At 40.6% G+C, this 56,591-nt stretch overlaps 1 protein-coding gene across 1 annotated transcript; it reads left to right on the top strand.

Moving 5' to 3' along the window:
• The first annotated feature begins 8,180 nt into the window (after positions 1-8,180).
• Positions 8,181-54,508, top strand: LOC117478297 (complement C3-like). The gene is made up of 42 exons (XM_034125289.1): positions 8,181-8,297; positions 9,183-9,378; positions 9,505-9,667; positions 19,023-19,117; positions 19,365-19,453; positions 25,824-25,906; positions 30,304-30,391; positions 30,583-30,685; positions 31,030-31,150; positions 31,402-31,517; positions 31,936-32,076; positions 32,368-32,467; positions 32,936-33,030; positions 33,159-33,350; positions 33,486-33,641; positions 34,313-34,439; positions 35,260-35,328; positions 36,902-37,019; positions 37,123-37,211; positions 37,940-38,079; positions 38,812-39,024; positions 39,455-39,518; positions 39,634-39,723; positions 39,932-40,138; positions 40,447-40,522; positions 40,610-40,769; positions 41,002-41,097; positions 41,675-41,825; positions 42,228-42,313; positions 44,466-44,543; positions 44,652-44,807; positions 45,221-45,283; positions 45,435-45,516; positions 45,611-45,659; positions 45,834-45,924; positions 46,037-46,126; positions 46,213-46,315; positions 46,473-46,562; positions 48,327-48,419; positions 48,571-48,654; positions 53,856-54,000; positions 54,227-54,508. Exons 1-42 carry the CDS (start codon positions 8,221-8,223, stop codon positions 54,369-54,371), a joined length of 4,770 nt encoding a protein of 1,589 aa, XP_033981180.1. The 5' UTR covers positions 8,181-8,220; the 3' UTR covers positions 54,372-54,508.
• The last annotated feature ends 2,083 nt before the right edge of the window (positions 54,509-56,591 follow it).

Genomic DNA, 56,591 nt, shown 5'->3' with positions numbered 1-56,591 from the left:
TGCAGCACCTCTTTTCACCCTCTGTCTGAAACCAGAGCCCAGTCTGCTCTGGTTAGCTGACCGGCTCTGTTGTGGTCAACTGCTCATAGATGTCCCATACACGTACAATATGTTGGAGCTCTAGTAAACTTTGTTCCAGAAGTAAACAAAGAAGTCCAATAGTAGTGTTCCAGGCAGGGGGGGGAGTGTGTGGGAGAGAAACTCCCTATAGGGAACACAGGGATTTTAGCCTTTGCAGACCATTTTCATGCACAAAACCTATTACACACTACAGGAAAGGGAAAACCCTAAATAGTATGATAGGGCACCTTTATTTGTTCTGCAAGAGCAAGTTGGCGTCATGTTTTGAACACCTTACCTCAGAGCTACCTCTCAGACTGCAGCATCACATCAGTGCAGATGCTTTTAAAGATGATACAAACATCCACACATCAGAGATAAGTTCACAAAGTTTGTTTTAACATGCACCGGATCAAATTCAGCATCAATTTGTTTTGCCGTCAGTGCCTCCCTGCGTAGGACGACGACTGCGAGAGCTTCCTGTCAGTCTGTCTCCATCGCTGCAGAGCACCCACACAGTGAGAGCGCTCTATTACATTCAATTCTCCATACTCATCTTAAATTCAATACATGTGTTCTCCTCTGGCTTTACCTTTGAGTGCTTTGCAAACTTCCTCATTCACCAACAATTGTGCAGGATCTGAGGTGATGGCAAGAAGGAAAGCAGTCTTAGCTGAGAGCCACTTCAGTTCTGCCTGTAACAAAGGTTCAACAGGAGGCGAGCATAGGGCATCCAGCACCAAGGGCAGGTCCCATGTAGGGGCCCTTGCGATATTCGGGGGGCGAAGCCTCAGAGCTCCCCCTTAAAAAGAGGGATACCAGCCTATGGCTCCCACTGTGCTGTTGTCAGCCCTTGCGTGTTGAGCTGATATAGCAGCCACATACACCCTGACAGTAGCGGGACACCGGCCGTCGTCCAGGAGGGACTGCAGGAACTCAAGGGTCGTCGGCACCGAGCAATATACTGGGTCCTCATTTCGCCCTTGGCACCAGTCAAAAAAACAGTTTCCACCTGTTTTCGTACTGCCTACGAGTAGATGGCGCCCTAGCATTTGAGAATAGTCTTCCTGACAGACTCTATGCAGTCGCTCAGCAGTGGGTCGGGCCCTCCAGTGGCCAGACCCACAGCTGGAGGCGGCAGGGGTCGGGGTGCCACATCCGACCCTCCAACTGAGACAAGAGGTCCTTCCTGTTGGGGAGACGCCAAGGCGTCCCACAGCAGAGTCTGTGCAGCAGATGGACAGGCCCGCACCTAGCTGGGTTAAACAAGGAAGTTTAACAGGACAGCCTAGCCAGGCGGCTCCTGCTAGAATCAAGCAACACGCCTACCAGGAGCGGGGGCGAGAACACTGCCTTCACTGGTTGAGTTGATAACGAATTCCAGATGCAGCGTAACCGGGAGCGGGTGCAAGAACACAGCCTCCACTAGCTACCTGCTGAACGTAAAGAGTAGAGCAATGCTCCTACTCGCCGAACACAAAAGGGATGTAACTACACCCATGTTACCAGCAGAGGGAGCGGGAGCGAGAGCACTGCCTTCACCTAGCTGGAAAAAAAAAAAAAAAGTTTTAGCAGGACAGCCTATCCAGTCGGCTGCTGCTAGAATAAAGCATCACGTCTACCAGGAGTGGGGGCGAGAACACTGCTTTCGCTGGTTGAGTGACTGTGTCCAGAGCCACCCCAATGAAGGTTAGGCTCTGAGAGGGGTTCAGACAACTCTTCTCCATGTTCACCTTCAAGTCGACGGACGTGAACCATTCCCCCCTGGCCACGGTACGAAGAACGTCCGCTGTGCTCAGCACATGGAAAGGTAAAATCTTTAGGAACTTGTTGAGTCCCCTCAGATCGAGGATTGGGCGAAGTCCACCGCCTTTCTTCCTTACCAGGAAGTAGGTCGAGTAGAAGACCCCGGGCTGTGAGATGGGGTCCACAGGCTCGATTGCACCCTTGGCAAGGAGGACTGACAGCTCCTGGTTTAGGGCGATTTATTTTGCCGGGTCGCTTATGGTGGTCATCTTGACCCGGCTGAAGACTGGGGGCCAGCGTCGGAACTGAAGCTTGTACCCTTGGGTTAAGGTGGAAACCACCCAGGGGTCTGAAGCTTGAGCTACCCAGTAGTTGAGCTGTTGCTGGGAGAAATAACCAACAGCCGGCCCCAGACCCTCAGTACCTTGCCCCCCGGCCTCTGGCTCTGGGGGGGCGACGGTTAGGCACCGGATACCGAGGCTGCCTTGGGGGCGAGTTAACAGGACCGTAGCGGGCCGGCCCCCTCGTGGGGCGCTAAGGCCCATGGCGGGCACCGGGGTGAGCAGGTGGATGGGAGCGGCCTCGGGAGGCAGACGCGGAACCTCTAGGCCTACCGGGGGGAGGGCATGTCTCTGCGAAGAGCTGAGAACTGTTGCCTGGTCTGACTAGCTTGGACAGTCCGTTCGAGCACCTGTACGGCAGCTGAACCGAACAGCTCCCCCGGCTCCACTGGGACAGCACGGAGAGTCCTCCTACATGTCTCTGACAAGGGTGACTGTGCCAGCCAAACCTGGCGACGAGTCTGGACGAGAGTGGACATCAGGCGCCCAAGCTCTCTAGACATTAGAGCGAACGCCTGTAATGAGGCGTCACTGAGGCTGGTAGAGGAAGCGCTAAGAGCATCCTGCTACAGGGAAGCTGAGAGGGCGAGCATGAGGTGAGAGAGGGAATTGCTTATACGGCCCACGTGCGCTGCTGCATCGTAAGCCTTAGTGAGCAGGTCATCAGTGACCCGACATTGGAGTCGAGGGCACCTGGCCTCCGACCTCAGAGCTTCGTCAGGGGAAACTATGAGGGAAGCAATGGTAGGCTCAACAGCCGGCGTGTGGTCAAGGCCAACTCTTGCTTGTCCCTCCAGCATGCATGTAACTCCCTCAGATACTCACAAGAGGGAGGAACAGTAAAGGTGGCGGGTGGCGGGTGCCGGAGTGCGCCTAAAGAACACACTGGCAGGCGCTGTTTCGGGCTGCTGTGCATCCAGCTGCTGGTGAGCCAGTGCCATGCGAATGACGGTACCCATGGAGCCGTCATCTGCCTCCTCCGAGGGACCATGAGCTGAGGTACAGGAGCCAGGCCCAGAAGCATGGGATGGGCTCTCCCCGTCATACTCATTAAATTGAGTGGCTGAAGCTGCCATCGAGAACACATCGTCATCTAGAACCAGCTCAGCCACGGGTGGATCGGGTGCAGCGGCGTGCTCTGTACGGGCACCAGAATGGAGAGCCAAGAGGAGTGACTTTATCTGGGCTAGCTCAGTAGTGAGTAGGTCCACCCTGGAGGACAGCCTATCAGGCTTAGTCCTTTTCTTGGGCGGTGCACCCGCAGCCTCTGCGGCCCAACGCCTAGGATGGGTAGGTTGGCCTGGAGGTGACTGTGCAGGGGGAAGGCCACCCTCAGTCAGTAGTTCAACCTCGGCTAGTCTAGCAGCTCTTACCGCACGAGGCATGATGGTGCAATTCATGCACAGGCCCTCCGAAAGGCCCTCCCTCAGATGCTCGAGGCCAAGACAAGAGGGGCAAAGGTCATTGCCATCCTCTGGTTAAAGAGGAGCCATACAGGTGTTAGAGCCGTTAGACCTAGCGATAGCTAGAACACTCAGCTGACTGTAAATAACTGGGCCAGGAAACAAATATGTAGTGGAGGGGAGTGAGCACAATAGTAGTTAGCTTGAGCGTGAGCACTCTGCTAACTGGGGTGAGAAAAATGAAGTCAGTTCATGGTTTTATGCCATGAGAGGAGAGCTGGAATACTCTCTCCACTAGCGCCGTAGCGAGTTAGCCTAAGCGAGAGCACTCTGCTAACTGAAGGATGGAACGGGCATTAAACCAACTGTGTGCAGTGAGAGAGGAGCGGAAACACTCTCTTCACTAGCGCTGTAGCAAGTTAACTTTGAGCGAGAGCACTCAGTTAACTGGAGGATAGAACAGGAACTAATTGTGAGCTGTGAGAGGGGAGCGAAGACACTCTCTTCACTAGCGCCGTAACAGTTAGCTTGAGCGAGAACACTCAGCTAACTGGACGATAGAACAGGCAAGGAACCAAATGTATGTAGTGAGAGGGGGGCGGAGCGTTTTTCTAGCCCGCAGCTCCGATCGAGACGATCACAAGGCTACAGGTAGCGATGAGCTAGAATCTTAATTTTCAATAAGCTAGCTTGGCTTCTACTCAAAAAGTAGTAACCTGCGCAGCGAGAAGATGAAAAAGACCTGAACTCGTTGACAACACCGGAACTTATGCCTTCCAGGGTCATACGAGGTCACACGTGACTTTGTTGATATAAATATTCGACCTACGCATGCGCGAGACAGAAGATATCCAGTGCTAAAGCACTGCCTCTGGCGGTCAGTAAGGATGAAATAGAATCCTTACACCATGCTCAAGTACAAAGCTAGCATGTAAGTTGCCAAATTAACAGCACTGTTACACACACACACACACACACACTTTGGATAAGTATGTTATCCACATTGTAAATTGTTGCCTTCTTTAAAGTTATTAGTAATTTAAGATTAATTATTAAATTAAATGTGGTACATAAGATAAAAGAAATAAAATAACTTTGACTTGATAATTTTGTTCACAACATTAGACCCGTCCTCTAATCTCTACTAGAATAAGATAAGTGTGCATGTTTGGATGTTTTATCACTCCTGTAATGTACCTAATCTTGTTATCCTTTTCATTACAGAGCTGGGAAAATTGTGTATTGATTAGATTCTGATCCGTGCACGTCCAATTTTGGCTGACTTGAGTTATAATGTTAATTCAAATTTGACTTCAACCTAAAGTAATTCTTTAAATTAACTCTAAATGTCACATGATGATGGATTAGTGTTCCACATTTTTTCCACTAATTTGTTTTACAATTAGGCTAAAGGTAAAGAGAGACATTGATGACCTTGTGTCCCTTTTGTTAGTACGTGGTTCCATTTTGTCTATGGCCTTGGACGGCTTCACTAAAAGTCACCCAGTTCCGCCCTGCTGCAGTCCGGCTGAGTGCAGTCACAGAGATGTTACTCTACATGCAATGACATTAATGATCTGGTCCGAGAATGGACACCATTTCCTGCTCCCAGAGAGAATGACACTCCTCAACCTGCCGCTCCTCCTCCAAAGACTCAGGAGGCACACAAACATTACAGCCGCTGATACTGTCTCACATGGGTCTGCTCCCCCCCACTGAGCCATGAACTGAAAGCATGACATCTGCTTTAAACACTTTGAAGCCTCCCTGTCACACCAGCACCAACCTTGGGTCAGTCAGATGAGGCTTCACTGAGGGCCTTTGGTTCAGATACATGACTCTCGTTAACGCAGAGTGGGTTTGTTTTTTAAGGCTATTCATACCACTATTTTTAAAAATAGACCTTATGTCAGGGGCCTCTTAATGTCTAGTTCTACATGTATTCACATTATATAGACAATGTTTCCACCTGGTAAAATTAAAGGCTGCACGAAACTCAGGCTACAATACAACCATTCTGTTCTGCTCTAACGTTTCAATTTATAGATTCTCATTCTACATAATTTTTTTTAGCTTTTATTGTTTCCAATGATAACGTCACCTTAAGTGGAGTAATGCAAACATGTTTTCACATTTAGGGTTTTGATTTTGTTTGACATTTCTCAACAATGACACCCTCAGTTACCCAATATCATTCATGCTATGCCTTCAGTAATAACTCAGATGTTAAGGGGGTGAAGCTTTTCCTCCCAAATCAGATATGCTTTGTTCTTCAACAAATGTATCAATTTCCTGCATAATATATGTTTCACACAATTGGTTTGTGTAAGCTGCACACAGGTGATACTGAGTCTTCTCGATTAATACATTATAAACTATACCATGCTTAAATCGACTCCTAAGTTATTATGTGTAACATATGTAAGAAAAGGGAGGGAAGAGTCAATTATATTGGGTAATCTATTTGTTTAAACCTATGTTTTATGGACAAGAAAAACAAATTGTTTGGTAAACTCATATTTTATCAAACGGCAAATCATTGAGAAGGGGGCATATCCACAGGGACTAGCTCACCTTTAATTTACAATAAAATGTCTCTGCTATGGACTGATGAGTATATGATTCTTGCATGTTAAATGACTAACACAAACCTTCAAAATGATAATGTGTTAATCTATTACTTTGAGTTGTCATCTCTCAGAAAACATCCCTATAAGGTGTTGTGCCAATAACCAGGACAGCTATGAAGGCCAAGGGTCAGAGAGAGAGGGTCCACACGTCAAGTCCATGACTCCAATCCTTAGAGCAACCTAGTCTAACCTAGTGATATTTTGTCTGTTATTGAAGTTTTTCCTATTTAGTGATTTTGTTTGTCGTCTTAAGTTTGTTGTTTTAGTCTTTTAAAATAAAAGACCATTTTTGATTTGAAACTGAATCGTGCGTCTGAGTTCCTGTGAGCCCATCATCATGTCAGATAGTTTTTTAATGTTACGTTTATAGACTGAATATTTAAAAAATATTTAGCCTTTTAAATCAAAATGTTGGATTATTTATAGTGCCGGGTAATTGATCAAATAAAAGTTGTTTAGCTTCAGAATCAGAATACCTTTATTTCGTACATAGTCTTTTAAATGTAATAGGGTAATGAGTAAGATTTGAATCTACTACATAATACACATTTATAATATTGCTAATTGATAAATACATGAGAAAGTTTGCTTGGATTAAATGATTTGTGTTATTATATTCCTGTCTTATTTCATGTATGTTAATTGTTATACCTTTGGAAAAAGATGCTCCAAACACTATGGAAGATATGTTTTTAGGATTGTGATTGACTGTTTCAATCTGAAATGTGTTATTAATATGTTTGTTTTCAAATGAGTAGAATGCCAACACCCTTTCTGAAGAATCTAATTTATTAGTGATTTGAAAAATGTAATTATTGGGGTAGGTTTTGTTTATCAAAATTGATAAAAAGGGAGGAACTGTTGGGGAAATATTTTCCTAGGCCCATAACGTTGACCCAGTTTATCAGTTTGTACAATGAGCAACCTTGTGCTGCTGTGCTCTCAGTGTTTTGTCTCCCCGTTCTGCCTGTTGGCGTCACCTGATAGAGGTGTAGTGCTTTATCTTGTTATGCACAATGTTGTTGATTATTCTCTCAGAACCAGCTAAATACATGGGTCTGGGGTAGAGATCTTCAGAATTGGTTTGGCAACCGCTGTGTCAACTCGTGGCACAGCACATGTCTTGTGAATTCTCCGGCCGAAGCTCCAAATAAACCATCAGTGTTTGCCATCAAAGTTCCTGCTCTCCTCGTGTCTCTCTGAGTCCTGTCTCCATTGCTTCAGAAGTTTTGATCACAGTATGGGGCTTATCAAGAATGAATGGAAGCATGAAGACTTAATGTCAAATTGTAGAGAGATAAGCTTACTCTACTATAGCAGTTGTAGACAGAATAATTTACTTTTCTTATTTTCCTGTTAGGTGTAAACTCATAAGAGATGTGAGACCAAACAATGCTGTCTAACTTTTAAAGGTGCAAAAACAACAATTGAAACCAACTTTGAACTTTTGATAGGCTGTAAATCTGGCCAACTGATAAATGTCAAATGAAAAATGTGCCCTTTTAATGAATGTGATTTAAAATGTGTATAAGTCTTTTTGGATTGAATCCAATAAGCTAACATCAACATGTGCACAAACCCTGTCCCTCCAACATGATGGACAAACCCTCTGGCAGCTTTCTTTCTGTTTCCTCTAACATTGACTGTTGGCAGACTGAATGCTACAGTACTGTATACGAATTAAACATTAGTAACATTTCCCAAACAAGAAAAGAAGAACAAGTTGTCACATTTAAAAACAACATAAATGCAGAATAGTTATTTGGTAGTCATTTTGAACTGGTCATTCAACTTTATGCTCCAGTTAGTCAAACATGTTAACCCCTTATTGATTTTCTACTGTTTATCTTTTTCCTCAAAGTGGACCTCATGTTTATCAGTTTCTCAACTGCTTCTGGGAAATGGTGTGTATGTGGTTGTGTTCGTACATGTGTACAGAAAGACTACGTGAGGTGAGGTGGCGGTGGGGCAGTGAGAGGATAAAAGGAGGGTGCTGCACAGCGACACTTCACTGACAGAGGATCAGGATCAGGTAGGAGGATGAGGAAGACTCTGCTGTGGCTGCTGGCCTCTCTGGCCTTCGTCTCCCTGACTTCTCTTGCTGATGGAGCTCCATTGTAAGTAGACATGTCGTACCTTTACTAACTTCAGCTCTGCTGGGATAATTTCTCAGAAAACAACGATATATTTTTGTTTTGTTTTTGGTTATCTTCCTGGTATACACATTGTTATTGGTTAAACTGTAATGGGAGCAACAATTGTTGTTCGCTACATTCATATTATTCAAAAAGCTTTTGGATTTACCTTAACTTGTGTCTTTCATAATGAGGAGCTACAGTCCACTCTGTGTTACAAAATGCAAGGTCATGTGGTGTTTCAAATGATGCCAATAAGTTGGCCTCATTTTTTGTTTAGAGTTTGCAAAACGATGCAAAATGCCAGACAGAGCAAGGGTCTAGAGATATGATGAAATATTGTGTTGATCCAGTGCTGGATCTTTGTCAATGTAATCAATAGATTACTCATTGTGTGTGCATCCATGCTGGAGCTCATGATCCACATCTTTTAAAATAGATCTAGTTTTTTTCTTCGGTTTGGGGGAATTGAAACCTAAAGTTAAATGTTCTGCTCCCTCTTACTGTTCCTTTTAATTATCTTCTTACCAATTGGGTTTATTTATTTGACCACTTTAAGCACATACACAAAACTCTTGCAGTATCCCATATATTTATTTGTATGCTCACTATTTCCAAAACACATGAATATTCTTTTAAACTTTACTATTTGAAACACTTCAAACTCGTCCTGCGAATGGAAATAAACCATGGAGGCATCATTAATTCAAGGTGAGTAATTCATTAAAAAGGTTGTTTTGTGTGTGAACTGAAGTAATATTTTGAACTCTTTTTTTTCAGTACATCCAAAACAGCATGTGGTTCGTTCTGCTCGCTGACATCACATTCACATTAATATATATCTTCTTTTCCGCCCCCGCTTTGCAGGGAGGTGATGTCTGCCCCCAACTTGTTGAGGGTAGGAACAGCAGAAAACGTTTTTGTGGAGTGTCAAGACTGCACAGGTGCAGACAAAAGGGTGGAAATCTATGTGATGAACCATCCAACCAAAAACAAAATACTGGCAACTGCATCTGTGACGCTTACCAGTAGAGATAACTTCCAGGCGCTGGTAAAGATAATGGTAAATGATGCGCTATAACTCGGTTGCATTTTCTAAGATGATCTATGAATCTATGAATTAAAAAATGCACATCATGTACACACCCTGCTCCTAATGCACTGTTTGTATTTCTTCATAATGATTCAGATCCCTACTGGAGACTTCAGTAAGGATCCCAGCATTAAGCAGTATGTGTATCTGCAAGCTATGTTCCCTGAACGACTGCTTGAGAAGGTTGTCCTGGTCTCCTTTCAGTCTGGGTATATCTTCATCCAAACTGACAAGACCCTCTACACCCCCAACAGCAGAGGTGAGTTTATTCATTAATCAATAAATCCAACACACTCTCACTCCCTAAACGTCCAGGAGCGACGCTTGGTCAGGGTCCCCTTCGATTCGGAGAAACAAATATTTTTTCAGAGTTTAGGATGGCAGAAGACACTACACTACCCATAATCCTCAGCTATCGTTTGGGACTACACCATGTGCTTTGTTTGACAAACCCCGTGATTATTTCTCAAGCTCTGTGATTGGATGTTGGAGTGGCAGTGCGCGAAGTTTACACCGCGTCAAACAGCACTTTGAAATGGAATGAAACCCATCGAGGGCACACTATCCAAATCAAGACTCGAACGTGCCCTACCCCCCCTTAGGTCACAGGCTCCTCCAACAGTGCAACACAATAAAACAGATACACAGAAAACATAGTGCAAGTAAATAAAAAAATGTAAATAGTAAAATAGTAAAAAGTGAAATAGTGCAATAAGAGTCTATATACAAGTGATTGGAATATGATATATTAGACAAATAATTGAGTAGCAGCCAGATTAATGTTATGGATGTTGTTTCAAAGTTCAGGTGTGTAATAGTCTTCTGGCCTGTGGGATGAAGCTGTCCCTGAGTCTGGTGGTTTTAGTCCTGATGCTGCGGTACCGCCTGCCAGACGGCAGCAGACAGAACAGTTTGTGGCTGGGGTGATGGGGGTCTTTTATAATCCTGAGGGCTTTCTTTAAGGTTAACCTGGTATTTTTACTACATTTATTTTAGTTACTTTACAGATTTGGATTAATGATGTGAAATATAAACAACCCTTAAATCAGACTTTAGTTACACCTGAGTAAAATTCAGTGAAGGTGATTGTCAAGTGCCAACAATCAGGCGAGATATTTGGTAGTGGGTGCTTGAGAAGACAAAAAATGTATCTGCAGATCCCTATAAAGCATATTCATTACTCGTTATTCTCTAATTGTTCATCAAAAACTGTATATAATGGCTATTTTGCACATCCCTTTCAAGATTTCAAGATTTTCAAAGGTTTATTGAAATATCATTATGTTACGTCCAGATCTAGGGGAACCTAGGCGCAACACAAAGTTGCACTCTCCCCACTTTTCCCACTCCCAAGAACATGGACGCCAAGACAGAGAATGTCGTTTGGTAAATTTAATTACCAAATCAGAAGCCAAAAATACTTTCACAAAAACATGCTGAAAGTCTGATAACAAATATAACAAACAGGAGTAACAAAACCACAAAACGAACTAACCTTTAACACAAAAATCTTACCTAACAAATGAGAAAAATAAACGTACAGGCTTTATTCCTACTCTAATGTAAAACAGGAGAAAACGAATAATCCAAAAGAAAAAGGGTTTTGCACTCTTGTGTCTACAAAGACAGGTTTAGCAGCTTTTCTTCCTACAGTCTCACAGCAGAAGAGAGGGACCGGTATACGGTCAAATGTAAGTACACAGCACAACAGGACAGAGATCTCAACACACGCAGAGTTGTGAGTAGGAGAAGTTGGGTCAGAGAGACCGGCAGAGGAACTGCACGGCTGCAGCTAAATATGCTCCCATCTCCTCAGGTGGACCAATCAGCATGCAGAAGGTAGCTAATCAGCTAACGGGCACCACCTGCTTGCTCACTCACACACACACACTCACAGACACAGGAGGAGGGAAAAATATACACACAAATGACATCTTATAAGAGTATAATAAATATGTAGAATATCGGTTAAAATAAGTGCTTCAACATAGTTAACCTGTTAAGCCCGAGAGACCCCGGTACCGGGGCACTGCCGCAAAACTTGCAGGAAACAGTGTCTGAGGGCATGTTCATTTAATAAAACTATGAATGTTTTATATCCATGTAACGGGAAGAAACTCATCTAACTTTTTTTTTTTTTCAAAAGAAAACCCACAATGCTAACTCTGAGCCTCTGAATTAGCAACGAGCGAAAAATGCTAACACCTTACTGCACCGAAAATCACTCACAAAACCTTATTATTTATCTTTTCACCACATCCAACACATCGATTCACATCGTGAGGTGACACAGAATCGATTGACACCGACATTACCACTGAATTATACGTATTTGCGACGTTATAAGCAAAAACGGACATCAAAACAGGTGACACTAGGTAGCTAAAAATGCTAACATTTTTACCTTGGCTCCTTGTAGTCTCTCCAAAGTGGTCTTCAATGGCATTAAAACGATAAAAATGCTGCTGAAGTTAATCCATAGGTTAATCTAATGTGTCTGTGTCCCTTTGAAATGATTTCTGATAATCCATAAGCATTAAAACTGCTTTTCCGTTTCCAGATGTCAAAGCTAGAGATAGGTCCACTCTGATGCAAAATTACATGCGCGAAGCCCCCACCTTTTCTCTTCACAACGTGTGTGTGTGGGGGACTCCCCCTTCGATTCTATTGGCTCTAACGGTCAGAAAGAGGTGTCAACCATCAAAATCAAGCAAGGGGGGCCAGAGATATGGAAAATCCACCCAAATGACCCCAGAAGTGGTTTCTTTTTGCTAAATCTCTCTAAAAAGGTAAAATGTCACTTGTTTTGCATCAATCTTGATACAGGGTACTTATTATATGTTGTACTTTGGATTCCTAAAGCTTTTAGTCTACTAACCCATCATCTAAAGGTAGTTTTCACTATAAGTAAAAAATAATTTTTGGACGGACACTATAATTTACAGTTTTTTACTATGTAAAATCTGAATTTTCTTTAAAATACATCTATATTGATTCTGACTTTTCTACATCCAACTCACAGGTTTATCATTACTTTGAGAAAAAAGATTATTAATTTAACCCTTTTAGAAGGGAAGATATGGTCATTTGTTCTGGGAATGTCATTTTTGAGCCTGAGACCTGAAAAACAGGCTCAGGGCTTAACAGGTTAACATTGCAGGAAAGTTGATTGTCAAGTCCCAAAACAAACCATGCAATATATTAAACGTTAAGTACTTTGTCAGGCTTAATATAGATACCCCCACATTTTTTTGCTTACATGTATTTAAAAGAAGACCTTAACCTAAAGTATTATTTAATGCTTAAAGGGGACCTATCATGCAAAATGCACTTTTGTACGTCTTTTATACATGAATATGTGTCCCCGGTGTTCCAGGGAACTCACCAAGTCGCCGGTCAAGATGTCCATTAAAGTTTAAATCTTCCGGACAAAATTAGAAAAGTGCCGGTCAAAGGTCTTCTTTGTTATTTATTGAGCTTTAAAACAAATGAATAACGACTCTATAACTACTTGTACAACTTGTATTTGCCGTACTCGCTTTAACTGTTAGCTCAGGTTAATCTCGCCCTCCTCCGACGTAAGCGGTTCTTGCTTCTAGACGGACAACTTTTTGGTGCTCGAAACGAACCGGATTCCGGAGCTTATGGCGCGTTACCACTACAGCGCGGAGCACGGTTTAAGAGGGCTGTGACGTCAGCGGCCCGTCTTTGGTTGCGTTTCCACCATAGACTGTATATATAAATGGACGTAGGGTCCGTGACGTCACCCATAGGATTCTGCAGAGTTGCCGAGAAGCCCTTAGTAGGCGGAGTCGGCCGCTAACGGCTCGACAGTGTCGTCAGAGTTCCACTCCCGCCTGCTCCAAATAAGGGCAAAGAGGCGGAGCCGAGGCGGGACCTTCTGCCTCCGGGCTGGAAGTAACAGAGCTAGCTGAAGCTACCAAGCTAAGCTAACATGCTCACCATCTGCAGAGTTGCCGTCGCATTTTACGTTTCTAAGGTAAGCGGACATGAGACTATTCAGCAAAACTATAAATAATAATCTAAGTTGAGTTTTTAGCATAATACTTCAGAATCTTAAAATCCCTTAACGTTTGTATGCAATGTGCTAAATTAAACACTGGAATCAAGCAAAATATTAATATGTTTGCATGACATTAGTTATTTATATTTTGCCATCACTTAATTATACGTTTAATACATTTAAGTTAAGCTAAGGTACATGTGATGATAGCTAGTTAGTGCTCTTACCTGTGAGGCCTCCTCCAAACAGCATTATAACCAGACTGTATCATTAAAACTACAAGTACCAGTTCTAGATCCTTGACTTTAGACAAACAATTCAAAAGACAAAATGTATTTAAAGACCAATCTTTATTTGAAGGTGCCTCTTAACCTGAGATATTAGTTATACAGTAATAGTATTGACAATCTAAAAAAACTGAGCAACTCAACAGTCAACTTTATATTTCTTATTGTCTAAAGCATTTATTATTTTCATTTTTCCCCTCTCATATTCAGTGTGGATGGATTGAGACAGCGTGGTGTCCAGAGAGCTGCAGAGACTTCAGGGAGAAACCTCCGTGTGATGGACGTCCTGTCTGTTGGTTTGGAGAGGACTGAGGGTCTTTCCTCTGTGAGGAGGATCAGACCTGATGGAGGAGCCCATGCATAGCTGATACCACCTGATCAGGCCTAGTCTGTCACTTTATTTGACTAAATGTGTTTACTTATACATTTAATAGGTTTACACCTTCTGTCCATATGTGCTTTTTATTTAAAACATGTTTGATTAACTTTTGGTTCACATTTCAATAAATTGAATTTGTATTTGCACTCCTTTTGTCCATTATTCTTACTGAAAATGTTAGATTACACATTCACATCCGACTGAAGATTGGCCCCATTTATTTGCGTTGCAAACTCTGCAGTACAAGGTACAGGTTGTGAAGCTCATGAAGTGAGGCAAATAGAAATAATCAGCTGATGGAGTGTAGATGTGGAAATAGGTGCATTCGATCAGCTGACTGTGTTTTCACAATAAAAATGGTTTCTTAGTGAATGTCCTGTACTGGTCTTAACATCTCATAACATCAGCTTTTAATTTTCCTCTTGGATGTTCTTCTTGACCCTCAGAGAAAGAGGAGATGCTGAATCGTGTCTTTCAGGAATGTCCTTTCCTAACAAAAATGACAGGAAACATAAAGCATATTATTGCAGAACAAGTGTGTTATTTATGAAAGAGGTGTGTTTGTGTTTAGGGGCTGTAGATATAATTATTTTGTAATTGTAATGTTTTTTTTTATTTCAACAGTGAGCTACAAAGACAATTAGATTATGAATGAACAGTATGAAATTCATCAACATTGAAATGTATTTTATTATCAAAATAATATTTAACTGTTATCAAAACTTAGTGCAACTGTAGAAGCTTGCTCTGTTGTCTCACTGAAAGAATCACTTTTACCACGTTTTCACAGACAATATTGAGAGATAAATAGCAGTTGTCACTATGCGTTAAATATCTTTGCCTTCAATACATTAAATTAGAAAGCTGACAGTCATATTGCTTGTTAACATCTAAATGTAACCCTTTGCATGGAAAAAACCCTCAACTTCACTGATGTGTAGGTGATCTAGTATTTAGTATTGTTTAATGGAATGTATAGCAGTGTATTAAAGTCAATACTTCATTTATTTAAACCAATATCTTTCTTGATTCTTTGTACAGTATGAAAAAAGAGTATTTGTACCTGTGCTGAAGTTCACTGCTGTGAGGAGTCCAGTTCTGTCTCTCACTCTCTGGTCCAGCCTGTCGAATCACCTGGACACTTTAAACAAACAGATATATATGTAAAGAACCATGTGTACAAACAATATAACTTATTATCTTCTGTTGAACATGTTGGATTGTGTATTGTCCGAGTCAGGGTCCTTTTTATTTTACTGTAACTTTGGAAGTTGTGTTACCAATGCTTACTGTTTATTTGATACCAATTTGGTAATGCAATTAATAAAAACAACAAGGTTTGGGTTCGTTCTTCAGATGACTGTGACGTTAACGTGTAAGCTCAATAATGAACTCCAGCTCAACCAACCATATTGTAATATCTAAGTAATCATCTTGAAATATGACATTAATAATTGTAATATACACACATCTTATTGTGAGGTTGATTTCACATACACTACTTCAACGTTAGCTTGTCTACATACTTGAGCATAGCCAATTTAAATTAACCTAAGCGATGCATAAAGTTCCTACCTACATAATAAAATATCTCTCTAAGTTACAAGGATGACCTTATTTTATCAACCTCAAACAGAAGCCTTTTGTTCTACAGTATTATCCCACTTAACGCTTAACACTTGTCTATTTCGTTTTAACCTTTATATATACAGTCTATGGTTTTAAGTTAACTTGGAGGCTAAGATTAGCATCGTTAGCACCGATGTAGCTACCACTCGCTTACACGCTAACCCAAGCCTTAACATTCATTACGTAGCTGATTGAAATCATAAACACATAAATAAAGTACTCAAATTTCACTTACCGCAAAACGGCATTCATGCACTGTCTGTTTTAACCGCAGAGCGAGTCACAATAGTCCCATATATAAGCATGAAGAACAAACAAACACGGCCGGGGTCAAGTTGTGTTCCCTGGATGAACTGACCAGGCAGAGTCGCTGTAGCTTCACGGAGACGGAGCAGCTAGCAGAGAGACAAGAAGCTAACAGCAGCAGTCACTTGACAGAGCTGTCACTCAATGTGACCACGCCCTAATTTATGCAAGAACTTTAAGACCTAATATAAATAAAAGGGTCATGTTAGAAAACAATTCACTCACAGATTCATAATCATGAAGGTGGAATCTAACTATATACATAATAATATTTATTGGATCCAGGGCTAGAAATGTTTTTTTTCTGCTGTGAAATTGGGCATTTTAACATGGGGCTCTATGGAAATTGCTCCTTTCTGCAGTCATCGCCTATCGGCCAATATATGAACTGCAGTTTGTGGCACTTCCGTATTGCCGCTTGGTTTCCACTTGGCCTAGTACCGGCCGGCGGGTCCTAATTCACAGTTTTTCTGGCCTCATAAAATCGCGGGTCTAGGGCCAGAGACAACGAGGCTGAGTCGGGCTGAGTATGCTAAACTAGAGAGAGCATCGCTGGCAAGGGGGCTACAACTACAACAAGATGGACATATTTGACCGTTATTTAATTGTAATACACGTTTCAAAATGATGCCGAAGTAACAACATACTGATACCGGTTAGTAAAAACCATGAATTAATGCTTTGTCAAGTCTGCAGACAGACGGCAGGCGAAAAACCTTTTAAAATGCGTGTGTTCTAAATGGAGATTGGCTAAGCTAACGCAGTATATGCTCCGACCGTCCACACTCACAACAACGGCCTATACAGACATAAATAAAGCAGCGACTGTATTCACCATGACACAGGCAGTCTGTGGTTTGTACTTGTTTAACTTTTGTCTAGTTTCTGAACATATATGAGGAGCTGTGAGCTCTGAGTGCTAACAGCTAACGGCTGTGTTGTTTTTCTGGGGTACTCTGAAGATCACGTCACGGCTCCGCCTACACTGCGTTACTATAGATACTACCCCAGTTCCTAAACTGTAATGGAAATGCGCCATAAAGTGAGCCAGTCCTAACGAGGCCCAGCCATACCGAGCGGGGCCGAGCGAGGCCGTGTAGTGGAAACGCGCCATAATGGCGCGCTTCCACTACACGGCCTCACTCGGCCCCGCTAGAGGCTGCTCCGCTGTGGTGTGAACAGGAAAACCCGGTGCTTTTCAAGCTCCAGCTCCGAACCGGCCCTGAAACACCGTTGGTGTGAATGGGGTATTAAAGAGCAGACTCCCGTCGGGGAAAGCAGAATCTTCAGCCGCTGCAACTCTTGCTGAGAATCCATGCAGGCAGGGGCGGGACTTTATTTTGCTGAGCCACCATGCGGCCAATCATATGCGAGGACACACTAGGATCATACCATTATGTGAAAGAAGGGTGGGGGGCAGACGCTCCAAAGACAGCAAGTGTAGTGGTACAGGCCAGCTACACAGAGCGACGGGGAGACGGGGAGACGGATTTAAATGCAAGCGCGTCGGAAAAAGTCAAGAAATGAGCGAAAACCGAAAAAAGAAGCAGCATCTGGCTGCATTTCAATGATATTGGAGAAAGCAAAGCTGAGTGCAGGATTTGTCAAATGAAAATAGCCTTCAGAGCAGGGTTTTGTTTTGGTAACCACTCAGGATTTATTGTCAGAGGTGGGAGAAGTTCAGATCTTGTACTTGAGTAAAAGTACCAGAGTGTAGGAATACTCGGTTACAATAAAAAGTCCTGCATTCAAAATGTTACAAGTAAAAGTAGAAAAGTATTATCATCAAAATATAGTTAAAGTACCACCTGCAGAGGGATCTAGATTCAGGTGTTCTTTTCCCCATAGAGACCGGCTCGCTGCACATTATCCCTTGCATACAGATAGATTGTGGGTCCCTTATAACATGTACACAGTGGAAATAAACATTCTGGTTACCTCAACATCAGCGCTCTTATGCATTGAACTCCTTCTGAATCAAACCGTCACGGTAGCCTTACCTTACTGATCCCTCTTAAAATAGAAAAAAACACGTTACTTTACCAGCAGAGAGAAAATGGATTATTAAATTATTAATGTGACTAATAAAGAGCAGTTTGATTATTAAGTATTATTCTGTTGATCGATGTCATTACATTTGTTGAAAAGCACATAAGGACTTGTTTAAGACTCGTTTTGTCAAAGTTTAGGACTTGGACTTGACTTGAACTTTCCCATCCTGACTTGAGACTTGACTTGGACTTGAGCGCAAAGACTTGAGACTTGACTCGGACTTGAGCGCAAAGACTTGAGACTTGACTCGGACTTGAGCGCAAAGACTTGAGACTTGACTCGGACTTGAGCGCAAAGACTTGAGACTTGACTCGGACTTGCAAAACAATGACTTGGTCCCACCTCTGGTAACCATTAGCCAATCACCAACCAAGGTAACCCCCCCCCCCCCACCTTATCACCTGAATCTCCTCCTAGAGCACCATTGTGTTCTTTTTAACCAAATATCTCTCAGAGGGGCGTGGGGAGTGGCTCCTTTTTTTCATCTAAAGTAACAGACAGAGAATCAGCACTTTTGAAACAGGGCTGAAACAGAGGGGATTATGGGATGCTGCAATGATCTGTTTGGTGTTTGGAGCCAAACACTTCAGAGACATGTTCTGTATATATCTGAGACCTATAATATATTGTTGGAAAAGAGTATAATAGGGGACCTGTAAAACATAGTAGTAGCAGCGGACCTCAATCAGGACAACTGCAACAGGTTCAACCACAATGGTCTAGATGCAACGATTTAATGTGGCTTTTTGCAAGAGGAAAGAGCGCGGAAAATGTGGAGTTATTACCATGCATTTATTGGAGATTAGTGCATAAAGATAGAGAGGCAGCGGAAAAGAGAGGCAGTCTAAGCCTATAGCAGCATGACTAGGGGCTGGTCCAAAGTAAGTAACTATAAGCTTTATCAAAAAGTCTTAAGTCCACTCTTTTTCTATGTCAGTTCGTTTCAGGATGTTTGCTGTTACTCCCCGTATGGAGCCTGTGGACAGGGATGACGACAACCAAGAGAATGCTTCTATTGCCATTGAGATTGTGGTATTGTTTTCCGATTTTTGATAAGCACATATACCAAGCCTCTTTGCATTACAAATTCTTAACAGTAGATACTTTTCCCCGGAAATTACCAAAATAAAAATAAAAACACAACCAACCAAACACATTCTCCTAAATGTGCCGCTCTATTTAAGCTGCCAGATCTGCCTGCCTCTGCCTCTCTAATGCTGCTGCTGATGTGTTCCCGTGCTGCTGCTCACCTGTTTTTTTATATATTGTTATTTTTTAGACCCCTGAAGGCATCATTTTACCACTTGATCCAATCTCTTTGAAATCAGGGATCCACTCTGGAGATTACCAACTCGCTCAAATTGTCAGGTTAGTAGTTTATCTTGTTTATGTTGGGTTCTCTACAATGAATTTTCATGTTGCAAATGTAGTGTTTGAAAAAGAACTAACCAAAATATCTTGTAAGAAAGACTTCCAAGATGATGAATGTAAGGGAAAAACACTGGATCAGAACGACATAAACTGAAAATATAGGGTTGTGAGTATGACTATTTGTTATGTCAAAAGAAGAAGTGGAAGTTGAGTTTTACTTTCTGCAGGGCTGGCCCTGACCAATTTGCTGCCCTAGGCAAGATTTTAGCTGGCATTATATTTGCTAGACCTAAAACATATTATAGAAATCAGATTACAGGTGCAGCTCACAAAATAATTAGAATATCATGGAATATATTGCCTCCAGTCCATACCATGTAGAATTTATGCAAAAGGAACCCCGACCAAGTATTGAGTAAATAAATGAACAAACTTTTCAGAAGGTCAAAATATCTGTATTATAAATCCTGTTTTGATTGGTCTTATCTAATATTATACTATTTTTAGATACAGGATTAGTGATTTTCATGATCTGGAAGCTGTAATCATCACAATTAAAACAAAAAAGGCTTGAAATATTTCACATCTGAATAATCTTTCCAAATGCCCCTGAATTTAAGGTGGGAGTAACGGTAATTGACGTTAACTCTAAATATAACTATTGATTAGCAAACAAACGACCTTGCTATCGTCTAAAAGTGAGCTAACAAGTTAACACTCTGTTCCATCAACGGTAACTATTCAATTGACTTTTGATTAATGATCACATTAACGTTACTGTACCTTTGTCCCATTTCTCCTCCTCCTCTTTTCTTTTGTTTCTTCCCTGGGCACCAGATAACTCTGTTAGTTTGACATGGTGATGGCTAATTATCGTCAGGTAGTTTTTTTTTTGTCACGGCAGGTCAAGTGTCGGTTCAGAAAATCCATAGTTTATGGGCGCTGTACGCAATGTAGAGGCGTAGTTCTGTTAAGATAAGATAATAAGATGTACTTCATTGATCCCAAATTGGGAAATTGTTTTGTTATCAAGTATCGTTAATAGTATTATTATAATTTTTTCTTCCCCCCAATTTTGGGCGCCCCCATGGATGGATGCGCCCTTAGCATTCGCCTATACTGCCTATGCCAAGGGCTGGCCCTGACTTTCTGTATTAGAAATATGTTTAACTTGGTTGGTAGAGTAGTTCCTGGGCTCTATAACACCTTACTGCACTTCATCTGTATTTTAAAGCTGCAAGATTGTCATGGTTAGTCTGAGCTGAAGAAACATTTTTATTGTATGTTTCATTTATCAGTGACAGTGCCTATTAATAAACATTAGATTTTAATATTCAAAGAGGCTAACTTAATATCCATAGTCCCTATCCAGGTGTGAATTAGAATCAGCCGAATATAGTGTTGTTGTTTTTTTCACCAGACTCTGTTATATATAGATACTGATAAACTAACAAGTTTGGATTTCAAATTATACATAATGTGCCTACATGATGAGACAGACTAACAGGATAAACTAGATTGCAAAAAGTGCCATCTTTGCTTTGAATGCTAAATCTACTATAGAGATCATGCAATTTAAACTTTTACATTTCACATCTGAATGTACTAAAGTAGCATATTCGCTTTCTGGCCGAAATGATTAAGGATTAAGTATTCTTGTAGTCATTATTGTAAATGGACAGATTCAACAGAAATAGGCCAACATTTTTTCCTTATCTCAAAGGGTCTGAATATCTCAAAGGTTGTGGTGACTGATGTTGCACTCTCTGATTATTCCTGTGTTTTCTTTGAGAGCTCTATTTCTGTTCACAAAAATGTTCAGAAAGAGGTAACCACAAAGCGATATTTAACTGAAAATACTAGGAAAATGTTTACTCAGAATTTTTCATCCACACTTGTCCCTGCTAACATCTCAGTAAATGAGCTAGTAGATCATTTTAATTCAAAAATTAAAAATGTTATAGATACCATTGCTCCAACTACGGTAAAGGAAGTGATTGGCAAGAAAATATCTCCATGGAGAAAGAGAACAGAAAGAGACCGTGAGAACAGAAAAAAGAGAGTGTCGAAAAGCTGAACGTAGGTGGCGAAAAACAAATCTCCAGGTTCACTTTGAAATCTATAAAGAGAGACTTGGCCTTTATAATTTGGAATTGAAAAACGCACGACAGTCTTTCTTCTCTGACATCATTACCAAAAACAAAAACAACGCACGTGCCTTGTTTGCTACCGTCGACAGACTAACTAACCCCCCCAGTGTCAGTAGCCTCTGAATTTCTATCCACCAGGGCGTGCAATGATTTTGCCTCCTTCTTCACTGACAAAATTCAGAAAATTAGACAAGCAGTCAGTGCCTCTGCATCAGGTACAGCAAATGTGTTGTCCCTATGTCCACCTAATATAAATTCAAACACCATGACACAATTCCATCAGATTAATGGTAAAAACTTAGAGGACATTATTCAACTTCTGAAATCCTCATCCTGCTGCCTTGATATTATTCCAACAGGATTTTTCAAAGATGTTTTTCCTTGCATGGCCTCAGATCTACTTCATATAGTAAACACATCTCTTCACTCAGGTATTTTTCCAGAGGCCCTGAAAACTGCAGTCATTAATCCGCTCTTAAAAAATAATAATCTAGATGCTTCAGTAATGAACAATTACAGGCCAATATCAAACCTGCCATTTCTAGGTAAAATCATTGAAAAAGTTGTATTTCAACAGTTGAATAACTTCTTGCATTTAAATAACTGTTTGGATGTGTTCCAGTCAGGATTTCGTCCAAACCACAGCACTGAGACTGCTCTTGTAAAGGTCTTCAATGACATCCACTTAAACACAGACAGTGGCAGAACTTCAGTGTTAGTATTATTAGATCTCAGTGCTGCGTTTGACACTGTTGACCACAACATATTACTAGACCGACTAGAAAACTGGGTGGGACTTTCGGCAACAGTTCTAAATTGGTTTGAGTCCTACTTAAAGGACAGAAAAAACTTTGTTTCTATAGGTAAATACACATCTGAGTTGACAAATATGACATGTGGGGTACCTCAAGGCTCCATCTTGGGGCCTCTTCTCTTTAACATCTACATGCTACCACTGGCTCAGATAATGAAAAACAACAAAATAAGTTACCATAGCTATGCGGATGACACACAAATTTACGTAACAATTTCACCAGGAGATTATGCTCCAATTCAAACACTGAGTAAGTGCATTGAACAAATCAATGACTGGATGTGTCAGAACTTTCTCCAATTAAACAAAAATAAAACTGAGGTAATGGTTTTTGGAGCCAAGGCAGAACGTATAAAAGTTAGCGCTGAGCTTCAGTCTGCAATGTTCAAAACAACAGATAAAGCCAGAAATCTAGGTGTAGTCATGGACTCTGACCTGAGTTTCAACAGTCACATTAAAACAGTTACTAAATCAGCCTACTATCACCTAAAGAACATATCTAGGATTAAAAGACTAATGTCACAGCAGGATTTGGAAAAACTTGTGCATGCTTTTATCTTCAGTATACTCGACTACTGTAATGGTGTATTTACAGGTCTCACTAAAACATCTATTAGAAAGCTGCAGCTAATTCAGAACGCCGCTGCTCGAGTCCTCACTAACACTAAGAAAGTGGATCACATCACTCCTGTTCTGAAGTCCTTACACTGGCTTCCTGTGTGTCAAAGAATAGATTTCAAAATACTGCTGCTGGTTTATAAAGCTTTGAATGGTTTAGGCCCAAAATACATGTCTGACCTACTGCTAAATTATGAACCATCCAGATCTCTCAGGTCTTCAGGGACTGGTCAGCTTTCTGTCCCCAGAGTCAGAACTAAACATGGAGAAGCAGCATTCAGTTATTATGCTCCAAATATCTGGAACAAACTCCCAGAAACCTGCAGGTCCGCTGCAACTCTTACTACTTTTAAATCCAGACTGAAGACTTTTCTTTTTGTCGCTGCTTTTAATTGAACTATTCACATCTTAAACTGCACTGTAACTTTTAACTTTTATCCATGTATTTTTTCTTTTAATGTTTATTTTATTATCTTTTCTTTTTAATGACTGATTTTAAATGCCATTTTCATAATGTCTTCCATTTTTGTAAAGCACTTTGAATTGCCTTGTGTTGAAAGGTGCTATATAAATAAACTTGCCTTGCCTTGCCTTGCCTTATGAACTGTACAGTAAAACTAACTAGAGAATGCAATTCCTGAAGAAATTGCTAGTGGGAATGCTTTATGCTGAAAATCTGACGCTGAATTGCTATTCTGAAATGTAATGTGTAAGAAGAAAGTGAAGAATTTAGATTGAAATGATACATGAACACTGGGGGCTTGAATGTGTGATAAGAGAAGAAAAGAAAGTAAAAAAGCTTGGAAAAGCATCAGAATATTTGAACTGCAAACTATTGAACTAACTTGATGACGAATGATCTGTCGCCATGGCAACGGTATTTGATGACACCCCATAATACGCTTAGATGTTTTGATGGCCGTTTGGAGCATTTTCACTGAAGTTATGAGAAAACCGTGTTTCATAGCGAGCATTGTGTTGCCATGGCAACGGCATTTGAAGAAATCTCAAAACTGTCACGTAGATGTCTTCACGGCTGGACTGTTAGCACACGTGAAGTTTGAGCACTTTTTGACCATTTTCATAGGAGTTATAGCAATATCGTATTTTACGGCGAGGGATGCGTTGCCATGGCAACATCTTTTGAGGAAAACTCACTAATGGCACATAGACATGTTGATAGCTGGACCATTAACGGTCATCTGAAGTCTGGTGGTGTTTTGACCATTTTCGTATCAGTTACAACAACATCGTGTTTTTTGGCGAGGGATGCGTTTCCATGGAAACAGCCTATGGTGAGATCTCAGATTTGGCGGAGAGCTGTTGAGGCATGGACCGGTGACAAGCGAAGTTTGGGGACAATCGGACCGTGTCCATTGGAATTACAGCGACATCGTATTTCATGGCGAGGGATGCGTATCCATGGAAACGGCATATGATGACACCCCATAATTGACATAGAGCTGTTGAGGGCTCAGCACCAGACTTCAGATAATGGTTAATGGTCCATTAACCATTATCTGAAGTCTGGTGCTGTTTTAGACCATTTGCATAGGTATCACGACAACATCGTGTTTTATGGCGAGGGCAACAGCCTATGCTGAGATCTCAGATTTGGCGTAGAGCTGTTGAGCCATGGACCGGTGATATACAATCGAAGTTTATATGTGAACGTTTTGTTGAAGAACCGTAACAGATATCGGTGAAATTTCAAAGTGTGAAGCATGTCAAGGAACTTGAGCATCTGAAGTGTACTTTTGTGTTAATAATGTGGCCTTTTTGGCAGATTAACTAAAGGAGTGCGGCTGCTGTGGTGGGGAAAGATGAGGCTAAACTTACAATGGGGTTTAATGGAGACATGTTGAAAGTTTTTGTCACTTCATGCCCTCAAGAGGCATTCATTAATTAAATTATTTTGTTTAATTCTTTTAAAAATGTTCAAGGTACGAGATGTTTTCCTACGTTTCTCATGAAAAATTATGTCTCAGGAATATAGGGTTTGGGAATTATGGCAGTTTTAAAAGAAAATATGAAGGCAAAATTAAATCTGTCCTCCACTCTAGCTGTGACATCACGCACTCTAAAATCTCAAGAAGGCCTCTTTACCAAGGTCTGCACAATGTTTAATATCTCTAAAAGTACGAATCAGATTTAAAAGTTGTGTTACACGAATAATGTCAGAAAGATGTGTAACATTTTAAAGTTGGAATGAGGTTTCTGAGTGAAAGTATGAAGGAGCAGTTAGCAGTTTAAGTTGCATGAAGATTGCTCAAGTCTGAAGAGTTTCTCCATTGAATTCCATGTAAAACATGTTGATGAATTATGGGATGTATCTCTGGAATTATGAAAGTTATGAATAAGAAAAGTAATAGCCATCGATTCCCGACCGAGCTGAACGTTTTGATGTTTGAACGGAGTTTCTGCGATGTGGAATGTGGGAGAAGAAGAGGTGTAAAATAACCCGGCGGAATAATAAAGAATTTCGTGCGTAGCATAACAGAGAGTTGGAATGCTGTATCAGCATTCCCACTAAATTAGCGGAAACAGACATAATACTAATACTTTTACTGCTTACTACGGTACTAACCTGAACACGTTTAATTTTAGACCTTTAAAGTGTTTCTGTAGTGACTGCTCTCTGTAGGGCACTAATAATTATTTTCAGCAGGTCATTTTTATATATTTCATTTGTGAATCAACAAGATATAAATATGAGGCCTGATTCCTGTATTACCTTGTCACTTCTCCAAATTTGTATTTAAACGTTGTGTGTTTCTATGTTTAGTCTCGGACTGTGGAAGATCGTCACGAAGTTCCGGAGCAACCCACAGCAGAGCTTTCAAGCAGAGTTTGAGGTCAAAAAATATGGTGAGTCTCCCATTACCTGCACTTTCATTTAAAACCTTCAGTATATTAACTCACAGCATTCACTCATTTCTTACTGGATTTTCTTATTGCCGCTGCTTTTAATTGAACTATTCATATCTAACACTGCACTGTAACTCTTATTCATGTATTTTATACCTGTGTTATTCTGTGTTATTATCTTTATTTGATCCTGTATTTAAATGCCATTTTATAACTAGAGAATGCAATTCCTGAAGAAATTGCAAGTGGGAATGCTTTATGCTGAAAAGCTGACGTTAAACTGCTATGCTGAGATGTAATGTGTAAAAAGAAAGTGAAGAATTTAGATTGAAATGATACATGAACACTGGGGGCTTGAATGTGTGATGAGAGAAGAAAAGAAAGTAAAAAGGCTTGGAAAAGCAGCAGAATATTTGAACTGCAAACTTTTGAACTAACTTGATGGCGAATGATCTGTCGCCATGCCAACAGCATTTGATGACATCCCATAATACGCTTAGATGCGTTGATGGCTGCATCGTTACCAAACCTGTGAAGTTTTGGGCCGTTTGGAGCATTTTCGCTGAAGTTATGAGAAAACCGTGTCTCATGGCGAACATTGTGTTGCCATGGCAACGGCATTTGAAGAAATCTCAAAACTGTCCCGAAGATGTCTTCACGGCTGGACTGTTGGCACACGTGAAGTTTTAGCACTTTTTGACAATTTTCATAGGAATTATAGCAATATCGTGTTTTATTACAAGGGATACGCATCCCTTGTAATAAAACACGATATTGCTATAATTCCTATGAAGTTTGGGGGCGATCGGACCGTGTCCATTGGAGTTAAAGCGACATCGTGTTTCATGGCGAGGGATGCGTTTCCATGGAAACGGCATATGATGACACCCCATAATTGACATAGAGCTGTTGAGGGCCGGACCATTAACCATTATCTGAAGTCTGGTGCTGTTTTAGACCATTTGCATAGGTATCACGACAACATCGTGTTTTAAGGCGAGGGATGCGTTTCCATGGAAACGACAAATGGTGAGATCTCAGATTTGGCGTAGAGCTATTGAGGCATGGACCGGTGATATACAAGAGAAGATTCAGGGACGATTAGACCGTGTCCATTGGAGTTACAGCGACATCGTGTTTCATGGCAAGTGGTCTGTCGCCAAGGCAACGGCATTTGATGACACCCCATAATACGCTTCGATGCGTTGATGGCTGCATCGTTACCAAACCTGTGAAGTTTTGGGCCGTTTGGATGATTTTCACTGAAGTTATGAGAAAACCGTGTTTCATGGCGAGCATTGTGTTGCCATGGCAACGGCATTTGAAGAAACCCCATAATTGACGTACAGCGACATCGTGTTTCATGGCAAGTGGTCTGTCGCCAAGGCAACGGCATTTGATGACACCCCATAAGACGCTTCGATGCGTTGATGGCTGCATCGTTACCAAACCTGTCAATGTGACATCATCGTGTTCCATGACACAGGTGTTTATATTTGAGCTAACGAGGTGTGCAGAGATCAAAGGTTTCCATTGTTCTGAATGAGAGATAAACCTCTTACATGTGAACGTTTTGACGAAGAACCGTAACAGATATCTGTGACATTTCAAAACGTGAAGCATCTCAAGGAAGTTGAGTATCTGAAGTGTAATTTTTGTGTACTTTCGGGTTAATAATGTGGCCTTTTTGGCAGTTTAACTAAAGGTGTGCGGCTGCTAGCGTGAGGAAATATCAGCCTGAAATTACAATGGGCTTTAATGGAGGCATGTTGAACGTTTTTGTCACTTCATGCCCTCAAGAGGCATTTTGTTTAATTATTTTTGCTTAATTATTTGTCATTTTTCAAGCTATGAGATGTTTTCCTACGTTTGTCATGAAGAATTATCTCTCAGGAATGTAGGGTTTGGGAATTATGGCAGTTTAAAAGAAAAATATGAAGGCAAATTTCAAGATTTCCTCCACTCTAGCTGTGACATCACGCACTCTAGTTAATGTTAAAATCTGAAGAAATATCTAAAAGTAATAGCCATCGATACCCGACCGAGCTGAACGTTTTGATATTTGAACGGAGTTTCTGCGATGTTCAATGCGGGAGGAGAAGAGGTGCAAAATTCCGGCGGAATAATAATAAAGAATTTGAATAACATATAGTGGGAATGCTGTATCAGCCTTCATATTTTTTTTTAAAACTGCCATAATTCCCAAACCCTACATTCCTGAGACATCATTTTTCATGACAAACGTAGGAAAACATCTCGTAGCTTGAAAAATGACAAATAATTAAGCAAAAATAATTAAACAAAATGCCTCTTGAGGGCATGAAGTGACAAAAAACGTTCAACATGCCTCCATTAAAGCCCATTGTAATTTCAGGCTGATATTTCCTCACGGTAGCAGCCGCACACCTTTAGTTAAACTGCCAAAAAGGCCACATTATTAACCTGAAAGTACACAAAAATTACACTTCAGATACTCAACTTCCTTGACATGGTTCACATTTTGAAATGTCACAGATATCTGTTACGGTTCTTCGACAAAGCGTTCACATGTAAGAGGTTTATCTCTCATTCAGAACAATGGAAACCTTTGATCTCTGCACACCTCGTTAGCTCAAATATAAACGTGTTTGAGCTAACGACGTGGTCACTGGAGTTTAACAGACTGTCTGAGCCTATTCTTATCTTTCTGATGGAGACTTCATACTGACTTCAACATGTTCCACCTATTTTATACATTATTGGTGACACACAGCTGTCGTCGTTAGCTCAAATATAAACACCTGTGTCATGGAACACGATGATGTCATAACACACAGGTGTTCGTGTTTGAGCTAAGGACGTGGTCACTGGAGTTTAACAGACTGTCTGAGCCTATTCTTTTCTGTCTGATGGAGACTTCATACTGACTTCAACATGTTCCACCTATTTTATACATTACGGTACGTCCACACAGCAGCGTTAAAAAAATCTTCCAACGCTTCTGCCCATTCACTTTGAATGGGGTGACGTCACTTTGCCTCACTTTTCGCCGAACTGCATTGTGGGAAGCAGAGCGGAGCTTTCCAGGCATCTCAGTTTTCAAAAGTTGAGCAATGTTCAACTTTTGAAGCTTCTGAAGCTTTCGGTGGAAGCGTCAGCCAATCAAATCATATGCCAGTACAAGCTCTAGCCAATCAAACCGCTGCTTGTGTCTCAGGGGCGGGAGATTCATGTGATTTGTTGTTGGTCGAGCTTCAGACACGCCCGCCGGCAAGCTTTTTCCAAAGCAGCTGTGTGGACGGGCCGTTATTGGTGACACACAGCTGTCGTCGTTAGCTCAAATATAAACACCTATGTCATGGACCACGATGATGTCACATTGACAGGTTTGGTAATGATGCAGCCATCAACGCCTCTAAGCGTATTATGGGGTGTCATCAAATGCCGTTCCCATGGCGACAGACCACTCGCCATGAAACACGATGTCGCTTTAACTCCAATGGACACGGTCCGATCGCCCCCAAACTTCGCTTGTATATCACCGGTCCATGCTTCAACAGCTCTACGCCAAATCTGAGATCTCACCATAGGCTGTTTCCATGGAAACGCATCCCTCGCCATAAAACACGATGTTGTCATGATACCTATGCAAATGGTCCAAACACCACCAGACTTCAGATGACAGTTAATGGTCCAGTCCTTAACATGTCTATGTGCCATTAGTGAGTTTTCCTCAAAAGCTGTTGCCATGGCAACGCATCCCTTGCAATAAAACACGATATTGCTATAACTCCTATGAAAATTGTCAAAAAGTGCTAAAACTTCACGTGTGCCAACAGTCCAGCCGTGAAGACATCTACGGGACAGTTTTGAGATTTCTTCAAATGCCGTTGCCATGGCAACACAATGCTCGCCTTGAAACACAGTTTTCTCATAACTTCAGTGAAAATACTCCAAACAGCCCAAAATTTCACAGGTTTGGTAACGATGCAGCCATCAACGCATCTAAGCGTATTAAGGGATGTCATCAAATGCCGTTGGCATGGCGACAGATCATTCGCCATCAAGTTAGTTCAAAAGTTTGCAGTTCAAATATTCTGCTGCTTTTCCAAGCCTTTTTACTTTATTTTCTTCTCTCATCACACATTCAAGCCCCGAGTGTTCATGTATCATTTCAATCTAAATTCTTCACTTTCTTCTTACACATTACATTTTCAGCATAGCAGTTTAGCGTCAGCATAAAACATTCCCACTAGCAATTTCTTCAGGAATTGCATTCTCTAGTTCTTAATGCTCTTAATGTTTTTCATTTTTGTGAAGAACTTGACTTGCCTTTTGTTGAAAGGTGCTATATAAATAATCTTGCCTTGCCTTGCCTTGGATCTTGGATTGGTAAAACCATAAATATCATTTTTCAGTGCTTCCCCGTTTTGAGGTTAAACTGAATCCTACGAGCTCTTTCTTCTACGTGGACGACCAAGAGCTCACAGTCAACATTAAAGCCACGTAAGAGAAAGTTCTTGTTTTGTGGCTTTAGAGACTGTTTGATTGGTGGATTGATTGTAGGAATGAATACAGGTTGCTGTTTAGAGGTTTGGTTGACGCTCTTTCTCTTTTAGTTTCTTTAACCATTTGTTTTGACTTTGTTTAAAATTACCCTGTTTTGATTTATACTATTCCGTCTCTTGCTGATTTAGGTATTTGTTTGGTCCAGAGCTGAATGGGATGGCCTATGTTGTGTTTGGGGTCATAAATGATGGTGAAAAGAAGAGCTTTCCAAGTTCTCTTCAGAGAGTGCAGGTGAGCACATTCTACACTTACTGTATTGTGTTTTGGAAGAGTCTAATACTCACAAAATGTGTAGTATTTTTCCTCCAACTCCAAGATCTGCAGTTAATTCACTTAATATGTTGCATTTATATTCACAGATATTATGTATTTAGCGTGTTGAAAATGTACCACAATGGCAAAAATGGTGGTGACACATTATTTTGATGATGTTTTAATTGAGAGACCCTTAGCAGCAGGAAATTACATTTTCTACGTTGAAACCCAGAATTTACAAGTTCAGTAAAGTACTACCAACTGTTCACTGTAACACTATACTACATTTTAAGACACATTTTTTAACTATGTTACATTAGCTTGAGGGAGGTGTTGGAGCTGTCACACTGAGGAGAGAGCACATCACAACGACCTTCGGAAACATTGAAGAACTGGTGACGAAATCCATTTTTGTAGCTGTCAGTGTGCTAACGGAGAACGGTAAGAAAGAGACTAAGACTATTCCCAAACAAGACGGACAGAGTTGGAAAACATAAATATATAAAGATAGGATACGTTTTTTTAATTTATATTGGAGTGTTGTACGTCTTTTAAAAAATTGACCTTGAGTCTCTATAATAAACCTGATGATGTATCCACTAGAAAGGGACCAAATTGAAAGATATAATTAATTATAAACAAAATAATCTTTAATCTGTTTTGATTTGATTTGTTTCTGCATCTATTAACAGGTGATGAAATGGTGGAGGCAGAGTTGAGAAATATTCAGATTGTCAAATCACCTTTCACCATCCACTTCAAGAAAACTCCCAAATATTTTAAACCAGGAATGACCTTCGAAGTTGTGGTATGTACTTTGCATTAACTTTATAAAGTACTATAAAAAAGTACATTATAATAACTTAAGCAAAAGTATGGCTATATCTTTAATGTATTAAGAACTGCCATCACAGAAAATGTTTCATTGCTGAAAAAAGTGACTATTTATTTTAGTTATGAAACCTATATAGACTTTACTCCTATCTTGCTATATTACATGACAATAACAGATCATAGCAATTTTTCTGTCATGGATTTTAATTATGATTCCAGAGAAATTGAGAAATGTACCCGTTAAGCTTTGTTTCACCATAAACTATCTAAGTCATAATATTTAGTGAACAGAGCTAGTTATTAGTACTGAGTTTTGACCTTTATAAGATGTGGTCTAATAAGACAGTAAAACATCTTTCTGATTGTTGAACTGTTTGTGTCGGTGTTGGCAGGTCCAAGTTGTGTATCCTGACAACACTCCGGCACAAGGTGTTGCTATTGTGGTTGAACCAGGCTATGTGAATGGCATCACCGCAAACAATGGCATGGCAAGGCTAACAATCAATACAAGGGACCCACAACTAACGATCACTGTAAGTCTCTTAAAAATTCATATAGCCACCACAGGCCGCTTTTCAAATGTAAGCTTTTAACATTTTTGAAATTCATTTTTTAAGGTGAATTCAAGCAGAGCTATCAGCGGACATTTGTTTCATTATAGCTCATTGCTTTTCTTCCGCTTCTTGCACATTTAATTGGCAGTATGTAAATGGTGAAGCTTATCTTCATCGTAGCCAGGATAAAGATGGAATAGGAAAGACTTAAGACTTTTTAAGTAATATTTATTTAACCATGTGTATGCTTATGTGTTTCTTTAATTTCAGGCAAGGACGAATGATCCTCGTATTTCATCGAGCAGACAAGCATCAGCCACCATGACAGCTCTCCCATATATTACCCAAAGCAAAAACTATATCCACATAGGTAAGAGACCAGGGTTGGGAATCTTTTTGTATACCACTATTTTATTTTTTGAATCACGGTTTGATTCTAAATTGATCCTCAATTAACTGCATAGAGGTGCTAATTTAGAAATAGACTCCAATCAGCCTTGCGCTTATTATGGCTGTTTGGCAAATTACGGTGTGAAAGTAGAGTGAAGCGTCTATGAAATTATGGGGTTTCATTATTAAGGAAATTATTTAAAGTTTAGGTTGGGGATGCTTTGGACGGTATTGAGCCAAATAGTTATAACATCATTTGTCTGGAAAACATGCTCTTCCTACATTTTTCACTTTTATATAATAAATTAATCTACGACTATCTTGCTCTAGAATAACTGTCCATCAGAAGCAATGTAAAATATCATTGTTTTATGGGGAGAAAATGTACTACAATGCTCTACTTTAGAAATACTTGAGATACTGCAATCAAAACATGTCATATTTGCAGGTGTGGATTCAGCTGATGTAGAATTAGGAAATAACCTGAAAATCACCCTCAACATCAACAGGCGGGAAAGTCATGACAATGACATCACATACCTGGTGAGAGATGTTTGAAATCTGTGCATGTGCGCTTATACTACCCTTTTTGTTGCGTCCATCAAGTTGTGTAGTGCAGTATACACGCTCATGTGCAATAAGTGCTGATATGTAAGTCTGTGTCCCTATAGTTCATGAGCAGAGGTCAGCTGGTGCTAAAAGGCCGATACAAGACAAGAGGTCAGGTACTGATCTCCCTGATGGTTCTCATTACCAAAGACATGCTGCCATCGTTCCGCATCATAGCCTATTACCACACAAATGGGAATGAAGTCGTATCAGACTCTGTTTGGGTGGATGTAAAAGACTCCTGCATGGGCTCGGTGAGACACGCAATACAAAACACACACAAACTGATTTATTTATTACTGTAATCATCTGACATTTTTTAATGTAAGCGACTGGTTCAACAAATCCAAACTGTATGTGTAATTCATTGACCTCAACTCCACATTTAGCTGAAGCTGGAACCATCGAGACCCGCTCCATCCTATGAGCCTCGCAGTACTTTTGGTCTAAAGGTTACAGGAGACCCAGGGGCCATAGTGGGACTGGTGGCAGTGGACAAAGGCGTCTATGTCCTTAAGAACAAGCACCGCCTCACACAGAAAAAGGCAATTTATTTATATCATATTTTTCTTGCATTCATTGCATTAATACATTTCTAATGACATTTCAATCAGGAGACGCGGTTTTGATGTAAGAATACATATTTATTGCCAGGGATACACAAATGAATGTAATGGTGATTTTGGCGATTAGGCCTCGTGGTGGTGAATAGATGGTTGGGTTCGGTCTGAAGGGGAGGGGCATAGCTTGACCCTGGATTCAGAGGGACAGGGGGTGAAAAGGGGTGGAGGAGGGTTGCATTGAGTCACCTGAAATGACAGCTTTCAGAGGTGGGAGAGCAGATTTAAAAGGTTTAGCAGAGCGCTGTGATAGGCGTGTGGGAATAATAATGATAATAATAATAATACATGAGACTTGTATAGCGCTTTTCAGGAAACTCAAAGACGCTTTGACAGAGAATGAAAAAAAACAACAACAAAAACAAAACAAAGAAAAATACAAAAAGAGATAAACAAAACAATAGAATAGAGCAAAGTGATTGGTTAAGCTGGGGAGTGACGCCCCCGATCACTTATTGAGAGGAGAGAGAGTAGTAACATGGAAATAGTAAATGAGCTTCATATCAGAACTTTAATGTGAGTTTCCAGATCTGTCTACCTCTTGCCTTTAAGTCTTGTTTATTTATTTGTGTGTGAATGACTTTCACTATGCTCAGGTGTGGGACATCGTAGAGAAGTACGACACAGGTTGCACACCAGGTGGAGGGAAGGACGGTATGAGTGTGTTCTACGATGCTGGGCTGCTGTTTGAGTCCAAAGCTTCTGGGACTCCCTACAGACAAGGTGACACTACTTTACTCTCCCATTCCCTGAACATAGTTTTAGGCTACAATAGTATACAAATGAATCTCTACGAAGAAAGGTGAGCACATAGACCTTTATTTATCACCATCAGTCAAATGCTGAGCATATTCGGTTCAGGGTCTTTTTATGGCTCCCCTTTATGGCCATGCAAATTGTTTTGGTCTCTCTAAATGGTTTGTTGCTGTTTAGATATTTTGTAAATATTTTAGTGCTAGAAAAATATTGTATGCTAGAAAAACGACAGATACCTTAAAGGGGACCTATCATGCAAAATGCACTTTTGTACGTCTTTTATACATGAATATGTGTCCCCGTTGTTCCAGGGAACTTACCAAGTGTCAGAAAACACGACCCTCTCTATTTTCCTCCATACCCAAATCTCTAAAAAAGGGGCTGCAACGGATCTGATAAAAACTGATCCAGATTTGAACACTGTCCTGACGTCAGGTTGTTTTTTACAGTTTTTTATATTAATAATTTGACCGTCTATGTTTCTTGTAGCTATTTAATTAGCTGGTTTTACTGCCCTGTTAGGGTACAGTTTTATTATTATGCTACTGTGTTTGTTGTATATCGTTATAACTCTGGCACAACAATTTCCTTCGGGATAAATAAAGTCCTATCTTATCTTATCTTATCTTATACCACATTTTTCTCACCCCCACACCCTGTTCACGTTTCCTACCAGAGAAATCACCTCACTCTGATTTAAAAAGTTCCATAACAATTATACAATGCTTAAAGTAGGTTAAATATGGTTGAGTTCTGTAAAAGATTTTGTCTCTGTTGCTTATTTCAGAATTGAAATGTCCGGCACCGAGCAGGAGGAAACGAGAGACTACAATCATGGATGTCAGAACCAGCTTACGTAAGAACCATAACTCTATACCAGGGGTCGGTAACCTTTTTGATATGAAGGGCCATTCAACATTTTTGTTTTGATCAGCGTACCGACGATCGTGAATTGTCGGGGGGGGGGGGGTGGCTGAAGAGCTCAGCGCTCGTGAACTGTCAATAGGAGGGCGGGGAAGCAGTGTGTGGACCTCTTTCTTTCAGCGCAACTTACATGATGCCGTTTAAACAAATTTAAATAATTGGTTTAAACGGCATAATAATAAGGACGACCGTCCGTTCTGTGAATCTCCAGAACACACAGATGGCCAGCCCGCCCCTGTGTAGCATATTATTTTGTTGAGAGCTGAGCAGGCTTTCAACTAAAGACACAGCCACGCAAAAACTGCGGCATTTGTACAGCTCCTTATGGGTACTGCAATTTGTGAAGTGCCGGCTCGGCAGCAGTGCTTTCCTTCGTGGTGAAACGATCAGCACTGCACCACGGAGGAAAGCGGCAGAAAGCCGCCTGGATTTAAAGAGAGCGGGGCTGTGTTGCAACGGGGAGACGCCCTCTGGCTGCGGTCTTGTTCAGGATCCGAAAATACAATTTAAATATTTTGCACACTTATTCCACTTATTCCTAGTGTGCCACTGGTTACGGTGCCGCGTGCCACCATTGGCACGCGGTCTATACAAACCGAAAAAGGTTAATGACAAAAGAAATACACATAACCTTCCTCAGGCAGTGTGTTTGTACCGGGGACAGGAGAGACCCCCTTGATGAGAAACTGTAAGAAATGATCGGGGAATCCCTCCGGAGTGGAGTCATGACGACTGGATCTGAATTATTTTGTTGTTTTGGTGGTTTGTGTTCCAGCTTTCGATCAGCAACTATATATCCATAATCCACCAGTTAAACGAAATACAACTAATGTGTTGTGTAATATTAGCTGTACAATTTACCACATATGGTGTTCTTAGTTTCCATACCTCCTGTGTTTTACGAGCGACTTATCAAGTCTTGGCAAACGGCATAAAACACGATTAAACATGATAGTATATAAAACCATGCTCGTATCTACAACCTATAGAAATGCAAAACGGCGTCAGTTTAGACGTAATTCTGTCCTCCTGCTTACCGCATAATTTATGAGAAAACATTTCATAACATTAACACAACATATTCGAGGTGGTTTTAAATAACATATCCGTATTTAGTTATGTTTTTGTGTGCACTGAGGAGTCGCAAACAGGCGTTTGTTTAATCATTTTAAGATTGGTTTTAATCAATGTTTGAAAATGAATTCTTCATATATGATAAATGAGAGGTAACATTTTATTTATGGTATTATTTCCACATATTTCTCCATTCTTCCTTCTGCCAACGGTGTCGCAGTTTCTCGTCTCTCCCGTTTTTGTGCTTAGTGCGTACGCATGGGTTAGAGTTTGCATGGAGGACCGCACATTTTCCCGTCAAGTTAGTATTTTATAAATCGCAAACATTGCGTAGAAACTGGCGTACGCCATTTTTTGAGCGTATATCCCTTTATAAATGAGGCCCCAGGTCTTAAAAGGAAAACCAACGCATAATTGCCTTAAACCTCTAGGTGAGGAGGATGACAACAGTTACATTGACAGCAATGAAATTGTTTCTCGCACCAAGTTCCCTGAAAGTTGGCTGTGGTCAGATATCATACTTCCTGCTTGCCCTGGACGAAACCCATGGTAAGTCAACCGACATATACACACAAAAAACTTCAATAATGACACCACCAAGATTTAAGCCTACACATATCTCTCAAAGATTTAACACCATTCTTTGTTTCAGTGATACCACATCAGTGACAAAAAATGTTCCACTGCAAGATTCAATCACCACCTGGCAGTTTACTGGCATTAGTCTGTCAACAACTCACGGTGAGAATTCAGTGACTGAAAGCTGTTTCATTGAGTCATGAAGATTTGTTCGTTGTTCTCGAGTCCAGGATGAAGTTAAAAAGAGACAATGTAGTCTTGAAAAGGTTCAAATGGGTAATTTAATAAAGTAACGTGGTTTTGAAACAAACAGAGCAAATCAGGAACACAGCGCCATGTTCGGGTGGGGGGAAGAAGAGAGAGATCGATTCTACGTGGAGCGAGCTATTATCCAATTCCTGGCTCCTCCTCTCATTGGCGGCTTTGGCGAAAGGGGCCTCCCTCCACTCGTTCTTCTGTGTCTGATATCGCGTAAATGAGAGGATTTAGATGTTGTGTGTTCATTGTATAACTCCACACGCCTTTTCTCCTCGTATTCTCATTCATGGCTTTTAATGCATTTTAACGGCTGTAATCATTGTTAACGTGAAACCGGAAGTGACGTCATTTGGAAACAACGGGGACGCCTTTCAATAAAGCTTTTCAAAATAAAACTATACATTAATTTAACATTCAGCAATAACGTTAGCCACAAGCTAATGCTAACCGGAAATGAAGTATTTTCAGAATAAAACAGTTTTAAGCTTACAGTATGTTTAATCTAAATTACGTCATTTAAACATTGATTTTAATTTCTTACAGTCATCTAACCTTGAACTTGTTCAATCCCTTACATCTTCTCTCTCTCTTTCTCTATGTAATCCCTTTTTATTGTCCCTCTCATCTTAAAGGAATCTGTGTTGGTGAGCCGTTAGAGGTAATTGTCCGGAAGGAATTCTTCATTGATCTCATGCTGCCATACTCTGCTGTCCGGGGAGAGCAGCTGGAAGTTAAGGCAATCCTGCACAACTACAGCCCCGATCCTGCAACTGTAAGTCTGTGTTCCATACAGTAAAAGAGGCAAGAGAACATTTTAGACTAAAGGGCAAAATCCACAGTAAATATTCAACTGACATACTGTATCAAAAAAAGAGAGTGAATGACCTTCCTACTCTAGACTTTGATAAGTGTAATACCTGCTCACATGGTGGTTGGCCTGTACCTATTGTTTTCCAACCCAGTTTAGATTGAATTATCACCCCTACCTGCATGACGAAAGCTTGACATAGCTCCCTACGATTGCGTCATGGATGTAAAAAGATAATGACACCCTCCCCATCTAAACAATACTCTACTAATACAATTATGTAGCTTGGGAAAACAACGATAGGGGCCGTCAAATTCATTTTTCGTGGGATGAAAATCCCCCAGGTGACGCTCTGATGCTGCGTCAATGCTTCCGTCATGTGGAGGTAGACAACCTAGAGAACTGGATACAGTGTCGGAGGCGGGGCATCGTTGTCTGAACTGGGATGGAAAAACAATAGATGCGGTTCACCTCAGCAACGGGAAACCTTACTGCAATATTTACAGTGTGCCTTTTATTATCCAGATCAGATTATCCTGTAAAATGTGTAAATCATCAAATGGTAATTCAAATCAAGTATGCATTATCGTTAGATGACCCAAAATAAAACTGAAGTAATCCTATTATATCCTCAATAATAGTCTTTATCTTTTAGCAACTTCACAATCTCCAGTCCATCTTTGTCCTGTTCTCAAGGTGCGGGTTGATCTGATTGAGGAGGATAATGTGTGCAGTTCGGCTTCAAAGCGTGGAAAGTATCGCCAGGAGGTCCGAATTGGGGCTCAAACTACACGATATGTGCCCTTCATCATCATTCCCATGAAAGATGGAGAATTCCGCATTGAGGTCAAAGCTGCTGTTAAAGATTCGCCACTATATGATGGAATTATAAAGATTTTGCGGGTGGTGGTAAGAAAAAGACTTCATGTCCTGTTTTTTTTCCTTACACCATCTGGAATTGTTCTTTTATTGCAGTAAAATGTTCAAGCTGCCATAAAATAGAACTTATCCGAGGTCTGTTACATTATGGATGCAATATTCTTGTAACTACTTTTAGTTTCAAGCAACAAGCTGTTTACAAATCCTTTAAAAACCTCAGTTTGAATACAATCGGTTTAATAACGTGACAAAGCTACAGTTACGGGTATGAGAGATATAGTCTGGTAAAGTCAGTTTTGGTAAACTGTCATGTTTATGAAATTCATCTTATTGAATATTAATATCTTATTTAAATTCGGACCATATTTTACTTTGTTAAACAACAGCAAAGACCGATTACTCAAAAAGTTATGCAAATAATTGTGATTTCTGATGTTTGTCCTAACTGTTGTTTTTCCAGCCTGAAGGTGTACTAGTAAAAGATCCTATGATAGTAATTCTAGACCCCACTAATAAAGGTGTAGGTGAGTTACCTTGAAGAATGACATGGCTGCATTATACAGTATAGTGGTTTATCAACATTATGTTTTTATCTTTTGCTAATTGATGCTGCAACTTGCCCACTGTTTCTCCCTTTAGATGGTGAACAAGAAGAAATTCTCAACAGTAGAATTGCCATGACAGATTTGGTTCCAAACACACCAACAAGCACACAGATCTATGTGACAGGTGGGACATAATGCCATATTGGGGATTGATATGTGATAAAGTGCATGTACAATGGAAACGATATATACAATTGGTATACATTTGTATTGTTCTTATTTGGAATAACTACCTCACTGATCGTTGGGGCACTTTGTTGTTTGCTTAGTGGTTTCTTCTTGTTGATTTATAACGTTTTGTGTTTCTTTTCTGTCTGTCTGTGTTCATTCAGGGAGAGAACAAGTGTCTGCCCTCGTGGAGAACGCTGTTAGCGGGAACTCTATGGGTACTCTCATCAAACACCCCTCTGGCAATGGAGAGCAGAACATGATGAGCATGACCCTACCTGTCATTGCAGCCACATATTTAGACAAAACCAACCAGTGGGAAACTGTGGGCTTTCAGAAACGTAATGAAGCCCTCCAACACATCAGGACTGGTAGGGTCACTGATGTATTTTTAGTACAGATAGCAGAATCTTATTAATGCCACTGAGTGTGATTTTAAATTGTCTGACATTGTAGAAGAGGTTTGAAAAAGAAAATCAATCCACACCACCCCTATCAAGCCCTCATTTGGGTTTCCCTTTTTAAAACAAAAGCCTATGCCAGCAGAATCATTTGAAAGAAGCTCTAATGACTGAAAAAGATCGAACAGGACTCCTTAAATTGGCTTCTAATCAATTAGATTCAGTAGAGCAATGAATGGCACTTTTTAAAATGGTTGTGTGTATTTGTTGGTGTACAGGCTACATCCAAGAGCTTCTCTACCGGAAAAATGATGGGTCTTTTGCTGTGTTTCCACATAGCTCAAGTAGCTCCTGGTGAGGCATTCCTTCCTTGAACTCACACAATGATGTATGTCACATATGAATACAACTAAACTATTACACCTTCTTCTCTCCTCTAAGGTTGACGGCCTATGTTGCCAAAGTGTTTGCCATGGCAAACAATCTGGTGCCAGTGGACAGGTCACACATCTGTGAGGCCATCACGTTTCTGATTCTCAACGCACAGCAACCTGATGGCTTATTTCGAGTAGTTGGAACAGTGATCCTGGGAGAGATGATGGTGCGTTCACTGGTTTCATAGAAATCCGTTTTTCATCTATGTGCTACAAAAATATCGAATAAGTTTGAAAACAATAGCATGTTATCGACCCTTATTCGAAAAATAAATAAGTGTGTGTGTGTGTGTGTGTGTGTGTGTGTGTGTGTGTGTGTGTGTGTGTGTGTGTGTGTGTGTGTGTGTGTGTGTGTGTGTGTGTGTGTGTGTGTGTGTGTGTGTGTGTGTGTGTGTCTAGGGTGATGTGCGTGGCGCAGATTCAGATGCCTCCATGACGGCCTTCTGCCTCATTGCTTTGCAGGAGTCACGAACGCTATGTGCTGCCAGTGTTGGTGTGAGTAATTTACCTCCATACAATGTTTTCTCTCATCTGTTTCATTTCTTTATTTACCGTCTCCTCGCAGAGGATGTGCGAAACAAAGCTTTCTGAGGCACTAAACCACTGGGAAGCATCTCACATCTGCAAAGCTGTAAAGCTCTATTTTACAGCCAGCCCTGTTGCTGCTCCTGTCCAAGCAGCATGCTCCGGGTCTAAAAAGTGAAGCCAATCCGGATGAGCCTTAAAGCTGCATCTAATATCCAGCAGGGGGCGACTCCACTTGATTTTGTATTCAGTAAAGATTTTCCAAATTAGGTTATGGTCGCAATCGCTAGATTTTAGTCTTCTTTATTGAAGCATGATGTTCATTTTGTAAATGATGGTCCTATTTAGAGTAAAATAGACGAATAATCAGCGTATGCTTTATGGCGTGACTACCATGAGATTGAATAGTAGCTAAAATAGTGTTATCCGGTTAGGATGTTGTCTATGTTTTCGTTTTAGACTCACTTATAGTTTGTGTTCATTTCATGAAAAGTACTTTTTTTGACTGTTCTCACCTTATTCTCTTTCCTCCCTTACTTTTGTACAGAGTCTACCAGGCAGTATAAGCAAAGCGGTGGCCTATCTGGAAAGGCGTCTGCCCAGCCTCACCAACCCATATGCTGTTGCCATGACATCATATGCCATGGCCAATGAAAACAAAATGAACCGCGAGATCCTCTACAAGTTTGCTTCCCCAGGTGCTGTTAATATTCTTAAACTATTATTTGGAAACATAGTCTATGTTTTGGTGATTAGGTTCAAACGATTTCTCATCCACAACTAAGAAGAGCCTGACCAACACATTGGTATTATGGGATGATTTTTGCTCAGTAGAGAAATGTCAAATGTTTGAACTCATTTAGAAACAGTCTGTAATTGACATAAATAGTCTTCCAGCCATACGATGTCCTGCTCACAACAAATATTGGTAAAACTTTTTGAATAACAGATATATGTATGGGGATTATTTAGCACATTTGAATATTTCCTTACATATTTTAATTATACATTATTTTCTAAAATGAGATATCCTGGATTTATAAGTAAATAGATGTATGTATAGCAAAGTTATAAGGAAGATATTTGTGTGTCGTCCTTAGAGTTGAACCACTGGCCGACGCCTAAGGGAGGTGTCTACACACTGGAGGCTACGGCTTACGCTCTTCTCGCTCTGGTCAAGGCCCAGGTGAGCATGTTGCATGTATGTGTGTTCCTTTCATGCTGCAAACAACATACAATTTAGTCCTTATCCATGCTAACTTCATATAAAGGTTTGTAAACAATTTTCAATGAAATGTGTCTCTCAGTAATGTCACAGCCTCAAAATATAAGTGACATTATGGTGGCCCGGAAGTGCAAGACACCACAGCATTTCAGAAAACACCACAGCATTTCAGAAAACACTGCAGCATTTCAGAAAACACAACAGCATTTCACAAAACACTACAGCATTTCAGAAAACACCACAGCATTTCAGAAAACACAACAGCATTTCAGAAAACACCACAGCATTTCACAAAACACTACAGCATTTCAGAAAACACTACAGCATTTCAGAAAACACCACAGCATTTCAGAAAACACAACAGCATTTCACAAAACACTACAGCATTTCAGAAAACACCACAGCATTTCACAAAACGCCGCAACATTTCAGAAAACACTACAGCATTTCAGAAAACACCACAGCATTTCACAAAACACAACAGCATTTCACAAAACACTACAGCATTTCAGAAAACACAACAGCATTTCACAAAACACAACAGCATTTCAGAAAACACCGCAGCATTTCACAAAACGCCGCGGCATTTCACAAAACGCCGCGGCATTTCAGAAAACACAACAGCATTTCAGAAAACACAACAGCATTTCAGAAAACACCACAGCATTTCACATTGGACGGAAAGGGTATTCCTTTAGGGAGAACACTTCTTGTTTGTGATTGGACAGAGCCAGCCAGAGAAGCACTGCTCTGATTGGTTGTTTTTGCTGCCAGTCAAGAAATGACGCTTCATGATTGGTCAGCACCCGACAGCGCAACATGTCCCAACACATCAACCCCTTAGCTGTTAGCACACACTCAGAGCTCACAGCTCCTCATATCTGTTCAGAAACTGGACAAAAGTTAAACAAGTACAAACCACAGACTGTCTATGTCATGGCGAATACAGTCGCTGCTTTATTTATGTCTGTATGACGCTGTTGTGAGTGTGGACGGAGCAGCTACAGGTTAGTTTAGCCTGATCGATCCGCCCCCTCTCCAGCACGTCTTGTTTGAATGACAGGAGTAAACACTGACAGCTGCGGTGAAACTCGAGCGATTAGAGCGATGCGAAAAAAACATGAATTAATGCTTTATTAATTCATGGTTTTTAAGGGGCTTATCTCCATGTAAATTCTATGGTAGACTACCCAATATTCGCATCGCTCTAATCGCTCGAGTTTCACCGCGGCTGTCAGCTGTGTTTGCTCCTGTCATTCAAACAAGACGCGCTGGAGAGGGGGCGGGGCGTATCTCCATGTAAATCCTATGGGAGATACCAACTACAACAAAATGAACATATTGACCATGATTTAATTGTAATACACGTTTCAAAGTGATGCCGAAGTAACTACATACTGATACCGGTTAGTAACAACCATGAATTAATGCTTTGACAAGTCTGCAGACAAGACGGCAGAAGAAAAGCTTTTAAAATGCGTGTTTTCTGAATGGAATCAGATCCATCAAGCTAAACTAACCTGTAGCTGCTTCGTCCACACTCGGGTGCTGACCAATCATGAAGCGTCATTTCTTGACTGGCAGCAAAAACAACCAATCACAGCAGTGCTTCTCTGGCTGGCTCTGTCCAATCACAAACAAGAAGTTTTCTCCCTAAAGGAATACCCTTTCCGTCCAATGTGAAATGCTGTGGTGTTTTCTGAAATGCTGTGGTGTTTTCTGAAATGCTGTTGTGTTTTCTGAAATGCTGTTGTGTTTTCTGAATGCTGTTGTGTTTTCTGAATGCTGTTGTGTTTTCTGAAATGCTGTAGTGTTTTATGAAATGCTGTTGTGTTTTCTGAAATGCTGTTGTGTTTTCTGAAATGCTGTAGCGTTTTCTGAAATGCTGTTGTGTTTTCTGAAATGCTGTGGTGTTTTGTGAAATGCTGTGGTGTCTTGCACTTCCAGGCCACCGTATGACATGCTATCCTCTTAAGTAAAAAATATTTTAAGTATTACAATTGTTAAGTAACTGATTTGATTGTCTTTTTTATATTTGTATGTTTTTTGATAATGCCAATGTGCAATAAATGACAGAAAAGTTCAACCATTTACCTTCCTTCTGTGAATACAGGCTTTTGAAGATGCCAGACCTGTTGTGAGATGGTTCAATGAACAGCAGAGAGTTGGCGGAGGCTATGGATCGACTCAGGTAAGAAGAGACTCCTCTCTCCATCTTGATCCCTCCATCTTGTTTTAGATTATCATTTATTTTGTTCTGATCATTTGTTTTCCCCACCTCCCTCTTGTTTTACTTAAGGCCACCATTATGGTGTACCAGGCTATATCCGAGTACTGGTCCAGTGCTATAGAACCAGAATATGATCTGAACGTGTGCATTTTGTTGCCGGGCATGGCAAGGCCTTTCAGGTACAACTTCAACAGGGAAAACCACTATGGCACAAGGACATCTCAAGTAAGCACAGACACACACACACAAATGCACTCATTAAAGTGGTAATGTGTGAACAGATTGAAATTCTGCATGAATATTGTGTGTAGTCTTCCACAAATACAAAATAAATCTATAAACTCTCAAAAATATATTGAACTATAAAAGTGATCTGAAAATACAGAAAAAAAACTAAAAAGTAACTATATTACTAAGATTTTTTACTTTCGAACTAAATTTTCACTTGTGGATCTCAATTTTTTTCCGTGGAGATTTGCCAGATTTATCCGATTTTTTGTCCGAAGTAGTTTTAATTTGTATATTGCACATTTACACACAGATTGTTGATCTCGCCACACAAATAATATTGGTATAATACTTTAATATCTGCTTATCCTTGACTGTGTGTGTTTGTGCTCATATTTAAACTCTGACAGATCAATGTTATCAACCAAAACGTGACAGTGACTGCCAAGGGTTCAGGAGAAGCAACAGTGACAGTGAGTAATATATTTTTGTATTTTATACTCTGAGTTTTAGTAACAGTTAATAACTGATCTGTCCTATTAATAAAAAAATCAAGATGTGACCATATACCCGTTTAACCTTGTGAGGACTTATATCAAATATTGCACCTTTTCTGTGTGACAGATGGTGTCGTTGTACTACACTCTACCTAAACAAAAGGAAAGTGATTGTCAGAAGTTTAACCTGTCAGTGCAGCTCATCCCAGGTGATTTAGTGCCTTCTGTCTCTTCTTCATTTGTTGTACCTTACTCTTGAGAAACAAATTAACTAAATACAAATACAATATTTTACTCCTGCAGAAAAAATGGATGAGGACGAGAAGATATACAAGCTGAGGATAGAGGTTTTGTAAGTACAACCAAGGCAACACACTGACACATGGCTTCATTCATAACATTTTCTAACCAGCTATTTACAATATTATTATATTTCACAATCTGTATTAAATATTCTGCTTCTGTTCATTACCCTTTTCCCTGTCTCCTTAACACTTGAATTTCCTTCAATCTATTCTGTGTACAGGTATAAGGACAAGGAAAGAGATGCAGCAATGTCAATTTTGGATATTGGCTTGCTAACCGGCTTCACCGTTAACACAAAGGACTTGGACTTAGTAAGAACTTTTACAGATACACATGAACCCACAACAAATGCACCAGCTGGTTTTGTTAGGAGAAAAAAGATGTGTATTATGGTGAGTGGTCTGATTATGTGTGTGTGTTTAGTTGTCCAAAGGACATGGCCGCACCATTGCAAAATATGAGATGGACAAAGTCCTGTCAGAAAGAGGCTCACTCATCATCTACCTGGACAAGGTAAGACGTCGCTGTTTCCTTCCTCCATACTTTTCCTCTCTGCCTTGCTCTTTGTGTATTTATCTCTATCTCACCTTTATCTTCAGGTTTCTCACACACAACCAGAAGAAATCATTTTTAGGGTTCATCAGAAGATGAAAGTGGGCGTCTTACAACCAGCGGCTGTGTCTGTCTATGAATACTATGAGCGTGAGTCTTAGAGAAACCTCCATGTGTTTTGTTCCCAATATATGTCAGAGATTATAACACTGTCAATAAGCAGGCATTATTATATGTTCAAGTATTTCATGTATATTTTATAAAGTACCAAAAAAAAATGTTCAAATATCTTTTTCTTCCAACTCAGAAACACAGTGTGTGCAGTTCTACCATCCGGAGAGGAAAGGTGGACCGCTACTGCAGCTCTGCAGAGATGATGAATGCACATGTGCTGAAGGTAAATGGGTCAAAACAACCTTACCCATCCACTGTAAACTTGTATTTGTTCAATTTAAAATTCTAAATAACAAAACACTTAAATTATGCTTTGTAGAGTTAGACTGCAGGTCTGAGGTGTGTAAACTGCAGCAATCTATTATTGTACTATAAAAAAGTAAGGGGTAGAAGGTCAAACAAAGATTCAGAAGCGTGTCCCAGCATGCTAAAATGCTTGGAATCACAATGCAAACATGTTGACTCTTTGCTGATATAAGGATTATTGTGGTCATCATCTTAGTTTGGCATGGTAACAGGCTAATGGTTAAAGGCATTACAATCAGGAGAGACACGTTTTTGATGCAACAATATATATTTTTTTGCCAAAGATACACAGATGAATTAAATGGTGTTTGGCGATTAGACCCCGCTGTGCGCGAGTATCATCCAGGAGGGGAATACCGAGCCGATAAAACACCCAAAAGAATAACTGTATTAGGCAGTTTGATGTACGGAGTTTCTTACCTTACTTATCATATTACCGAGTAGCATTGAACTATATATTGTGTAGAACTGCACTTGAAGTGTGGAGCGTTGGCCCTTTAAAGCCGAACAGAGACGCATGGGCATGGCCCATATCCAAGCCTGTTGACGCAGACCCATAACCTAGGTCGATTGCGTGCGTGAAGCACGTGAGGTGATGACGTATGGCCCATATTCAAGCCTGTTGACGCAGACCCATAACCAGGTCGATTGCGTGCGTGAAGCACGTGAGGTGATGACGCATGGCCCATATTCAAGCCTGGTGACTCACTAGGGGGCGCTCACGGACCACACTTTGAGAATCACTGGTCTAATTCAAATGGCTCTTATCCATGGATGTATAATAAGAATTGGATACAGCGTGGGAGGCGGGGTCTCGTTCTTTCCGTTGAGAGCTGCTCATTGGCCCAACTTTTGAGAAAGCGAAACGTCACAGATTACCCGTCATGCCTGCCTGTCAGAGCAGAAGAACCCGTATGTGCGCTCACAGAGCACGCGCCCCTTAAGCCCCGCCCCCCGAGCTCCCACTCTCGGCTCACTAGAATGAATGGAGAGAGAAAATAAATCTAGATTCGGCTTTTAGTGCATTTTACAACTTTAAGGACCGAATGATTCTAATAAGGGCTATAAAATATTTCATACTGGGTAGTTTATTTAGTTTTAAAAAAAATTATCCACCGATTTACAGACGTCTCTTTCCCAATGTTAGTCAATGGGAAAAAAAATATTTGGGCAGGGTGACGTCACGGACTGATACGGAAATTGCAGTACGGCCGTTTGGACACAACAAATATTGGCACTTCCTGGGGGGCTTGCTCTTATCATGGCTGCCACTGAGGTACTTCCGGGTCATTTCACTCCGTTAGGAAAGTTCAGCCCTGGTTTGCCCTGGTGCTCGCTCTCTCTCTCTCTCTCTCTCTCTCTCTCTCTCTATCTCTCTCTCTCTCTCTCTCTCTCTCTCTCTCTCTCTCTCTCTCTCTCTCTCTCTCTCTCTCTCTCTCTCTCTCTCTCTCTCTCTCTCTCTCTCTCTCTCTCTCTCTCTCTCTCTCCTCTCTCTCTCTCTCTCCTCCCCCCCCCCCTCAATCACAAGATTGAAATATAAGCACCTGCAGTCTAAAAAAAACCTCACTAATAATCTAAATTGTGACGTAAATACAGCTGCCATCATCCATTCTCATGTAGCCTACTAATGTAAACATTTGATCAGATGTGTTATTACTTTATGCTAATTGTGTCTTTCCAGAGAATTGCAGTATGCAGAAGAAGGCGAACATCAGCAATGATCAGCGCACAGCTAAGGCTTGTGAGAGTATACCAACCAGCAAAATCAATTTTGGTAAGAGAGCGTACAGTAAATGGATTGAATTTACTCAATATAGTACTTTTATACCCCAAAAATGTATGTGTTTGATTACGTCTAAGAGATTTGGAGAACAAGTGAGCAAAGAAACAGATGAGCTTACAATCTACAATGTGTCTGTCCTCAGTGTTCAAAGTGAAACTGGAAGTGTTTGAAGACGGTTTGTCCACAGACATTTACACAATGCGTGTACTGGAAGTCATCAAAGAAGGTGGGTGTCTATAGCTTAAATGCCTAAAATGGACTAGCCCATGATGTTTCTAGGTTGCCTTAAAACTGTAGGTAACTTAACAGTTGGTTTACCTCCTTTATACATTTTGTGTGCACATTTAATCTCCTCTAAGACAATAAAATAAAACGTTTAACATTTTGGTAAATGCATTTATGTCAGGCAGTTGGATGACAACACCGGTAATTTTCATGTTTGTAGGTAAAATAAGATCTTCGACTCGTTTTTGCACTTGATTTTTTTACAGATTGCAACAAGAAAATGACAGGCTCAAGTAAGAAGACTGTGTAACCTTTAGACAAAGCCAGGCTAATTGTATGCATGCTAAGCAGAATTCAGTGCAAGTCTCTGGTTCAAGTCCCTGAACAGACTTAAAATATGGATTGTGGACTGCTACTTGAAGAGATCCCAGTTCACCTCATGGGCCCTGCCGTGGTGCCCTTGAACAAGGCACAGGACAGACCCCGCCCCTTAGCCTATCATGTACAATGTGTCGGGAGGTTTACAATAGAAATGCAAGTGTTATGTAGTGTAGTATAACAATGAGCCTCGCACGTGGGCAAGATATGTAGTATATATTGCTCGTGCAGATTTAATCATTAAGTATTTATCTAAAATGCCAGCACTCTACTTTAGCTATCAACTCGAAAGTTTACCTTTAATACAATACTTTAATATAATGTTTAATAAGGTTTGGGCACCACTCTCTAATAAGAGAGAAAATATGATAGCATAATCAATTATTGTAGTCTCATAATCTGAAAGTCGGAGTCCAGGCTCGGTGAACAGAGGCTGATTTACTTCAAACATAAAAACACATGACCTGGTTCTTTATAAATGAAACATTTATTAACTACTAAAAATATACACACTCAAGAAAAACATAAGTATCACACAAATAATATGAATGGCGAATGGAAGAAGGGAAGGTTACAAAATATATATGGACAGTGAATCAGATGGTTGATAAATACTGAAAAGTATAGTTGGAACACTCTTTAACAGCTGAAAGATGCAGGAAACTATTTTGGGAGTTTTAACCTGTTAAGCACTGAGCCTGTTTTTCAGGTCTCAGGCTCGAAAATGACATTCCCAGAACAAATGACCATATCTTCCCTTCTAAAAGGGTTACATTAATAATCTTTTTTCTCAAAGTAATGATAAACCTGTGAGTTGGATGTAGAAAAGTCAGAACAATATAGATGTTTTTTATTTTACATAGTAAAAAACTGTAAATTATAGTGTCTGTCCAAAAATTCTTTTTTGCTTATAGTGAAAACCACCCTTGGATGATGGGTTAGTAGACTAAAAGCTTTAGGAATCCAAAGTACAACATATAATAAGTACCCTGTATCAAGATTGATGCAAAACAAGTGACATTTGACCTTTTTAGAGAGGTTTAGCCAAAAAAACTCCACCTCTGAGGTGATTTGGGTGGAAATGTTTTTTTTTTCCATATCTCTGGCCCCCCTTTGTCGATTTTGATGGTTGACACCTCTTTCTGACCGTTAGACCCAATAGAATCGAAGGGGGATTTCCCCACACACACACGTTGTAAAACAAAAAGGTGGGGGCTTTGCGCATGTAGTTTTGCATGAGAGTGAAGCTATCTCTCGCTCTGACATCTAGAAACGGAAAAACAGTCTTATTGCTCATGGATTATCAGAAATCATTTCAAAGGGACACAGACACATTGGATTAACCTATGGATTAACTTCAGCAGCGTTTTTATCATTTTAATGCCATTGAAGACCAATTTTGAGCAGACTACAGAGACAAGGTAACCATGTTAGCATTTTTAGCTACCTAGCGCCACATGTTTTGATGTCTGTTTTTATTTATAACGTCGCGATTTCGTATAATTGAGTGATAATGAGGGTACCCTTCGATTCTGTGTCACCTCACAATGTGAAACGATGTCATGGATGTGCAGAAAAGATAAATAATAAGGTTTTGTGAGTGAATTTCGGTGCAGTAATCTGTTAGCATTTTTGCTCGTTGCTAATTCAGAGGCTCAGCGTTAGCATTGTGGGTTTTATTTTGAATTTTTTTTTTTAAATGAAATCACTCTGATTGGCTGTTCAGCTTAGCGCAGTGGTTCCCAAACTGGGGGGCGCGCCTGACAGTAACTACTGACCATGCAACAGCTGTTAGTGCAAAATCTACAGCTCCTCTACCACAACTACATGAACTACATGTTGCTAAATCCACCGCGGAGAATAAACAGAAGGGCAACCAGGCAACCATGCTCAGGGGTCTTCTTCGCTGCTTTTGGTGTATTTTGTGGCGGAAGTATAGCGCCACTTACAGGCCCGGCATATATACTACAGCGTCTCCAGCGGGTTGAGCGGCCTCGTATGAAGGGATACGTTTATTGAGCCGTATCCGTGTGAACGGAATACTTTTTTGATATCGAATTTGGTTCGTTTGCATTTCGTCTGCGTTTGCGTTCCCGTGTAAATGGGGTCTTAAACTCAGAACTAAACTGAGACAAAGAACCTCAGTGGGGGGTCATCTTGGAGGAAGGGAGAAGGAAAGGAGTTTATGTCAGGAATCAGGAGGATGAAAAGTGGATAAGAGGATGTTTTACATTTTTATCTGTCTTTTGTATGTCTCAAGAAGGAGGCGGGGCTTACCCTATCCCTCCCAGGTCATAAAGCTCTGGTTGGGATTTCTTAAAATGAAACTTACAAAATATATAGACTAGTAATTGTTTTAAATGTCTAACCCTCCCATATCTGAAATATCCAATGTTTTAGCTGTTGAGAAAGACTAAAATAATACAGATCAAATGCAAATGACCTTATTTACACATTCACTTGATTTAAAGTGGACCTATCATGCTATATTTGAATAATATATTGTAGGGCCATACCTATATAAAACATGTCTATGAAGTTTTTTTTTTCAAAATACCAAACAGATCATGCATTTTAGCCATGCCTCATTTCGCTCTATTTGCTCTTTTCCAGCCCTGTCTTCACAAGGGCTGATTCTGTGCCAAATGAGCTGCAGCTGACCACGCCCCCCTGCAAAGGAGGGGGGCGAGGCACGAGCGTCATGTTACCATGCTGTTACCATGCTGTTACCATGCTGTTACCATGCCACGCAACCTCTCATTCCCCTGATAGGTGGAGAGTTGCCCATATAGGCGGAGCTCCCTGTTTCTGACGTCAGAACAATTTCAAATCTGTATCAGCTCGGTTGCAGCCCCGTTTTTTGAGATTTGGGTATGGAGGAAAAGAGAGAGGGTTGTGTTTTCTGACACTTGGTGAGTTCCCTGACACACCGGGGACTAGGGATGTGCATCTCCATCACTGAGGCCGATGCGATGCGCATCTCGATACATTGCCAACGATACGATACATTAACGATACATTTGAAACACCAGGCGGTGCGATACGATACGATTCACCCCTGTTGCGATACAGTTCGATACGATTTGATTCAACATTATGCGATTCGGGGCGATACGATGCGATTCAACACGATGCAAAATAATGATACAATTCAATATGGTACGACAGAGGATTTTGTTGTATTCCTTATATGCAGCAAATCATACATTAACAAAAAAGTGCTTTACATATTTAGTTCTCTCTACTAGTACTGCGCATCCCATCATGCTGTTTCTTTTTTACCTTAAAAAACTCTCCAGAGTACAGTACAATTGTATAACACCTCACAGTTAAACAATTTAAGGATGCATTGCCCATGATGAACAATGTGCAAATAACAACTACCATAGTGCAATGCCCATACAGCTGCCAGCCTGATGTGCTTAACACTCATTCATAGGCTAACTCACCAGTGAGCAGAAAGCAGTGGTTTCTATATGAACAATAACAAATACAAATAACCTTTCACAAACAGGTATTTCGTAACTGCTTACAATTGTAAGGAAGATATTTAAACTATTATTGGCAGTCACAGGCTGTTGTAAACTAAACACCACTCTCTCTGACATTACACCTCACTGAGTGATTGAACTCATGTCTAACTTTCAGGTTTTCTTTTCAGCCGCAGACCCCATGTCGCCTCTTTATGTGCGTCGCTAAGTTCCTCGTACTACTTGTGTACTTTAAAGCGGCACAGCATCGTTTACAATTTGCGAGCGATTTTTCAAGTTGTCCGTCTTTCTTGAAAAATCCGAAGTGTTGCCAAACGTTTGATTTGTATGTATTTTTCGGTGCGCTGTGTTTCTCTTTCTCCTCGACTTCCATGTGTGTTGATAAGTGAGACTCTCGGCCTCCGTAGTGCGAAGCAAAGATTGTCTCTGCTGAGTGCTGACAAGATGAAAGGATATTATATGAATGAATCGCTTTTTTACTGATGCAAAGACGCTACAATCGATGCATCGCAAGTTCAACCCAAACTGTAGCCGATGTGCACTCTTTCAACCGGTGCACTCGCATCTTGAACGTTTATGCCGGTGCACCGATGCGAATCGGTGAATCTTAACATCCCTACCGGGGACACATATTCATTTATAAAAGACGTACAAAAGTGCATTTTGCATGATAGGTCCCCTTTAAACAAATAACACAATCACAATTGAGGCAGCATGACATCATATAATTCTCATTCATCAGGATGTATATGTAGATACCTGCAAACCAAGGTATTATGGAATAAAATATTTCATGTTAAAGTTAATCGACGTCTGTGTCAAGGACAGAGATGGCATTCCCATCGTTCAAGCTATCCAGCCAGGAGTGACATGGGTTTTTGTGTACTGTGTCTCTGGGGAATCTTCTCCTTGATCTACCCCTAGAGTGTCACTGTGATGTTAGCCATGGCTCTGAGGGGTCAGAGCCGTCTCCATGTGTGATTCACGCTACAGTAGTGATGTCACTAATACTATATTGCGGAAATTAAACAAAGCCGTCAAGCATAGGGGGGAGTGTGGGTGAGAAACTCCCTCTCGAGGGAATTTTGGGATTTGAGCCTTTGCAGACCATTTACATGCAAAAAAAAACCTATATAACACACTACAGGAAAGGGAAAACCCCCAAAAGCATTATAGGGCCCCTTATAACTTTTGGCAAGAAGGCAAAAAAGTGTGTTTCCAGAAACGTGATTCAACAGGATATGTGAGAATAAAGTACTTTTGTTTTGTGATTAATCATTAGCTATCAATTTGATCATTACCTTTTCTTTGTTCTCCTAATTTTAAATTACAGGAACGTTTGATGAGGGTCCTCTGTATCAACTTCGCACATTCCTCAGTTTTCTGCACTGCAGGGAGTCTTTAGATTTGGTTGTTGGTAAAACGTACCTTATCATGGGAACATCAGATGACATTCACAGAGATGATGCACATCGAACGTAAGTTTGTTTGAATCTGATGTGTGGTGTGGGAATTTAAGATATGTCTGTTTCACTGCTTTTTATACTAAATAAAGTCAAGATGTGTTGTACTCACTTACTGTTGCCATTGATAGAGTAATACAGTATCCAGAAGGAGGAAGGAGGCTTTCTTATGTTATGTTTGAATGTTACAGATAGCTGTTCACATGAAGACCTAACGTGTTTTTCACTCTGCTCTCCTTAGCTATCAGTATGTACTTGGAGAAAGAACCTGGATCGAGTACTGGCCCACAGAAGCCGAGTGTCAAGCTGATGAACACAGACCTACCTGTTTGGGCATTGAGCAGATGGTTCAGCAGTACCAACTCTTTGGATGTCAGCAGCGGTGAAACATAAGAAAATAAATTGTTTTTGGAATTGTTTATATTTTTACATTATTCCCATCTTGTACAACTTTCACTGCTATAAGATGTATGGACTTGCAATGTTGTAGTGTATTGATTCAAATACAATTATCTTAATCTCATTCTCTGTGTCTTATATTATTATTAACTTTTAGTTCATGTAGAAAATTAGACAAATATTTGACTGTTTTGTTGGTTAAAGAACATCCCGTGTTCCAGGTCTCTTGGACCTTCGTGGCCTCTTCATCACATACATGATAATCCCTCATCTGCTCCTGGATCTGCACAGTGGCTTATTCTCCTGTAATGCAGGCGTATGAAAAGGTGATCAGGGCACTTCATCTTCCCGGGGATTTCCTCGTGCTCTTCGTGTCTGTCGGATCTGCTCTGATTCATCAGGTTGACCTTTCTGTTTCCCATCAGAGAACTTATGAAGGGATTCATCCTGACCTGTACATCCAGCGAACAAATATCTTTTTATATTTCAGCAGCTTGTGGTGTTGATTAGAGAAAATTGGCAGTGCTATTTGAAAAATAATATGTAGGAGATTTCAGCCTTTGCATTTATATGCACAAAAACCTATAGAACACAGTACAGGAAAGGGTTGACCATACATTTAAATAGTATAACAGGGCGCCTTTATTTGTTCTGCAAGAGCAAGTTGGCGTCATGTTGTCATGTTGTTTTGAACACCTTACCTCAGAGCTACCTCTCAGACTGCAGCATCACATCAGTGCAGAAGCTTTTAAAGATGATACAAACATCCACACGTCAGAGATAAGTTCACAAAGTTTGTTTTAACATGCACCGGATCAAATTCAGCATCAATTTGTTTTGCCGCCAGTGCCTCCCTGCGTAGGACGACGACTGTGAGAGCTTCCTGTCAGTCTGTCTCCATCGCTGCAGAGCACCCACACAGTGAGAGCGCTCTATTACATTCAATTCTCCATACTCATCTTAAATGCAATACATGTGTTCTCCTCTGGCTTTACCTTTGAGTGCTTTGCAAACTTCCTCATTCACCAACAATTGTGCAGGATTGCATAGGGGGAACAAATAACTTTCTCTGCTGAAATACAAAACATACCTGCACTAAAAACTGGGATAGCGCATCCATGGTTATCTCACTAAAATCCCTACAAATGATCATACCTTCGACATGAGGTGTGTGTGTGGATACAAATGGACTATCAAATGCTGCCCGTGGTGTTTGGTTTGGATTAAAAACCTGCAGACTTTTTCTGGCACATCGCTGCCTATATGTTCCCAATTAGCCTCTGGTTTCTTACACCAGCTTTGAAGTGTGGCTCGACCTTCCTGGCCAGAAGTGCAGCCATGTTTAAATGTATGATTTCATTAGTGAGAGCCTACAGAACTTTCTTGTGCATCGGAGCAAAGCATACACACACTATCCGGTACTTTCTGCCACAGTGAAATGTATCTGAATCTGAAGGAAAGGCCAACGAGTTTCTGGCAAACCTTGGCAGAGACTGAGCAGAAAAACCCTGGTTTATTATTAAATGTGCCCACCATTATTGATGCACCGGAGTTTGCAGCTTGTCTTTATTTCCCACCATAATGTGATGGTGCAGAGGAATCCTTCTGCACAACAACCAAGGATTAATTTTCTCTCTTTTCAAGTTGTCTACATTTGTTAAAAGATGCCAGCTAATACAATCTACATAAGGCTTCGCAATGTGAATACAATCACTACAGGAGATGAATGGAAAATTACTGACAACACTTGTTCAGGTGTATATCAGTATGTAGTGTCTCTACTTTAAAGAGTCCTCTCCTGCTGATGTTCAGGTGTATATCAGTATGTAGTGTCTCTGCTTTAAAGAGTCCTCTCCTGCTGATATTCAGGTGTATATCAGTATGTAGTGTCTCTACTTTAAAGAGTCCTCTCCTGCTGATGTTCAGGTGTATATCAGTATGTAGTGTCTCTACTTTAAAGAGTCCTCTCCTGCTGATGTTCAGGTGTGTATCAGTATGTAGTGTCTCTACTTTAAAAGACCTCTCCTGCTGATGTTCAGGCGTATATCAGTATGTAGTGCCTCTACTTTAAAGAGTCCTCTCCTGCTGATGTTCAGGTGTATATCAGTATGTAGTGTCTCTACTTTAAAGAGTCCTCTCCTGCTGATGTTCAGGTGTATATCAGTATGTAGTGTCTCTACTTTAAAGAGTCCTCTCCTGCTGATGTT

This window comes from Trematomus bernacchii, unplaced genomic scaffold (assembly GCF_902827165.1).
Source record: "Trematomus bernacchii unplaced genomic scaffold, fTreBer1.1, whole genome shotgun sequence".
In the NCBI taxonomy this organism is placed as follows: Eukaryota; Metazoa; Chordata; class Actinopteri; order Perciformes; family Nototheniidae; genus Trematomus; species Trematomus bernacchii.
The sequence above is the reverse complement of the archived record's forward strand: the minus strand, read 5'-3'. Positions and strand labels throughout refer to the sequence as shown.

What these genes read in the sequence shown, in the direction of transcription:
- LOC117478297 (XM_034125289.1), top strand. Translation starts at nt 8,221, where the DNA reads ATGAGGAAGACTCTGCTGTGGCTGCTGGCCTCTCTGGCCTTCGTCTCC. An exon ending in ACAATGACATCACATACCTG is followed by an intron (nt 33,031 to 33,158) that starts GTGAGAGATGTT and finishes GTGTCCCTATAG; the next exon opens with TTCATGAGCAGAGGTCAGCT. An exon ending in TAAAGATTTTGCGGGTGGTG is followed by an intron (nt 39,025 to 39,454) that starts GTAAGAAAAAGA and finishes TTGTTTTTCCAG; the next exon opens with CCTGAAGGTGTACTAGTAAA.